At 41.6% G+C, this 69469-nt stretch overlaps 1 protein-coding gene across 1 annotated transcript; it reads right to left on the reverse strand.

Annotated features, from left to right (window-relative positions):
* Positions 1-36517: 36517 nt before the first annotated feature.
* ptger3 (prostaglandin E receptor 3 (subtype EP3)) lies at positions 36518-54482 on the reverse strand. Its single transcript, XM_059648247.1, has 2 exons — positions 53569-54482; positions 36518-38328 (listed from the first exon to the last, which is right to left on the reverse strand). The coding sequence occupies exons 1-2, from the start codon at positions 54418-54420 to the stop codon at positions 38026-38028; spliced, it is 1155 nt and encodes a 384-aa protein (XP_059504230.1). The 5' UTR covers positions 54421-54482; the 3' UTR covers positions 36518-38025.
* Between the last annotated feature and the right edge of the window lie 14987 nt (positions 54483-69469).

The following is a 69469-nucleotide window of genomic DNA, read 5'->3' on the forward strand; positions in this document are numbered from 1 at the left end:
TCAATTGATATTTCATTCAGTAGATAGTTCACCATCCTATAAGTATTTGCTTTATGGCACACACAATCATCCATTTTCCAAACTCCTACAACCACCATCCTTGTTGGAGATAGATGAAGGCAAATCTGTCAACTTAAAATTGGGCATCAGGGAACAATCAAAGTAGCAGAACGGCATGCCTTGGTATTATAACTTCCTAGCCTGACACATTCCTTTATGATCATCCCCAAGCCAATAATCTGGCTATTCTTTAAAGAGCCAGAAAGAAAGTTTGCACTTATATAGCCAATTTTATGATTATAGATTATTCCAATGCACTTAATAGCTAATGCAATATCTTTTGAAGTACAGTCCCTGTTGTTCTATAAGAAAGTATACCAAGAGAATCAGGCGCATTCTGAATTGACGTAAAACTAGAACTGAACTTAAGGATGACTGGCAGCAGGAAACAGGGCAGGCAGGATGAGTTAATTATGCAGGAGTCAATGTTTTTTATGATGTTGGGTTCAGTAAAGTTAAGTCAGTAGAAAGTTTGTGGTGTATTGGATCTCAAGTTGACCTGTGTTAGGTTCCAACTTGTAATACATTTGCGTGCAACAGTAGAAAATGCTAGAGCTAAATAGTATCTCAATTAATAAATGAGTTTAAAGCTTTGCAATCCTACCAAATTCAGTCTAGAATGTTAATGATGTTAAGACGTATGATTTGTATTCAATACTATCATTTATCTTGGAGTTTGGAATTTGATCTGGTGGCATATGATTTAGGTATGAAATGGTTTCATAATTAAGTTGCCTGCCTTTTTTCATAGACAATGGAATTATCTCTCTCTCTCTGATATTTGAGTACTGTAAACTAATAGTGTAAGGAATAGATAGGACACTGTCTTGCTGTATATTTTAAGATATTTCAAATCATGTTGTGTAAGTTATTAAATTTGTTCCATTTCTATTAAAATTCTTTTGTATAATAAATATCTGTTTTGTTAGCATGCAATCTGTAGTATTTGGTGCTTATGCTTCAGTGAAAAATCACCTCATTAAATTTGATCTGACTTTTCCAGTAGTAACGTCAACTAGGATCATAACAGTGGGAAATTATGAGAGAGGGATACAAAAATTCAATGAAGATTGGATTCCACAACAAGGGTGATGCCCTGTACATGAATGCAAAATATAGGGCAAAAGTATTTTGAATCATTTTTAATTTAAGTGATGAGTAGACCATCCTATTCATTCTGCCATGATGTTAGTGCCCAGACTACTTGGTTCATTCCAGGTCACACTCAGAAACAGGTGAATGCATGGCACATAGCAAATGCTTAAGGCCCTGACATAATGCTGAAGGCATGAGAACCAGTTGGTCCTTCAGCTAAGATGTTCTAATGTAGCTTGGCAAAGGCATGTACATAGCAAAAATAGAAAATTGCCCAGTTGAGTCCATAAAAAAAGGAGTCATCTGCCCTAAAAGATTTCTCTAAATCATCACCAAAATGATAGAAGGTGTTGTCAATAGTATCATCATGTCACACATATTCAATATGACTTGCTTGCCAATGAACAGTTGGCTTTTGCCAAGCTTTTCAGCTCAAAACCTCAGCACTGGTTTAGCCAGGTATGGAAACAAAAGCTAAAAACCAAAGGAGCAGTGACAATAGTGGCCTGCACCATCAGGTAACATTAGAGTGTATGAAAAAGAAATATCTGAGGTCAAGGGAGGTCAGACTGAAAACTCACTTGTGGCTGGACTCATTCATGACTTTTACCTCCATCCTGTTAAGGGCACAAACTGCTTCTGTATTATATTAAATTATTGTCTTGAACACTTTCTGCTGGTTGTCTGTTGTTTTACTCATTAACAGGTTTGCCCAGTTACTGTGAACAGTCTCTGTTTCATTGTGTCAAAGTCAATTTTACCAAAGTAGATACTTTGCATTTCTTCCTTTCAGAGGTTAAACTGAATTTGATCATGTTAGGATCACTATTAGATTTAGGCTGTTAACTAGATTTGGTCCATTACTTAGGACTAAATATAAAATGGTATGACCCACTGTTGATTCAAGGACACGTAGTTGCAGAAAGCCTGGACCTATTCAAGGGATTCATCATTCACTTTGATATGTATTAGCCTGCCTGACTCGACCTGAATGAAAGTTAAAACCACAATTAAATTCACCCTTGCCTTTATGCATGTCTCAATTACATTTATGCATACCACTTTGCAGCTGAAAATGAAGACCTGAAACAACTCCTATCATGGTCTTAAATCCTCTTCTGTTTCTGTTTTCTACTCATTAACTCCATGCCTGCTCAGCTCTATTGCAAACACTTATCACAGAAGTGGTGTATCGTTAAGATGGTTCGTCCGCTGGTTAGAAGAGCTGCCCAATGACTGACATTGACAGAGATAATGGGAACTGCAGATGCTGGAGAATTCCAAGATAATAAAATGTGAGGCTGGATGAACACAGAGGCCAAGCAGCATCTCAGGAGCACAAAGGCTGACGTTTCAGGCCTAGACCCTTCATCAGAGGTCTAGGCCCGAAACGTCAGCTTTTGTGCTCCTGAGATGCTGACTGACATTGACAGTTGTGTTAATGTGAGAGTTGCATGGGAATGAGGAGTGGGACTTACTTGGTCGGTGGGATGTAGATGTCCTGGCATTCCCATAGGAGCAGTCCCAGTCTTCTCTGACAAGGGCCAGGATTCTCTCCTGATATGAGTTGAGAAGCCTGATGTTGGGCATCCCCCTACCTGTCCATGCCCTTTCTGTCATACTGTTGGCTGTCTTCTCCTGGAAGAAGAGAATGGGACAGATTGACTGAGGTGGAAGTGGGTGGCACAACTGTTAGTGCTGGTCCAGCCGTTTCAAAGGTTGTGAAGTGTCGCTGGTAAGTGAGTAGGCAACACAGACACCATACAGAGAGATGATTGTGGTAGGGCTGACAAGATTATTGGCCTTTTTTTAGCACTGCCAACTATTCCTCAGGACTAACCAGGCTGGCAATCTTGAATTAGACTGGAATGGTCTGGTATTGTGATCTCTCTGCCTGTCTTCCAAAAGAGAACACCTTCTCTTCCACACTACCCTGTCCCCTGGGATCTGCAGGCTCCTGTCAAAGCTTCATGATGCCAACCCCTTCTGAATGGACAACTCTGGCAAGCCAGGATGTGTCTGTCCCTGTGGCCTTTTAAATATGATGCAGATGGCAGGGATGCTGGGTATCCAGTGAGTGGCAGGTTCTTCCTGGAAGGACCTGTGGTAAGATGGGGCTAGAATTGTGTGAGAGGAGTACTATTGGAGAAATGTAAGTAGTTAATAAGGCAAGTTTGGCAAGTTACAACAAGAAATCTCACCATGACTTACGGTGAGAAACCATCCCGGAACCTTGACGATATTGACAGAACTGAGAAAAAGTAAGATTCAGCCATTGGTCTCTATCTTGGAAACACAGAAACATAGAAAATATGAGCAGGAGGAGCTGTTTGGCGCTTTAAGCCTTCTCCAACATTCAATTTGATCATGGCTAGTCATCCAACTTTCAATACCTTATTCCTGCTTTCTCCTAATACCCTTTGGTCCCTTTAGCACTAAGAACTATGCCTAAATCATTTTTGAAAACATTCCATATTTTGGCCTCAACCAGCATGGTGGCAGAGAATGCTACGGGCTCACCACTCTCTAGATGAAGAAATTTCTCCTTATATCAATCTCAAATGGCCTACCCAGCAAATTAGACTAAGACCTCTCATTCTGGACTCCCCCATCATCTGGAACATTCTTCCTGTGTTTACCCCATCTAGTCCTGATGGAATTTTATAGGTTTCTATGAGATATCTCCTCATTCTTCTTAACCCCAGTAAATACTGTCCTAACCGATCCAGTGTCTCTTCATATATGAGCCCTACCATCCTAGAAATTATAGCCAGAACATCCTTCCTCAGATAAGGAGTCTAAATCGACACATAATACTCAAAGTGTAGTCTCACCAAAGCCCAGTACAGTTGTAGAAAGGCATCCCTACACCTGTATTCTAATCCTCTTGCTGTGAAAGGAAGGCGATAGCCTAGTGGTATTATTGCTAGACTGTTAATCCCCGACTCCCAGATAATTTCTAGGAATCAGCAGATGGTGGAATTTGAATTCAATAAAAAAAATTGGAATTAAGAATATACTTATGACCGCAAAACAATTGTTGATTGTCAGAAAAACCCATCTGGTTCATTAATGACCTTTAGGGGAAGAAACTGCCATCCTCACCTGGTCTGGCCTACAGCAATGTGGTTAACTCTCCATTGCCCTCTGAAATGGCCCAGCAAGCCATTCCATTGTACCAATCGCTACAACGTCTCAAAGAAATGAAACGGACAAATCACCAAGCATCAACCTAGGCACTGTAAGAGATTCTAGCAGAAAAAGCCCTGTAGATCCTGCGATGTCGTCCTTGCTAACATCTGGGGGCTAATGGCAAAATTGTCTCCCAGACTAGTTAAGCAACAGCTTGACATAGCCATACTCATGGAACCATACCTTACAAACAATGTCCCAGACACCACCAACACCATTCATGGATATGTCCTGTCCCACCGGCAGGGCAGACCGAGCAGAGAAGGTGGCACAGTAGTATACAGTTGGGAGGGAGTTGCTCTGGGAGTCCTCAGCATTCACTCTGGACCACATGAAGTCTTGTGGCTTCAAGTTAAACATGGGCAAGGAAACTTCCTGCTTATTACCGCATACTGACCTCCCTCAGCTGATGAGTTAGTATTCCTCTAGATTGAACAACTCTAGGAGGATGGCGGGGAATTTCAATGTGCACCACCAAGAGTGGCTCGGCAGTAGTACTACAGATCGAGCTGGTCAGGTCCTAGTGGACATAGCTGCTAGATTGGGTCTGTAGCAGGTAGTGAGAGAAACAGCAAGAGGGAAAAAACTTGCTACTCCCCTAGCCAAGCTGTTCCAGTGTAGTTACAACACTGGTATCTACCAAACAATGTGGAAAGTTGCCCAACTATGTTCTGTACACAAAAAGCAGGGCAAATCCAATCTGACCAATTACTGCCCCATCAGTCTACTCTCGATCATCGATAAAGTGGTGGAAGGTGTCATCAACTGTGCTATCAAGCACCACCTGCTCAGAAATAACCTGCTTATTGATGCCCAGTTTGGATCCAGCCGAGAGCACTCAGCCCCTGATCTCATTACAGCCTTGGTTCAAACATGGACAAAAGAGTTGAATTCCAGAGGTGAGTTAGAGTGACAGCCCTTGACATCACGGCTGCGTTCGACTGAGTGTGGCATCAAGGAGCCCTAGCAAAGATGGAATTAATGGGTTTTTGGGGAAATCTCTCCAGTGGTTAGAGTCATACCTAACACATAGGAAGATGTTCACGTTTGTTGGAAGTCAGTCATCTCAGGTCCAGGACATCTCTGCAGGAGTTCCTTAGGGTGGTGTCCTAGTCCAACCATCTTCAACTGCTTCAGCAATGACCTTCCCTCCATCATAAGATCAGAAGTGGGGATGTTCACCAATGATTGCACCATCCGCAAGTCCTCAGATACTGAAACAGTCCTTGTCTAAATGCAACAAGATCTGGAAAAGTCATGGGCTGACAAGTGGCAAGTAAATTTTGTGCCATACAAATGCCAGGGTATCTCCTTCACCAACAAGAGACCTTCTAACTACCACCCTTGACATTCAATCGTGTTGCCATCACTGAATCCCTCACTGTCAACATCCTGGCAATTATCATTGACCAGAAACTCAACTGGATTCACCACATAAATGGAGTGGCTACAAGAGCAGGTCAGAGATTAGGAATACTATTAGGAATCCCAAAGCCTGCCCACTATCTACAAGGTACAAGCCAGGTGTGTGATAGAATCCTTCCCACTTGCCTGGATGAGTGCAGCCCCAACAACACTCAAGAAGATTGGCACAATTTAAGACAAAGCAGCCTACTTGATTGTCACTACATCCACAAGCATCCACTCTCTCCAAACCTACACTGAGAAGCAGCAGTGTATACTATTTATAAGATTCAGAAACTCATCAAAGATCCTCAGACAGCACCTTCCAAACCCATGATCACTTCCATCTAGAAGTACAAGGGCAGCAGATATATGGGAGCACCACCACCTGCAAGTTCCCCTCCAAGCCACTTACCATCCTGACTTGGAAATATATTGCTGTTACTTAAGAATCATTGTGAGTTAGCAGTAGGTGGACTGCAGCAGTGCAAGAAGGCAGCTCACCAATGCTTTCTCAATGACAACTAGAGACAGGTAATAAATGCTGGCTAGCCAGCAACTCCCACACCCACAAAATGAATTAAAACAACATGAAGACCAACATACCATTTGACTTCTTCACCTCTGGCTGTGCCTCCGTGCTTACTTTCAGTGACTGTTGTACAAGGACACCAGGTATTGTTAAACCTCCTCCTTACCTAATCTATTGCCATTCAGACAATAATCTGCCTGCCTGTTTTTGCTACCAAAGCGAATAACCTCACATTTATTCACATTATACCTCGCCTGCCACATTTGCCCACTCACTCAACTGTCCAAAACACACTGAAGCATCTCTGCATCATGAATATAAAAAAAATTCTCCAAGAGGCTGATATCCAGGCCAAACAATTCAGATGTTAGTGCCATTCTGTTATGAACTGGAGTATCTCCAACCTGCTCTGTCACCTATACCACCTCATTTTGGCTAACCCATCTTGAATTTGCACAATTTGATGCACTTCTCTGTCTGGAACATAAATTATGTTCAATAACAGTCTGGTATATCTGGCTAGAAGTAAACACACAATTTCCATTTATCTTGAAACATCACCATTACTGTGATAAATGGCAAACAGGATTAACCTTGGCGCTGAATGATAATTTAGCAAGTAATACCCTTAATGGATTGCATCAGCTCTATCACATTTTAACTATTTTGAGCATATAAACATAGCCACTGAAATGAAATGGAAAATTGAAAGTGTGTAAAAGTTCAAAATACATAACATTTTAGTACTGGATCTATCGTGTTGTCGTGTAATAAAAACTTGGAAGTATCAACTGAAATAACTCCATTGAAGCTGGTAACCCATCACCAAGTCACCCTTCATTTACATGTGGAAAGTTCTTGACACTGATCCAGCTTCCTCAGAACCAGCTCTCAGAATGAACAGAACCTGTGACAGTCCTGTTTATGTCTGTCAGCCACGGCGCCTTAGTTAGACCAGATTAACAGCCCCAATCAGGGAACTTATATTTTTTTAGGTCCATCTGGCTGATTGTTTTACAATGACCACATCCCACTCCCTCAGAGTATGAGGATATAGGCCAATCCTATTTCTTGTATCTCTTCCCATGGTGTATTAGCACACACTGATCTAACTTGTAATTATATTCACTTAGTACTGGAGCCCACTGCTGAATTTGGTCTGAAGCTATGGGCAGCACTGTCTTGTTCTCTGTAAGTAGACTTAGCATGGTTTTGTGTTCATTATTATTACAAATTTATGTCCATGAAGATATTGGTGGAAGTTCCTGACTTCAAAATACTACCGAACCTTTCTTCTCCTCTATCTTCTCTATGTATGCTCTCCATTAGCCAAAATATGGGATGCATAGGCTATTCAGCTTTCATCTCCATTGGGCTGCCTATGAGCTAATACGATCCTGACACTGTAAGGGGAGGCATCACATTTTAATACAACATCTCACTTAGGATCATTGTGTGCCAACACCTTAGAAGTTGATAGCTGTTTCTTCATTTTCCTGAAAGGCATGACTTGGATATGCAGCTATTTCCAAGGTTGATGCTTTTTTAAGAGTTGATAAAAAGATGCCAGGATGGCAGTCAGGTTTTGTATGAACTTCCATAACAGTTCAACCGGCCTAAGAAAAGACCTGAGCTCTGGTACAGATGTGAGAGCAGGAGCACCTTTGATTGCCCTCATTTTATCTTCCAATGAATGTAACCCAATCTTATCAACTCTGTAGCCCGAGGAGGTCACTTGGGGGTTCCTGGAACACAAATATTTCCCTTCTAAGGCATGCACACACCCAGGACAAATATCTAAGGACTATGTCCAAGTTCTCTCGGTGCTCTTTATTGGTCTTTCCCATTATTATCATATAATCGAGATAAATGACGATCTGGGGTAGACCTTGTAAAATGTTCTCCATCATCTGCTGAAAAATTGAACAGGCTGACAATATCCCAACCAGCAGTTTCGTATATTGGTACAAACCATTATGGTTATTAATTATAGTCCACTTCTGGGGAATCTTCATCTAACTGCAAGAATGCAAGGCTCATGTCCAACTTTGTAAAGAACAACCCCACTGCCAGTTTTGTGTATAAACCCTCTATTCGAGGCATTGGGTATTTATCCAGTTATGAAAAGTGGTTTATTGTTTGTTTAAAATCCCCACAAAGGCAAACTGAACCATCAGGCTTTACAATTGGTACTAAATAAAACCCAAAAGAACTGCGGATGCTGTTAATCAGGAGCAAAAACAAAGTTGCTGGAAAAGCTCAGCAGGCCTGACAGTCTGTGAAGGAGAAAACAGAGTTAACATTTTGGCTCTTCCTCAGAGCTGATGGTGGCTGGGAAAACATCAGTTTATATGCAGAAAATAGGGAGGTGGGTGGGGTAGGGAGTAAACGATAGGATAGAGCCCAAAGAGAGAGAAAGACACTTGGACAGACAAAGGAGTTGCTAACGATCAGGCTGGGAGGGTGAGTAGTTGTTATTGGGGACTGTTATTGACTAACAACAGGGGGTGTGTAGTGGCAGGCTATATGGTAACAAGGCCTGGTGTGTGGGGTGGGGGCTGGGACAGGGGAGAGTTTAGGCCCTAAAATTATTGAACTCAATATTAAGTCCGGAGGGCTGTAGGGTCCCCAAACAAAAAATGAGGCGTTGTTCCTCCAGCTTGCGTTGGGCTTCACTGGAACACTGTAGCAAGCCAGAGACAGAGATGTTGGCCAGGGAGCTGGGTGGTGCATTGAAGTGGCAGGCAACAGGTAGTTCAGGGTCTTTCTTGAAAGTAGAGCATAGATGTTCTGCAAAGCAGTCGCCAAGTCTACGCTTCATTTACCAATGTAGAGGAGGCTACATTGTGAGCAGCGAATGCAGTAGACTAGATTCTAGGAAGTGCAGGTGAAGTGTTGCTTCACCTGAAAGGTATGTTTGAGTCCTTGGATACTGGGAGGGAGGAGGTAAATGGGTAGGTGTTGCACCTTCGCTGGCTACAGGGCAAGGTGCCGTAAGGCTGTGGCGTGGTGTTGAGAGTGAAGGAAGTGTGGACCAGGGGGTCCTGAAGGGAATGGTCCCTGCAGAAGGCAGACACGGGAGGGGAGGGGAATATGTGTGCTGGAGGTGGTGGAAATGGCTTCTGACGATCTTCTGAATGTGGATGCTGGCAGGATGGTAGGTTAGGATAAGGGGAATCCTATCGCTGTTGCGGGAGGGAAGAGAAGGCGTGAAGGTGGAAGTGCAGGAGATAGGCCGGACCTGGTTGAGCACCCTGTCGACAATAGAGCGATGGAATCCTCGGTTGAGGAAGAAGGTGGACATTTCGGAGGCTCCCTTGTTGAAGTTGGCCTCATCTGAACATACACGACAGAGACAGAGGAACTGAGAGAATGGGATGGAGTCTGTACAGGAAGTGGGGTGTGAGGATGTATAGTCCAGGTAGCTGTGGGAGTCAGTGAGTTTGTAATGGATATTAGTGGCCAATCTATCTTCAGAAATGGAAACAGAAATGTTGAGGAAGGGAAGGGAGGAGTCAGAGATAGACCAGGTGAAAATGAGAGCAGAGTGGAAATTGGAGGCAAATTGATGAAGTTTTTCAATTCCAGACAAGAGAGGGAAGCAGCACCGACGATATCATCAATGTATCGGAAAAAGTGTTGTGGGTGGGGGCCCCAATAGGACTGGAACTAGGAATATTCCACATAACCCACGAAGAGACAGGCATAACTAGAGCCCATGCGGGTACCCATGGCAACCCTATGTCCCAGATCCCACCCCACACACCAGGCTTTGTTACCACATAGTCTGCAATTACACACCCCCTATTGTTAGACACTAACACCCCATTAACAACTAATGACCCTCACAACCTGATCGTTATCAACTCCTTTGTCTGTTCAACTGTCTTTCTCTCTGTTCGGGCTCTATCCTATCGTTTACTCCCTACCCCACCCACCTCCCTATTTTCTGGATATAAACTGACATTTTCCCAGCCACCATCAGTTCTGAGGAAGCGTCACTGGACCCGAAACGTTAACTCTGTTTTCTCCTCCGCAGATGCTGCCAGACTTGCTGAGCTTTTCCAGCAAGTTAGTTTTTGTCCTTTGTTTATAAATGACTGGTGCTACTCATTTAGCAAATTGCAGTGGTCTGATGATTTCCTTTGCTTTCCGCTCTTCTGATTTCTGTGGCTAGTTTTGCCCGTAAGGCAAATGATACTGGGTAGGCTTTGCAGAATCTTGGGATTGCTTCCTAATCACCATGCAAGTTGGCTATGGCCCCTTTGATAGTCCCTAGACCATCCTGAAAAACCTTTGTGTATTTAATTAAGACTTCACTCAGGTGACTATTTTCCAATCAAAAAAGCCAGTCTATGTAAATCTTTCTCAACCAATTTCACTCTAACAAGCTTGGGTGAAAGGCTGTCATGACAATCAGTGGGAACTGAATCAGTGGCTTCTCATAAGAGTCCGGGACTGAAGTTGTACCATCAATCTGTAGGGATTCCCCAGTATAAGTTCACAGTCTAGCCAAGGTCTTGTTCAAACTTAAGGGTCAGAGTCCACAATGAACTTTGTTTAAGACTGATCTTGTGATCACTGAAATAGCTACCAAACTCCATTAGAACTGGTTGACCATTTAACTGGACATTTATTTTGATTGATTCTGATTTGGATGTTGCTAAGCAATTTAATTGTTGCAATCTAGATATAGGTGGACTTTCCACGGTCAACACTCTGCTGGATACCGGCCTATGATGTCTCTTAATCAATTCAGGTCTGGTGGGTCTCGTGTCCGCATGCCAGCAGCAAATGCAATGGCAAAAATTCTAACCATTTGGCTGAGCCATGGCTTTGTTCTGGAGTTTTGCAGTGGGCTGGTCTAGGGTTCCTCTGTTCAGGATAAATCCTAAGTGTTACTGTGCAATTGCCTTCACTCACATGGTTTTTCCCAGGCTCAGTCAGCCTGGAGAGGTTATCCACTTCCACCAACAAACCCTCTAACTCATAAACCCCACTGGCTGCATTTTCTAATTATAAAATTAGTTGTAGTGCCTGTTTGAAGTCCAGTTGGACTTCAGCCATTAGGCCTATGAGATCTCTTATTCCATTCAGGCCTAGTGGGACTCTTTTGCTGTCTTGAGTCCACATACTGGTAGCAAGCATAATGGGGGTGAAATTGTATCAGAGATAATGGGAACTGCAGATGCTGGAGAATCCAAGATAATAAAGTGTGAAGCTGGATGAACACAGCAGGCCAAGCAGCATCTCAGGAGCACAAAAGCTGACGTTTCGGGCCTAGACCCTTCATCAGAGAGGGGGATGGGGTGAGGGTTCTGGAATAAATAGGGAGAGAGGGGGAGGCGGACCGAAGATGGAGAGAAAAGAAGATAGGTGGAGAGCAGAGTATTAGTGGGGACGTAGGGAGGGGATAGGTCAGTCCAGGGAAGACGGACAGGTCAAGGAGGTGGGATGAGGTTAGTAGGTAGGAAATGGAGGTGCGGCTTGGGGTGGGAGGAAGGGATGGGTGAGAGGAAGAACAGGTTAGGGAGGCAGAGACAGGCTGGGCTGGTTTTGGGATGCAAGGAACCACCCTCCTGCAAAAGTTCCATCCCCTATTCCCAATTCCTCCGCCTCTGCCACATCTGCTCCCAGGATGAGGCATTCCACTCCCGCACATCCCAGATGTCCAAATTCTTCAAGGAACATCATCCTCCGACACTTCCGCCATCTACAATCTGACCCCACCACCCAAGACATTTTTCCATCCCCACCCTTGTTTGCTTTCCGGAGAGACCACTCTCTCCGTGACTCCCTTGTTCGCTCCACACTGTCCTCCAACCCCACCACACCCGGCACCTTCCCCTGCAACCGCAGGAAGTGCTACACTTGCCCCCACACCTCCTCCATGATTAATGGATTACATATGCAACGAATACCCCTCAACAAAACGAACAGGGTAATACCGAACAATTTACTTGATGACTCCCAAGTGTTGTTGATAGTTGATTTTTAGTTAGAAACGTCTTTTATACTTTGAACATTTAGAAATTTTCAAATGAGACACATAGACTTTTATTTCAAATCTTTGAATATACCAACACAATTGTGATATATTAACTGTGTGTGACGTGTTCAAGAAAAATATGTGGATTTGTTCTTCACTTTTGCATTTTTATCAGTTTTAATAAAATAGATCTGAATAACTTAAAAGGAAAATGTGGTGCAGGTAATGAAGGCATCCTCCTAATTTTCATCAAATCATGTTTGCAAAGTACAACCAGTTTTAGATGCTAGTTGAAGTTAGGATCAAGTTTATAAAAGGACTGCATTTATTTTGTTTGCAATATGAAATGGCAAATGGAAGTTTGGACATTTTGTTGTAATTTAAAGGAAATGTTGAATGGGGTTGTCACTTCTTGGTTACATAAGGATATGTAATTTTTTGAAGAAGTTAACTTTTAGAGACAACCTGGCACCAAGTGTCTTTGAATTGAAAAAAAAAGAAAAATTCCCAGCAGCAACTCCTAAATTGGATTAAGTAGCAATTTGTCAATGAACTGATATTAGAGAGAGCAATTAGGCTCTCAGGCTGCCTAAAGCCAGCAAGAAAGCCTGTAAATGGAAGACCGCCAGCACTAAAAAAAATTGCAAAAAGAAAAACTTCCCACAAGCCAATATCCAGATCCAATTGACCAGCTACTGAGCTGAGGATCACCACAGTTGATGGCAATGTGAAATTGATGCCAGAAACCAAGTGAACTGTGAGACTATCACCTCATTTCCCATTGAGGTTTGACTCAATCTATGTACTCTGGTCTGCTTTGCCTATACATTCCACCCATAAGACATCAGCACAACTCTTTGTCCCATCTCTTGTCCCTTCTTTTATTGAATGTGTGTGTACGTGTATGAGCTTGAACGCAGAAAGTGTAAGTTTGCATATTAGTAATTAATAATCAATTGTTGCTACATATTAGTGCATATGTTTGTTATAATAAATAGGTCTTTGTTTTCTTGTTCATTGATGAAACCTGTGTGAACTTCCTTTATTTTAGGTAGCGGTCACAGACAAATATCACCACCCAGCTTATAAATGGAAATGGGGAGGCAATGGCCCAGTGGTATTATCACTGGATTGTTAATCCAGAGACCCAGGTAAAGTTCTGGGGACCCAGGTTTGAATCCCACTATGGCAGATGGTGGAATTTGAATTCAATAAATATGTTCAATAAAACCCATCTAATGTCCTTTAGGGAAGGAAACTGCCATCCTTACCTCGTCTGGTCTATATGTGACTCCAGATCCACAGCAATGTGCTTGACTCTTAACTGTCCCCTGGGCAATTAGGGATGGAAAATAAATGCTGCCTAGCCAGTGATGCCCTCATCCCATGAATTAATAAAGTAAAAAAATGTGGAATTAAGAATCTAATGATGACCATGAATCCATTGCCGATTATTGGAAATACCCATCTGGTTCATTAGTGTCCTTTAGGGAAGGAAACTACCATGCTCATCTGATCTGGTCTACATGCGACTCCAGACCCACAGCAGTGTGGCTGACTCCTAACTGCCCCCTGGGCAATTAGGAATGGACAATAAATGCTTACTGGCCAGCGGCACCCTCATCTCTGAATGAATAAAGGAGAAAAAAATTTAGATATTAAATTGGTCATTTTCAAATTTGTGATGACTCTTGGCATAAAGGACCTCAATTTCCAGTGCACTCTTCTCATTAATGTTGTTGTACTTCCCTTGAACCACCCATACCTCCATTTCATTCCATTGAATGCTATATGGCTAGAGCAACTTCTACCGTAACAACACACAAAGGACAGGAGGAAATAAGTGTGAGAGCATCAAACTAAACTTCAAATAATTTTGCAAGACAAACAGAAACAACTCAAAACTGGACATCCTTGAGACATCAGACATCTTCATCGGCAGAATTTGATTCCAGAAACTCTCTGTTATTAAAATATCATTGCGTTACTCCCCTGATCAGTAATAAAAACTAGCTACAGCAGCTCACCAGTGGCAGATGGACTCGCTGTTGCTGAGACCATCCAGGATTCGTGCTTCCTGGCACCATATTCAGGCCCAGCTGTGCGCTAGGTCAAACACTGCTAGCTACTAATAGCCTTCGCTGTATATGTAGGGAAATAAAAAATACTTTTGATGACAAATAGTTGGCACAGACGACATTTCTAAATGAATTACTTCTTTTTATCATAATTTCTCTGATTGACTGTTAATTTAGCTGCAGCTACAAGAATGAAAGTAAAATGGCGACCTTCCCGTAACAAGGCTTTTACTCAGTCTGGCACATTTGTTTCTCCTGAGTTTCTCCGCACCTTATTTGCAGCATGGCCACAGTGACTACGTGCTCTGCGATGGTTGGATTCATTAGTCACGCTTCCAAAGAACTTCTGTGGAGACTATCAGAAATACAACAGACCCTTAATGATGTGACAGTCAGCATTCGCATCTCACATAAATGACATTTTAGCAGTTTTCAATATTGTTGGACGTGGAGGATTCTGACAAAAGGGCCATGGAACACCTCTGTATGCACTTTTGACATAGTGGATCTTAGTCCGATGAATGGAGCACAGTCCATGTCACATAAATACAGTTGGGGATTGCAAGGGCAGTAGGATTAGCAAAACTATAATCCCCACCCCTCACTCTCACCCCACCCCAAACATCAGCCAAGAAAGGCAGTATTGTATACAAGAATAAGTTGTTAAATATTTACTTTTCAAAGTGAGAATCAATTAGCACCATGTCCTTGTGCAACAATCGCTGCCTGGCCAACTGTGTTCCTCCAGCTCCACACTGTGTTGTCTCGTACTCTGGCATTGGTGGTTCTTACTATCTCTAATTGAGCTCTTGTGTTGTATTTGTGAATTGCAGTCCAAAGGTGCCACTTTTGAGTTTACCTATTGCTACTTCACAGAATATGACAATGTGCAATGACCAATTACATTGTCATGATTGCTTGTGGCCACGACTTGCATCTGATGTAGTTGATCACTGCATTTATTTTATATACAGGAGTCTACTGTTACAGATGTCCTGAACCTGTTCTGTGCAAGTATCTGATTAATGCAATTGCCCATTGAAGGACACCACATCACTCACAACTAGAACCTGCATCCTAACACAGAAAAAAAATACAAACTGTCTCAGTGTTATTGCAGTCTTTTGTTTTATTTACATTGTGCATCTGTAATTCAGATGAGCATGAAGGTAACATAGGTTGCATTTCTCAAAGTGAGTGGCAGACTCAGTCTATTATTCTATGTGACCCGAACACCCAATCGTTATGTTCCCTTTCTTTCTTGAGTTTCCTGTCAACACTATCAGTACTGAACTTCCACAATTTCCCATCAAACTGTCTCATTTAAGTTTTCTTGTCCTCACGTGCCCCCCTGAGCTCCTGGCCTACAGCTTTGTCATGCCACTCATCGTAGTGCAGTGTTACCTCCATTGAAGCCAGGGTGATGGTGGCTGTCACTGTCTGCCCTTATCCTGTGGTAGTGCATGTTCTTGGATGGACTATTCTCTCCCATTGTTGATTGACTCCCCATCACAATTGTTATCCTGTCTGCAACCCAACCTGTGGCATTCAATCCCCATAATTGACTTCCCCAGAACTGTTTTCTGGTAAGCCTCCTTGAATTTCAGTCAACCGAGCTACAGGACTGGCCTTGGCTCACCTTGCTTACTGACTGAAACCTTAGCCCTGGCTGATCTCTGGCAGATCACACAGGATATTGCAAAGACAATGGACACTGAAACATCTTAGTTGTGATGCTAAAGATTTGAGGTTCAGAACTAGCCTCATTATCATTTCTACTACAGCCACAATACCAATTTAATGAAGTAGAAAATCGCAGAGGTAAAACCTGTTCTCAAAATATAGGATATATCTAATCTGGTCATTACTGCCAGATCCATCCACCAAATCATCTGCAAAGTGTGGAATGTGCTGCCCTTAATGTTACCAAACTGTTCTTACTCACTAATAACTTGCTCACTGACGCTCTGTTTGCCAGGAAAACTCACCTCATTCTAGAGGTGAGGCTTCATTTGAATGGCAACAAGAAGCCCTGGCAAAATTAAAGATAATTGGAATCAAGAAAATTCTTGGTTGAAGTTAAACTGGTATAAAGGAAGAAGGTTAAAATTGGAGACAACAAGGTGTAGAGTTGGTTGTAGTTCTTACTATCTCTGGTTATAATTGCGGCTAATTATCTATTTTTGAGGGCATGGTACAGAATGTTTTTCAGTGTAGTGTTCTAGGGTCAAGTATTTCAGCTGCTTCAAAAGTTACCAAAAGAACTGTGGATGCTGTAAATCAGAAACAAAAACATAGTTGCTGGAAAAGCTTAGCAGGTCTGGCAGCATCTGTGAAGGAAAAAACAGGGTTAATGTTTCAGGTCCGGTGAGGTAGGGTCATCTACAAAGTGGTGGAATGTGTTGCCCTTAGTGTTACCAAACTGTACTTCCTCCCTAATAACTTGCTCACTGATGCTCAGTTTACCAGGACTTCTCAGCTCCATACTGGAACCAAAATATTAACTCTGTTTTTTCCTTCACAGATGCTGCCAGACCTGCTGAGCTTTTCCAACAACTTTGTTTTTCTTCAAAAGTCACCTTCCTTTCATCATACAATCAGAAGTGGAATGCTCACTATGATTGCACAATTCATTGTTCCACTCACTGTATTTCCGATATTGGAGCGACACATGCCCACATGCAGCATAACCAGGACAATGTTCAAGCTTGGACTTATGACTCGCAAATAACATGCTTACCCTGCTAGGGTGAGACGATAATTACGTTTAAAACCTCTGCTTAACATTCAATGTTATTACCTTTAATGGATTACCCAACATCAAAATCCTGGTGATCACCATTGATCAGAAATTTTACAAGACCAGATATATGGTTAACAGAGTGGTCAGAGCTGGGAAATCTGAGACAAATAACTCACATGCTGACTCCTGAAAACTATAATACTACTATTTAGAAATTACAACTCTGGAGTGTGATAGAAATGTTTAGATGAATACAATTCTCAAAATGCTCTAATAACATAATCCAGGACAAAGTAGCCTTTACATGCATTTAAAACTCACTCCTCTACCAATGCGTGTAACATCTCAAAGAATGTAATGCAATAACTCAGCCAATAACTCTGTCAATTGTACCTTCTAAACACATGACTCTATTAGGGAAATAGATACATGGAAACAGACCATCTGAAAGTTCTGCTCCAAGACACACACTATCCTGACTTGGAATTACATCTGGGCACTGTCACTGTCACTGGGTCAGAAATCTGGACCTCACTTCCTAAAAGCCCTATGAGTATACTACACCCCATGAATGGAGCACATCATGTAGGTGACTCACTGCATTTGCAGTTAAGCATAATTAGGAACAGATGTTAAATTCTGGCCCTACTAGTGACACTTACATTGCCTGAAAGGGAAATAAAATCTTGAAAGGTAATCTGTGATCTAGAGATTGTGGTTGTTTGAAGTTGAAACTGGTTCAGAACAGCAAGACTAATGTACTGATAACATCAGCCATTTGAGTTCATAACCAATTACTCTTGCTGAAGACAGAGTAAGAAATTAAGTTTGCGTTGTTCATTTGGAGAAAAGACATCCATTTTCATTAGAATGTCATCTGATTTAATGGAATATTCTTTGAAACTCTATGTTTCAATCTTCAGTTTTTAGGCATTGGTTAGATTTTCATGCTTGTTTCTCTAAGTAAATGTCACTCACAAACTGCATTCTCATAAATTTTGGAACTCTGCTTTGTCAATTATCTTATAATTCTTTTCTCCTTGAATCAGATCATCCTGTCAGGGTATATAGCAGAAATTTTAAAATGATAATTGGTTCAAGCTTGGAATAAACTACCTGGAAATTCTCAGAATACCAATCAGCATGTGAAATAAAGTTGGTTGCCATTTGAATTGAACCCTCCTTAACCTGGCATGGTTAATTAAAATAACTCCTTATAGGCCAGAAAGATTAAGGTGCTGTTTATTCTAAGAAGGACCACTCTATTAGACATTCACAACTTAGCTCGTTCTACAAAGGTGTTTTCTAGTTTGACTGCAGTGTTGCATGTTCAAATTTAATCTCATCTTTCTCTTTCAGCTGTTGTGTCTTTCTAATGCTTATTTCTGAATGGCAATCTGTTCCATATATTTTGGAATTAATGAGACTGATTTTAACTACTTGTGGAGGAGAATGAGAGGGCTGCAAGCTGCTCATCTATTCTGACTAACAGGAGACTGAACCATTGTTAGTCTCAGGTCTCCCTCCCATTCAGTTGCTGAGTGATGGATGACAAACAGATAACACTTTCAGCTCCAACAGAGAGAGAAATTAGAGTCAAGAAGGGGAGCATAAAAATACTCTGGAGGAACCTCTGAAAGGCTGCCGGCAGCTTCATTCTTTTTTGTGGGCCCAGGCAGAGCAAAAATTTCTCCTTGTACCCTAAAACAGAAAACATTATTTCCAATATTTCTTACTTAGCGGTCATTAACCATCCTATTAAGCACCCTCCATTCATTGTAAGAATGAAGTTGTAGTCAGTATTCTATGTAAATCATAGATTCTGATTTGCATAATTTAATGAAACAGTCACCCAATTTATCATAAGCATTAGGTGATAATTGTAGTTTGATATATCATGCTTTTTCCATTCTGTAGACTGTACCAATTACTTCTGTGAAATCTAATAAATTAAGAGCTCCTCCTATTTCCCTGTCATTCTGTGTTGGTTCAAAGGCATGCTACTGCAAATTGTTTTTCAATCGGTCTAGTTTCTATTCTCATGCTTATAGCTTGGACAAGAATCTCCAAGATGGTCTCAAAGCCAAGAATCTAAATTTCTGAGTGCCAGGAAAGCCACGAGATACATGTTGGATGGCACTCAAAGTCCTCTTCACAAACAGTCACAACATTTCTATTTAGAAGCTGTCAGATCAACCCAATTTCACCACAGATGTATTATCACTACTCCCTCATAAGCCACCAATTTGTATCTTATATGCAAAACATCACCCAAAGCAGACGGAAATTAAGTAATGAAGAAAACTTTGTTTAATTTTATGATGAGGCTCAACCAGCTGCTCACTTCTATTAACAACTAATCAATTCTTCATATATCACACCACTGCAGTCATAAAAATAAAGTAGTTGCAGCCCTAACATTACATGTCAGATAATATTCTGTTTTGATCATGTGCATATACTCTGTCTCCTACTTAGTGTGAAGCTCTGTGTTTATGTTGTGTAATTATTCTTTGCTGCATTAATAGTCTTTTCACCCTCTCCTTTGAATAAAACAATCCCTGTAAAGTTAAACTATCTTCCCAGAAAAAAATGAAAGTTAATCTATGTTATAAATCTTAGCTAGTCAGGCGAACATTTTTCAGAAATTGGAAGGTGTATCCAACTAATGAATTTCTAGTTTCCATGGCAACCTTATCTCAAAATTATAACTGGGTTTTAGAAGCTAACATTTGGTTGATCAATTCTAGAAATATAAATTGAGTTGACAAAATTTAGTAGTTAGGATTAATTCTACTACATACCAAATTGAAATGTTTTTGCAGACTGAATTCTTCCATACTGACAAGCAGCAAGCCACTTGTTCATGAGAGATGCACTAGCCTGTTCTCATGGGATTTTCTGAAATTGATTCCAGTAATTTTGTGTGGTAAGCGCTCAGCCCAAAGTGAACTTGATGCTGGAATCTTTATGGAAGTGATGTAGGAAATTGTGCCTGATGCATCTGCTTGTAAAAAAAGAGCTCTCAATCTTTTGTCATGTGGTTTTAGGATTAAATTTCAAAGTTTGGGTTCAAGACAGACTGGTTGAGGAAAAGACAAGTTCAAGAACTGTCTCCAAGCATGGAATTTTGTTGAACTTTATTTATTGCATGCTAACACTGCGTACAGTCATACCTGGTAATCTAAGAGGTACCGGGCTCAAAGTTTACTGTTACATTGTTAAAAGGCTGTTATCGGCATGTGCTTTTCTCTTCACTCTAACTAATGCCACCTCCACTGCGCTACCAATGACCTGTGGGAAGTAGCTCCGTGACATCATTGTAAGGTTGCTCCAGGATCTTAAAGCCCTTACACAGCTGTGATAATCCCAACTGATGGTACCACTTGACAAGTCAGATTGAAGAATAAATTCTACCTTGTTAGATCATCTAAAAAAGTTTAATTAATCTGGTGGACAGTAACTAAAACATTGTCAAACAAGGCTGTAGACTTTCGTTAACAACAGAACATTATTACACCAAATAAAACCAAGCTATCTAAATGTAGAATACAGATAGAAAGACCTTAAAACACAAAGCAAATCAAAGTTTCAACCTGTTTCCCGAAACTATCCATTATATCAAATGGGAAGACGCTATATCTCTATATCAAATCTTTCAGTTCTACTTTAACTGAATTCTTGAACAGTTTCTTGCCTATGAACCATTTTTTTTACAAATAACTCTGAAAAAGAATTTTTGGAGGAATTAAGCTATATTTACTTATGACCCCACTCAGATCTCATTTGAGTACCCTAAAACCTTTCAATTGATGGGTTTTCTAAATTCAAATCAATCCTTATTCTGGATTGAAAACAGATGGTTTTTAATATTTACTCTGTTTAAAATCATCGGATAAACATCTTATTCCAGTAACATACCTGGGATCTAAATTCAACTGCGCTCTGACACATTTTAGATTAGTTCACTGATCAGAAATAATTGGACAACTAGATTTTAAAAAAATTTCACGTAAGTAACAATACTCATATTCCACAACTTCAAAGTCCAAACTCTAAAAATTATATAAAACATATTTTTCATCATTCAACAATCAATACTTGCTGAAAATATAGCAAAAACGCCTTAAGTTCTTTGGCATACTTTATTAGCTTTCTCTGTCAAGAAAGCATACATGAAAGAAGGATTTGTCTTAATCACATATAATAAACAATAAAAGTAAATAGACTCGTACTGTAGCTAGACACAATAAATTAATCAACTTGATCATTCTCATAATTCTTCAGGTCATGGATGACATTTTCTTTCCTTGACAGTTTTGCAGCCTTTGAAAAATAGCTCCTTGAACAATATTCACATTTATTATAACATGACTAAAATGTGATTGTCTTCCATAATTCTGTTACTCTAAACATCTTAGGAACTATTCTGTTTTACCATCAGGGCCCATGTAATTTCCCTGTTATGAGTCATTTACCAATATCAAACTTTCTTCCAGTAAATTTGTTGCATTATGATCTTACGTGCAATTTTGCCTTCCGTGGGTGATGTAGGAATTGGGTATGGGAGAGAGGTTCTTCCTACCACACATATGATCTCCGACCATGTGTGTGCAAATGATTTGAGTTGCAAACATCTGAATCAGGTCAACAATGTGCAAGGTCCATGTAGCGACATCCCACTGACCTCATTGTGTGAGGTCTCCAAGTCCCAATGTTTTGAGGATGCTGTTCAAATGTAATTTGTGTGCGCTGCAACTGCTGAATTATCACATTACTGAGGAGCTGCTGTGATTCTGATACTCCTTAGATAGGCTCATTGGAACCACCCCCAATGGATCCAGGTGGGGTAGCTGCTGCTATTTCTGTTGCTGCTGCATGAAAAAACGTCCACAGAAAAGGATGCTTCTGGAAGCCCAGAATAAGCAACAATCCCCAGTAGATGCAAAGCAAACTCCTAATACAGTCTTTCCAGCAAAAAGTACCCACATGGTACAGAGAAGATGTAGGAGACCCACAATTGCTTGTGAGAGTGTGGGAGTGGTGCTACAGTCTGTTTAGAGGTGGTGATCAGAATACCATGTCATAGTGTCTGGTATATCTCCAATGCAGCACCTTCTACCACTGGAGTCAATGAAGGCCATTAGACATGTTCTCCCTATCAGGGTCTCACACAGGGCTTGCCTGAATGCTTTGTTAAAAAATGACATGAGGGGCAATGTCTTTCCACAGAGTGCAGTTTGTGTGTGGAATGAACTGCCAGAGAAAATGGTGGATACAGGTCCTTTTACAACATTTAAAAGACATTTGGATTAGTCACAAATAAACATGGTTTGAAAGGATATGGGCCAAGTGAAGGCAGGTGGAAGTTTAATTTGGTAACATGGTTGGTGTGGAATGGTTGAAGCAAAGGGTCTGTTTCAGTGCTGTATGACTCTGCGATTCTATGTACAGAAAGAGGACTTAATCTTTGGAATTTTTTGCTCTAGATAACTGTTGTGAATAACAAGTCCATGTGATAGATATTGTGTAAAAACAAAAGAACCGCGGATACTGTAAATCAGAAACAAAAACAGAAATTGCTGGAAAAGCTTAGCAGCTTTGGCAGCATCTGTGGAGAGAAATCAATGTTAATGTTTCGGGCAGAGTTCTGAGGAAGGGTCACTGGACCCAAAACGGTAACTCTGATTTCTCTCTACAGATGCTGCCAGACTTGCTGAGTTTTCCCAGCAATTGCTGTTTTTGTGATTATTGATGAGTATCTGTGAGACCTGCAGCATTATACCAAGTAGGAAAATGAGGAAATACATCAGAAGCAACGGTACCTTCACCATCCTAAGGTGTAGCAGCATTAGCCAAAGCAAAAAAGTCTGTCCTTTGTGAATTTCATCAAATGGAGTGGAATTGTGTAAAGTAATCCTTCATTGACCATAGAGGCCAGCATTCCCTGCAATTCCAATTGAAAATTCAGCTCATCAGTTTGATATTTTTATACTTTTCCTTTTGTTTCACAAAAGTTATTACAAACTAATGCAAACCTTCATAACATCTATTCCTCCCGTATCCAATCCTGACAAAGTTTTATGCCAGCAAGGGCACTACAACAAAGATAGCTACCATCCATACAGGGTAGAACATTGTGTAGCACTAAGGATGATGACCATCAGTACTTAATTCTTCTAGCTTTGGGTACAATGACTGTTGCTCACAGATCAGATGATGACAGCTGAACATATATTTTAAAATGTGATGAAGCATTAACAATTCAGTTTTGCCTGTACCACCTATGTATCCACAGAAAGTTTTCTTTCTCTTCTTCCCGCGCCTTCTCCAGCCCCCACTACAGCTAGGCGCAGTTCTAGGTTCTGCAGTTGGGTTGGAGGGAGATGCCCTATGGTCGGGATGGTCAGCCTTGGAGCATTTGGCAGGTGACTCCAAGGAGGTATGTGGCTAGAGGGCCCAGAGATGCTGAGAGTATATTGCTCCAGTACAGAGCCACCCACTTCTCAGAGGGCTGGGCATGCAAGCAGGGTGGGGTGGAAGGCCTGACCATCTTTAGCCTGAGCCAAGATTTCACGATGGGGGAGCTGAATGTAACTCCTCCTCTAACTAGTTGCCTACTTGCTCTGTCACTTTGGCGGAAGACATCTGAGTGCCAACAAACTGGGTGGTGCAGGGGCAAGCCATGCTGCTGCTTCCTCTGAGACGGTTTGTCTCTTTCCTTAGAAGTGGAGGAGGAGCTGATATCTGGAGGGTTTGTATAGATTCCACTGGTGCCTGCTGAAGACAAGAGCAGGAATGAGTTTGTAAAGCATCACAGAATATTGGAATTGTTACAGCACCAAAGGAGGCCATTCAGTCCATTGTGCCTGCATCTGATCTTCCAAAGAACAATATTACCTAGTGCCAATTCCCTGTCTTTTCTCAAAACTCCTGCACACTATTTCTTTCCAAATAATCATCCAATGCATTCCTGAATGCCTCAATTGAATCTGCCACCATCTGATTTCCAGGCAGTGCATCTAAACCTTAATTACTTGCTGTGTGTGAAAATGTTTTTCCTCACATCTTGCATCTTTTGTGTATTGCTTTGAATCTCTTGCCCTTTTGTTCTTGTTCCCTTTACGGGTGGGTTAGTGTAGTGATCGTAATAAGGTCAGCCAGGGAGACTTCATAGAATGTGAGTTCCCTGATAGGTGCTGTTAATCTAATCCAATCAAGGAGCCCTGGCTGACAGATATGAACAGGAGTGGCAGATATCCTGTTCACTCTGTTGGATCAGTATCAAGGACTCTCTACGTGTAAATAAAGAGTGACTTGATGATGGGATACTGGCTCCTGTGGAGTTGTTTCAGTGGCGATGAGAGGAAAGCACATTCCTGCAGAAATTCACCTGCAATATTTGTCTTTGATTTGGGGTAGGCATTTCTGGCATCATGCTGTTATTTGGGAAATTTGATTCATTCAATGCTGTTGTCAAAGACTGGGCCAAGTACATGTAAAGAATGTGCTATTTTTTCTGGGCAAATGACATTGGGGAAGATGAAAAGCAACTAGTATTTCTCCTGCAGCCATATGGTATCAATGTGGACTTCACCAGTTTCAAAATCTCCCCTTCCCCCACTGCATCCCTCAACCAGCCCAGTTCATCCCCTCCCCCCACTGCACCACACAACCAGCCCAGCTCTTCCCCCCCACCCACTGCATCCCAAAACCAGTCCAACCTGTCTCTGCCTCCCTAACCGGTTCTTCCTCTCACCCATCCCTTCCTCCCACCCCAAGCCGCACCCCCAGCTACCTACTAACCTCATCCCACCTCCTTGACCTGTCCGTCTTCCCTGGACTGACCTATCCCCTCCCTACCTCCCCACCTACACCCTCTCCACCTATCTTCTTTACTCTCCATCTTCGGTCCGCCTCCCCCTCTCTCCCTATTTATTCCAGTTCCCTCCCCCCATCCCCCTCTCTGATGAAGGGTCTAGGCCCGAAACGTCAGCTTTTGTGCTCCTGAGATGCTGCTTGGCCTGCTGTGTTCATCCAGCCTCACATTTTATTATCTTGGAATCTCCAGCATCTGCAGTTCCCATTATCTCTGATAGTATTTCTCCTGATGTCTTTTAGACCCGGAGCTCTTTCCGTTATTTGGGGTGTAGGTTTCCCTGAGGCACCAGGTACTAACACCTTACAAGAGTTCACTGATTCAGTTCAAGAAGATTACAATCCCAGGCCTCACCTAATTCTGAGATGCTTTGAGTTTTATACAGCAATTTGAGAATGAGGAGAATGTGCATCGGGATTTTTGGCTAGGTTAAGATGACTGACAGAGGCATGTGACTTTGGTTTAACACTCAATGAGATGCTGAGAGACTATTTGGTATGTGGGACTAACGCTATGACCATGCAAAAGTGCCTACTGACCGAAGCCCAACTGGACTTCAAACAGAAACTACCACTAGCTTTGTCATTGGAAAATGCGGCAAGTGGAGCTCACGACATGCAGGGTATTCTGATAGAAGTGGGCACCCTCGCCAGTTCCACTGAGCTTGGGAGAGACCATCTGAGAGAAGGTAATTAAGTAGCCTCACTCAGGACATATCCTGAACAGACGGACTCTTGGTCAGCCCACAGCAAAACCCCAAAGATAAAGGCTAGCCTCAGCCAAGCAGTTAAAATTTTGTCAGGATCTCGAGACAGCAAAAGAGTACCACTAGATCTAAATTTAAACAATATGTGTAAAACTTGAGTTGATAATCAGAACTTGAGTTGATAATCAGAAAAATAATAAACTTATTGCAGTCCCACACCGTACCAACTTAACAGGTTAAAATTGAGTGAGGATGTTCATGAATGGAAATATAGTTGGACAAAATGTCTTTCTAAGAATAAAAATATCTATGAATATAATTGACAGTGTATTACAGTCTGAGTCTGGGTAATGTTATAAATCACACAAATCAACTAAATCACTGAATGCATTATGTCTTTGAAATTACAGACATCTGTTAATCTTTGTATAATTCAATAAGTCTAGTTCTAAATATCATATTCTGTTTTGTAGGTACATGAAGATGTCTGTTTGCAACAATAACCTTTGGTTTTATCCGTACAGTTCTCTGACTCTGTGAGCATAATTTTAATTCGAAGTGCCTGTTGGAAACAAGACAGATAGGCAATTAAAATCAACCAAGCAATTTATCCTGAGCTCCAGTCTGCTTGTCCAGGGAAGTGGAGTCTTTGACTGTTCTATGGCTGGCTTTTATCTCCACAAAGTTCAGGGCAACTGCCTTTTTCTACTTGGTGCCTAGAACAAAGCTCAAATGGTACACGAAGAATGGCTGTACAGCTGAACCTGTGAGATGTCGTACTTTCTGGCTAATTGTTTTCAGAATCTATACACGGCTGTCATGATTCTTAAACCACCATCTTTTCAGGTGAGTCTCCATGCATTTTGATTCTTGTAATTCTGAACCCATCAGCAGCCTTCTCCATAGCCTTTATAGCAAGTGGGCACCACCTTATCAACTTCCATGTCATCCAAATACCTTGTGCTCATTGTAACATTGGTTCTCAAGTTTTTTCTGTCAATAAGTCCTTGACCCCTAAAAGAAGGCTTCTACACTGATATCAGAGAGAGAGAGAGAGAGAGAGAGAGAGAGAGAGAGATAACAGCGATAGCTGGCAGGTGCTGTGGATTGACATGGTTGCATCTGGGAGGCATGTAGCTTGAATCAAAAGGATATGTGCTCAACACTGGTTTTCCTCCTCTTCTTCAAAATTATCCACATTCATGATAAGGGTTGCATACAGTTTGAGGTCCTTCTCTCTCTCCTCAGCATCATTTACTTTCAGTTGAGCCCTATTGGAATTACATGTGAAAACTGTTGAGTATGGTCCACCCAGGAATCTGAAATAAATTTGGAAGACTGTAGGAGTCTGGTGCTATGAAGCCACCATTTCAGTGGAGACATGTATCTGAGAAATCGCTGTAAGATTAGGGGGAGCTTGATGGCTCAGTGGTTTAGCACTGCTGCCTCACAGCACCTGAGACCTTGGTTTGATTCCACCCTCAGGCGACTGTCTGTGTGTTTCCTTCGGGTGCTCCAGTTTCCTCCCACAGTCCAAAGATGTGCAGGCTAGTTGGACTGGCTACGCTAAATTGCCCCACGTTGTCTAGGGATGTTTAGGTTAGGTGGGTTAGACATGGGGAAATGCAAGGGAAGCAGTAGGGCAGTGAGTTGGGGTGGAATGCTCTTCGGAGGGACAGTGTAGACTTGTTGGACTGAATAGCCTGTTTCCACACTGTAGGGTTTCTATGATCTATTAGCAGAGTAACCACAGTACATGTTGAATGATTAGCCATGCACATAATGGTTTAAATGAGTGAAGAGTGTGGGGAAAGGGGAAAGTGTTCAGATTACTAACTCTCTTTGGGCACTGTTCTACACTCTTTGGACTGAGAGGTTTCCACTTATTGGTAGTGTTATCTATAAGCATAGTGGGTTTTATTGTGGAGACACCCTCTAGGAATGACTAAATCATTTATTAGGGACATTTTCTGTCAGTTTAGGCAGTAACCAATCCCTACAGTTCTGTGAGCAGTCTTACTTAATCATCCATAATGTGCCATGAAATAACAGTTTAGTGAAAGATGTGTTGAAATTATTTAATGAAAAAAAACAGAAGCAGCAATTGTGATTTGTGTTTATTTTGCAGAGGGTTGACTAGGATTAGGTTGCATGTGCTTTTAAAAGTTTGCACTAAAATAACTAAGAGACTGTGCTAACTATGTGCATTTACATGGCGTTTATAATCCTACTAGCTCCAATGTTACCCAAACAAGCAGACCCAGGGATGTCAATATATTTCCCTTTGAAACTACATTTTTCAATATTGAAGCAATGTAATTATATCGTGAAAATCCTGGGTCCTTATTTTAAAAATTCATAATTTAATTTGAAATAAATATGAAAAGGCCTACATGAGTTGGATCCCCAGATAAAAGGAAAGTAAAAGGAAATTCAATTTATACATTGCATCTTATGTGATTTAAGCCTACAATGCTTAAATACTTAGAAATTGCAGCCACCATTGCAATGGAGGAGAGCACAGCAAAGGTTTTTAGTCACTTATGTAATGCGGGCATTACTGACTGGGCCAGCATTTATTGGCCATTCTTAGTTTCTTGTAAGAACGTGGTGGTGAACTGCTTTCTTGAACTGCTGCAATTCTTGTGCTATGGATATGCTCATAATGTCATTAGGGAGGGAATTTCTAGATATGGATATGTTTTGTGATATATTTCAGACAGTGATTTATTTCAAGGTTAGAATTCCAGGTTTGGAGGGAAACTTGCAGATAGTACATTCCCATGTATATTCTACCCTCTAGATGGAAGGTGATGTGAGCTTGAAAAGTGCTATCTCATGATCCTTGGTGAATCTCTGCAATACAGCTTGTTCATTGTACACAATGCTGCTACCGAGTTTTGGTAGAGGGACTGGCTGCTTGTGGATTAAGCATACTGATTTATCCTGGATGGTGTTAAGTTTCTTGAATGTTGTTGGAGCTGCACCCAACCAGGCAAGAGGGCAGTGTTCCATCACATTCCTGTCCTGTACCTTGTAGATGGCGAACAGAATATGGGGAGTAAGGAGGTGATTTACTCACTGCAGTATTCCAAGCCTCTGGCCTGCTCTTGTAGCTACTTTATTTGTGTGACCTAAGTACTTTGAGAAATGCATGTCAGGATCTCAAATATTGTACTGAGGTAAATGACCATGAACTTGTTTTAAGTTTTTTTTTCAACTGAATAAATGCTGGTTTAACTGCTCAGAAGGGTACAAAAAATCACTCTACACTGGCAAATTCAGTGAATTTTTTTCAATTGTAAAGTGAGCACCAATGTGAAAATTGATGTTACATATTTGGGGCAGCACAGTGGCTCAGTGGTTAGCACTGCAGCCTCACAGCGCCAGGAAACCGGGTTCGATTCCAGCCTCGGGCAATTGTCTGTGTGGAGTTTGCACATTCTCCCTGTGTCTGCGTGGGTTTCCTCTGGGTGCTCCAGTTTCCTCCCACAGTCCAAAGATGTGCAGGCTAGGTGGATTGGCCATGCTAAATTGCCTGTCGCGTTCAGGCGTGTGTGGGTTATAGGGGATGGGTCTGGGTGGAGTGCTCCAAAAGGGCGGTGTGGACTTGTTGGGCCGAAGAGCCTGTTTCCACACTGTAGGGAATCTAAAAAAAATATTATTTTTGTGACATTTTTGGCAAGTGATTTCTGTTAAAATTTGACCTAAGTTTTTTCTTGAGGCATTTTTAAAACTTACAGTATTGACGTTCCAAATTGGGATTTGTTTCTTAACAGCACTGTACCAGACCAAAGTCACCTCATTTATTTGCCTGATTTCCAGGTCTACCAATTTGACAATAACATGACTGAATTAATCTATGTTCCTCTGAGTCTTTTGCATGCTTTATGCCTTGAATTTATTTTCAGATTTTACAGTTTCTGGAGTATTGTGCTGCTTATTTTTAACTCTAAGATAGGATATACTGTGAAATCTAGATTTTCCAATCTCAATTTTTTTAACCCGACTACAATAGTAAACCTTAAAACAAATAATTAAATCTAAGCCATCATGTTATATTTAGAACTCATTCTCAAGCTTTCAAACACCTGAAGTACTGTTTAGCTTTCCCTCAGTATAAAGTCATTGTGACTGGCAATCTCACCTTTTCCACTTCCGATAATCTATCATGTGACTTTTAAGCAGAGTATGAATAAACGGGAATGCATTTACATTATTTATCAGAGCTGAAAGCTTTATTTTGTAGTTGTTTATTCACAATTGTGCAATATTTGTGCACTTTTGGCAAACAAGACAACCCACAGATGTGAGAAAGCATATTAATTGCTGGCGGTATTATCCAATAATTGCCAAACATGATCTTACCTTTTGCCAGGAAACGTTAGATGGAATAATTCTAGCTGAACTCCTGGGCAACTGTGCAATCATCATCCTCAATACCACCTTTGATCCCTTCACCAAATCTTCAATCAGTCCTGGAGAGACCTCAACACTTGGTTCCTGGACCACTTCACTGAACTTAACTTTCCCAAGACATCTCTGATTGTCCACAATTAGATCTAACTTAGACAATATCACTAACTCATCAAACTCTTGGACTCACCAAACACCCTACTTACAGATCTATATATTCATTCATCTATTCAGTCGTACATACAGTCATTTATTCACCTAGCTTCATTTAACACACTGAGAAAACTGTTTAATTATCACAAGGTGAATTTACAGGATTAACGCAACTGGTGCCATGAAAGAAGAGGTTGTGGCTTATCTTATGCTGGTAATCAAGCACTCCAATTTCAGGTACATTCAGTATTTCTGAACAGGCTGTAATTGGAAGCTTGGTCAGAAAGGTGTAACTCAATCATTAGTGTCGTGCCTGGCACAAAGAACGATAATTGTTGTTGAAGGTCAGTCATCTCAACTGCAGGACATGTCTGCAGACTTCCTCAGGGAAGTGTCCTAGACCAAATCATCTTCAGATGCTTCATCAATGATCTTCTCTCCATTATCAGGGCAGAAGTGGAGATGTTGAATGCACAATGCTCATCACACTGTGGCACCTCAGATACTGATGCTGTCCATGTCCAAATGCAGCAAGTTTTGTACAATATCCAGGCATGGGATGACAAGTGGTGAATAACATGTGTGTTACGCAGGTGCCAGGCAATGACCGTCTCCAACAAAACAGAATCTAACCATTTCCCCTGACAGACCAGAGGGCCTATTTCTGTGCTGTAGACATCTATGACTATGGTTCTTTGACTTGACATTTAATGGCCTTACCATTGCTGAATTCCCTCAGTATCAACATTCTGGGGACTACTATTGGCTATAAACTGAACTGAACTAACTTATAAATACTGTGGCACAAAAGTAGGGCAGAGACTAGGAATCTTGCAGCAAGCAACTCATCTCCTGATTGGTCAAAGCCTGTTCATAATCTACAAGGCACAAGTCAGTAGTGTGATGGAATACTCCCCACTTGCCTGAATGGTGCAACTCCAACAACACTCAAGATGGTTGGCACTATCCAGGATAAAACAGCCCACTTGATTGACACCACATTCATACACTTTACACTGATGCTCAGTAGCAGTAGTCTGTACTATCTACAAGATGCACTACATAAAATCACCATGATTCCTTGGAAATCATCTTCCAAACCCACAACAACTACTATTTAGAAGGACAAGGGTATCATGCATAATACAAAGACGTGGGAAAACCACCACCCACAAATTCCCCTCTAAGCCACTCAACATCATGACTTAGAAATATATGACGGTCCCTTTGCATCGCTGTGTCAAATTTCTGGATCTCCCTCCTTAATAGCAGTGTAGTTGTACCCAGACTTAACAGAATGCAATGGTTCAAGAAGGCAGCTCACCACCACCTTCTGAAAGGGAATTAGGATTGGGCAATAAATGTTAGTTCTGCCAGCAACACCCACATCTCATGAATGAATAATAACCAAAAAAAGAAGGGGGCAAATTGGAAATTCTTTCCTTGGCATCAATAATCTCATATTTTACACATAATCAAGCTGCTCAAAGTAGTGGAAAATTCTGCCTATGATTTCTCTTTCAAAAAACTGTGTTGACTTTACCTGATTACCTTGAACATTTTTCACTGAACTGATATAACTCCTTTAATAATCACTTCTAACATTTTTCCTATGCCAAATAAGCTAGTTGGTCCATAGTTTCTTGCCCTCTTCTGACTTATTTTTGATTTCCCTCCCATTATTGAATAAGGAGTTATATTTTTCGATATTCCATTCTAATAGAATCTACCTCATATGTGATAAACTATGGAAAATTAAGACCAAAGTATTAGTTATCTCACGAACAACTCCTTTTAAGACCCTAATGAGGTTCATCTGAATCCAAAAACTTGCCAGTTCATTCCACGAATAATTTGTTATGTACCACATCCCTAATAATTGTAACTTTCTTTAGTTCTTCCTTTCCTTTCATTTTCTGTTTCACAGCTTTTTCTAGATGTTACTTGTGTTCTTTCTAACAAAGAATAATGCAATAAGGCCTTTCAATTAATCTGCTAGCTCCTTATTTCTCATTAGTAATTGCTCAGATTCATTTTGCCTTGGACCAATGTTGGCCGTGTTCATGCTTTTCGTTATTAGATATCAATAGACACTTTTACTTTCTGTTTTTATATTACTAACTGGCTTTCTCTTGCACTCTAATTTTTCATGCTGGGAGCAAAACTTTCTTGTACACAACACTGCCCAACTATGTTGGGTGCGACAAACCAGTTCCAGTAGCTGAGAGCTGGGTGCAGCAGACTATTACGGAATATGAAATCAACCATCATCCATGTGCCAATATTTAATTTGCATTGTGGCTATCATCTGCAGCCTCTATTTGTTTTGCTTTTGATCACCTTTGACAACCATAAATAAATGCTCATGTTTGAAAATGTTCAAATACTTGTCTATCTGTGATGGTTTCCCACAGGGCATTGATAAGATATTGCACTGCAGCAGGTCCTGGGGACTGAGTAGCAGAGGCTTAATGATGGTGGTTGATGGGATGTAGCTAGTGACACAAAGACAGTATGTCTTGGTGGTCAGATAGAGACTAGGTAAGAGGTATATTCGCCAGGAAGTGTAAACCATGCCAACTATGTGCCATGCATTCCAAAGTTAGTCTTCAATGAGAATGCTTGGCTGGGTGCTCAGCTGGTGTTTAAGGATGCCAATGGCACTGACACCAGTATAATGTGGGATACTCAGTGACTGCTGAGTTCTTCCAATTGCAGTGAGTGGCAGAATCAAGCTACTGCAGATGCACAGAAAGGTTTGGAAAGTAGTTAATGAGGCAACAGGTCCTCGATGAAACTTCATGAAATTGACAATTAGTCAAATGATGAGTTATCCCTTTGTTTCAGTCTCCTCACATGGTCCTGACATATGTAGTTGATGTCATGTAGTTTCATCAAGTAGATCCATGCAACTTTCAGTATTCAAAGTCAAACGCAGCTGTTCTCAGAGTTTGTTTTGTGATTTGCTTACATGGTCTTATCATTGATGCATTTTGAGACTGATAAATTGAATGACAAAGAACCACAGTGCAAGAACCAAGGTTGAATATGGTAGAGGACAAATACAAGCTAAACCAAGCAACAGTGATTAGATAACAGTGATCCTAAGTTTTAAAAAGCCTATAATTATGATAAGAAGCAATGACCAAGCTATTTAGAGAGTTCCACATTTAAGTACTTGAAGACAAAAATGCATTAGAATCTGATAAGCTTTGAATTTGGCAGCTACTATTATTCTGTACACAGATAAGCATGCATAATATATCAAACAGCCACCCAATTTCTTACAATTGATAGATTTTCCATAACTTGTCTCTTTGGAAGAAAAGTGCAACTTGATGCCAACTTGCATGACAGCAGAATGGCCAAAAAAGTCAGAATACACCACGGGTGTACAGTGCAAGAAAGTAATAAAAGATCCATGCATTCTGAAGACAAATCAATTTTAGGACAATTCACTTCAGGACACCATTGTTAATTTATAACTTTTCTGTATGCAAATGCTCCATTTCCAAATACTGTAAACTTGTAACTATAATAATATTTCAAAGATCAGTGTCAGTAACAATTCAAAATCAACAGGTATGAGCATACTTTAAGTACATTTAATAAAATTCCATTGCTGATCTCCATCTAATGAAAATGTTCAGCTTTCAAGTTAATTTGTAGAAGCGCATCACGTAAAACAGTACTTGATTACTGGTGCGTAATCTCAGGTCTAAATAAGAGAAACATAATTACCGTATTATTATAATATTGATAAATATTACACATAAAGAGTGAATTGTATAATTGATCTAGTCTGTAGATAGATGTATTCCCCATGAGGGTATGGAATAGTCTTCCGCTTATTGAGCATAATTAGATATTGTTTCTAACAAACAACAAAATAAATAACTGAAAGATTCCAAGGTGGGATTGAGGTTCACAAGGAAGAGGTATTAGAAATCCTTCAGAGGGTGAAGATAGATAAGTCCCCTGGGCCAGATGGGATTTATGCTCGGATCCTCTGGGAAGCCAGGGAGGAGATTGCTGAGCCTTTGGCATTGATCTTTAACTCGTCATTGTCTACAGGAACAGTGCCAGATAACTGGAGGATAGCAAATGTGGTTCCCCTGTTAAAGAAGGGGAGTAGAGACAACCCTGGTAATTATAGACCAGTGAGCCTTACCTCAGTTGTTGGTAAAGTGTTGGAAAAGGTTATAAGGGATAGGATTTATAATCATCTAGAAAAGAATAAATTGATTAGGGATAGTCAGCACGGTTTTGTGAAGGGAAGGTCGTGCCTCACAAACCTTATTGAGTTCTTTGAGAAGGTGACCAAACAGGTAGATGAGAGTAAACCGGTTGATGTGGTGTATATGGATTTCAGCAAGGCATTCGATAAGGTTCCCCACAATAGGCTATTGTACAAAATACGGAGGGATGGAATTTTGGGAGATATAGCAGTTTGGATCGGAAATTGGCTTGCTGAAAGAAGACAGAGGGTGACAGTTGATAGGAAATGTTCATCCTGGAGACCAGTTACTAGTGGTGTACCGCAAGGGCCGGTGTTGGGTCAACTGCTGTTTGTCATTTTTATAAATGACCTGGATGAGGGCGTAGAAGGATGGGTTAGTAAATTTGCAGACGACACTAAGGTTGGTGGAGTTGTGGATAATGACGAAGGATGCTGTAGGTTGCAGAGAGACATAGATAAGCTGCAGAGCTGGGCTGAGAGGTATCAAATGGAGTTTAATGCAGACAAGTGTGAGGTGATGCACTTTGGTAGGAGTAACCAGAGGGCAAAGTACAGGGCTAATGGTAAGATTCTTAGTAGTGTAGATGAGCAGAGAGATCTCGGTGTCCATGTACACAGATCCTTGAAAGTTGCCACCCAGGTTGACAGGGCTGTTAAGAAGGCATGGATGAACACAGCAGGCCCAGCAGCATCCCATGAGCACAAAAGCTGACGTTTCGGGCCTAGACCCTTCATCAGAGAGGGGGATGGGGTGAGGATTCTGGAATAAATAGGGAGGGGGGGAGGCGGACCGAAGATGGAGGGAAAAGAAGATAGGTGGAGAGGAGGGTATAGGTGGGGAGGTAGGGAGGGGACAGGTCAAGGAGGTGGGATGAGGTTAGTAGGTAGGAGATGGAGGTGTGGCTTGGGGTGGGAGGTACAGATGGGTGAGAGGAAGAACAGGTTAGGGAGGCAGAGACAGGTTGGACTGGTTTTGGGATGCAGTGGGTGGAGGGGAAGAGCTGGGCTGGTTGTGTGGTGCAGTGGGGGGAGGGGATGAACTGGGCCAGTTCGTCCCCTCTCCCCACTGCACCACACAACCAGCCCAGCTCTTCCCCTCCACCCACTGCATCCCAAAACCAGTCCAACCTGTCTCTGCCTTCCTAACCTGTTCTTCCTCTCACCCATCCCTTCCTCCCACCCCAAGCCGCACCTCCATCTCCTACCTACTAACCTCATCCCACCTCCTTGACCTGTCTGTCTTCCCTGGACTGACCTATCCCCTCCCTACCTCCCCACCTATACTCTCCTCTCCACCTATCTTCTTTTCTCTCCATCTTCGGTCCGCCTCCCCCTCTCTCCCTATTTATTCCAGAACCCTCACCCCAACCCCTCTCTGATGAAGGGTCTAGGCCCGAAACGTCAGCTTTTGTGCTCCTGGGATGCCGCTGGGCCTGCTGTATTCATCCAGCCTCACATTTTATTATCTTGGATTCTCCAGCATCTGCAGTTCCCATTATCACTGTTAAGAACGTATACAGTGTTTTAGCTTTTATTAATAGAGGGAACGAGTTCTGGAACCAAGAGGTTATGCTGCAGCTGTACAAAACTCTGGTGCGGCCGCATTTGGAGTATTGTGTACAGTTCTGGTCACCGCATTATAAGAAGGATGTGGAAGCTTTGGAAAGGGTGCAGAGGAGATTTACTAGGATGTTGCCTGGTATGGAGGGAAGGTCTTATGAGGAAAGGCTGAGGGACTTGAGGCTGTTTTCGTTAGAGAGAAGAAGGTTGAGCGGTGACTTAATTGAAACATATAAAATAATCAGAGGGTTAGATAGGGTGGATAGGGAGAGCCTTTTTCCTAGGATGGTGACGGCGAGCACGAGGGGGCATAGCTTTAAATTGAGGGGTGAAAGATATAGGACAGATGTCAGAGGTAGTTTCTTTACTCAGAGAGTAGTAAGGGAATGGAATGCTTTGCCTGCAACGGTAGTCGATTCACCAACTTTAGGTACATTTAAGTCGTCATTGGATGAGCATATGGACGTACATGGAATAGTGTAGGTTAGATGGGCTTGAGATCGGTATGACAGGTCGGCACAACATCGAGGGCCGAAGGGCCTGTACTGTGCTGTAATGTTCTATAAGACATTTAAGGTTTCCTTCAGTTATTTTGATGCTACCTTTCTTCTTCTATCTTTCAAAAATCCGCTTCCCATCGGTTACTGTTTCCCTAATTACAATATCCTAGCTTTGAGAGTAAATTCTGAAAGATGATTTAATAGAGAAGAGGTGGAGAATGAGGATCCATCATAACTGACAATGACCAGGATCAGTAAACCCAATTAATTGGCCATATGCAGGACAAAAGTCAGGATAGTGTTCCCACTGTTAGCCATGTAAAACAAGGTATATTAGGAAAATTGGAGCTCATTCCTGGGGCATTTCTATGAAGTTAGATGTGTACAGACTATTTTCGTTCTCTTTCATTTCCCACAATTTAAAAATTTTTGTTATTGGGTTTAATTTGAAATGAAAATTTTCTCGAAATAATAGCATCTTACCACAAAAAAGATGGTCATTCAGTCCATTGTACCTATGCTGACTCTCTGAAAACATATCCAACTGATCCAACTACTCATGCTCCAAAAAACCTCTCTTCTTTCTCATTACAATTATACATTCTATTTCCTTTCACAATTATTATTGAATCTGCTTCCACTTCCTTTTCATGCAGTGCATTCTAATGACAACTCATTATGATAATCATTTTTCTCATCTTCCTGTGGTTCTTTTAGCAATTTTCTTGTTTGGGGTGGCATCAGTTTTGACAAAGCATGTAAACAATCATAGGGCACATCATGACATATTGCAATTAAGTGATCTCTGCCCATGTGTCAAATGCCAATTCAAATATTCCAGAAGTTCTGATCCAGTTGATCATCTTTCGAGAGTAGGTTGCTTCATGTCATTATGCAAGTATCATTGTCTATACCTCAATTTCAAATGTGAGCTATCTGTTGATATTAGTTTTAAGTTTTAGCTTCGATGTATGAAAGCAGGTGAAAGGACAGAAAAACAAATGAAAAGTATGAGACTTTGGCATGGGGGAGCAGAAAATGGGAAGCAGACCAACAGGCAACTCATTGTGGCATGCATTTTTGAGCAATCTCTCAGCTAAGTGGAATTGCTGGAAGCTTTACCTTGGCAGTCTTAAGGTGTACCACATGCTTTGGCATCTGTTCTCAGGTCATTCAAGTGCTCTGTGCAGTGTTGAACTGAGCTGTCTCTCCTTGCCAAGTACAATGCATTTTCATTGAGGGGCAAATAGAACACTTGTTCCTTGCCAGCAATCAAAGATAGTGTAAATCAAATAATCTCTAATGGAATGGCGTGTAATTTATAGATTTAATATGTCAGCAGCTCAGATAAAGCAAGTGAATGAACTCAAAAACTTCTAAGAGTTGCTCCACATGCATATTTCATACTGAAAGAGCCAAAGATGAGATTTTCTCTCATCATATAATCAACCCAAATATGAAAATTTGGTTTCTCTCATTTATGTTGTTTGTTTCTTCACTTGGTCTCTTGGTTCCACTGTTACAGGAATCTCCTTGAAACCCTCAACTGAGCAATTAGTAAAAGCAGTGGCTACTTGACACACTTTCCTTAATAGGATTTCTCGCAGCAATAAATAAATCCATGGATCTAGGATCTGATTTAAAGATGCCAATCTAATGGCAGTGAGGAGAAAATTGCAATCAGTTTGCATTTCCTTATTTAGGCCTGAGATGTTGTTTGGAGGAGATGAGTAGCAGAGATCTGAAGAACTTTCAGTGTAGATCATTTTCGACATCAGTACCTGAGAAAGACAGAATTAGAAGATTTCAATACTAAGCAAAAAATAAAAGCAATCTGAGACATAGACACATAGAAAACAGGTGCTGCAGGAGGCTACTCAACCTGAATGTTTGCACTGCCATTTAATACCACTGCCTATCCTCCACCTCAATTCCATTTCCTTGCACTCTATCTATTGAAAAATTAATTATTTAGAAATGTATTGATCTGTCTAGAATAAATGTAACATCTGAGTCTTTACAGTTCTCTGGATCAGAGAATTCCAAACATTTACCATCCACTGAGAGAATAAATTCTTCCTCAGTATAAACTATGTTTAATCATACACCTACACCAACTAGTATTCTCAGTTTACTCTGCCTGCCCTGAAGGAGGTGAAGTTCTCAAGGCATCAGCAGTCCTTACCTTGTTTTAGTGTCTATGGAAGGTCCACTTTTGCCCTAATTATAGTGGCACATTTTAGGTGCGCTGGGGAAAGAATTCATCCAAAAATAAGACCCAAGGTCTTCAAAGAGATACTCTTGAGACACATTTAGACAAAAACAAGGAATCAAAGAGAAACAACATTACATGGGACACCGTCTGAGAGTGGAGACGGTGTTAGGAGCAGTCATTCTAACAATCCTTCTGTAAATCAATTCCGTTATTTTTTTCTTTGTGTCTTTTTTGAATTCTGGAATAATTATTTCTATCTTCATCAATTTGTTTGTTTTGAATTGTCTTACTATGATAAGGAAATGTACTCCATTTCCTCTGCAGGCTCACTTGCACTTTTGTTGGGAACTCAGTCAAAAAAAACCCAAAACTTAACAATTAAATAGGGATCAGTAACGTTTTATCAGTTACTCCAAAGTGTGACAAGCATATGCTCCAATAGATTCTTATCGTAATATCCAAAGCTGATTCACTCTCTGTGGAACCACAACAAACAGAGATGGGCCGAGAGGTGGCAGATGGAGTTCAACCTGGATAAATGCGAGGTGATGCATTTTGGAAGGTCGAATTTGAAAGCTGAGTACAGGATTAAGGATAGGATTCTTGGCAGCGTGGAGGAACAGAGGGATCTTGGTGTGCAGATACATAGATCCCTTAAAATGGCCACCCAAGTGGACAGGGTTGTTAAGAAAGCATATGGTGTTTTGGCTTTCATTAACAGGGGGATTGAGTTTAAGAGTCGTGAGATCTTGTTGCAGCTCTATAAAACTTTGGTTAGACCGCACTTGGAATACTGCGTCCAGTTCTGGGCGCCCTATTATAGGAAAGATGTGGATGCTTTGGAGAGGGTTCAGAGGAGGTTTACCAGGATGCTGCCTGGACTGGAGGGCTTATCTTATGAAGAGAGGTTGACTGAGCTCGGTCTCTTTTCATTGGAGAAAAGGAGGAGGAGAGGGAACCTAATTGAGGTATACAAGATAATGAGAGGCATAGATAGAGTTGATAGCCAGAGACTATTTCCCAGGGCAGAAATGGCTAGCACGAGGGGTCATAGTTTTAAGCTGGTTGGTGGAAAGTATCGAGGGGATGTCAGAGGCAGGTTCTTTACGCAGAGAGTTGTGAGAGCATGGAATGCGTTGCCAGCAGCAGTTGTGGAAGCAAGGTCATTGGGGTCATTTAAGAGACTGCTGGACATGTATATGGTCACAGAAATTTGAGGGTGCATACATGAGGATCAATGGTCGGCACAACATTGTGGGCTGAAGGGCCTGTTCTGTGCTGTACTGTTCTATGTTCTATGTTCTATGTTCTAAACTACAAGCAATGCACAGAGAAGACTGAGAGCAAGTCAAAAATTAGACAGCCGGAAAAAAAGCTTCTGGCTGTACATTTTAAATAAAAAAAAACAAAACAAGGATTCATGAATCTAATGCTTGAGCTCTAATTGGGCGAATATATACTTGCAAATCAGAGCAAAAGTTTACCCGAGGCATGAGAGATGAAACTACAAGGTATGCATCCTCTGTAGAACTAATGACTTGTCTAAACTTGTACTTGTGTAAAAGGTAACAAAAAATATAGATAAGCAAATGGGTTTCAGTCATGAAGTTAAAAATCAATATCCTAAATCAACTTCCTACATTGCACCTACATTTCAAAAGCACTTCATTGACTATAAAATGTGAGGAGACATCCCATGTCTGTGGAAGGTGCTATACAAACAGACAGCTTTCTTGTATAATTAGGTGTTCTGTTAACCCTTAATTTAGGTGAAATTGATTCTGCTTTTAGTTCATGTTCATGTTTAGCTCATGAAATTGCAAACTGTTCCAATGTCAGGATTATTATTGTTATCATAATAGTGACTCAAAACAAGTAGATAAAACACAAGTTCACATAAAAATAAGCATTGATTATGTTACTTGAGATGGAGAGGCAGGAAAGAAAGAAACACTTGCATTTTATACCACATTTCATAGCCTCAGAACACCGCTAAGTGCTTTATAGACAATTAAGAACTTAGAAGTAGGTTTTTTAAAAAAAAAATTGGCACACTCAGGTGTGCTATAGCACACCTCTAGGACAGGTGGGACATAAGCACAGGCCTTCTTGCTCAGAGGTAGGGCACTACAAGTGCCATCAAGTGCTCTGAAGAATAGTCACAGCTGTAACTTTAAAAAAATTCTGGCAGCTAATGTGCATACAACAAGCTTCCACAGACAGCAATGTCATCATGCCTGGGTGATCTGGTTTGGCAATTTTCATAAATATGCATATTGACCTGGACAAAGGCCTTGTTTGTCTTCAAAACAGTGCTGTGGGATATTTTACACACTGTTGAAAGGAGATGGGGCCTCATTTTACAGTCTCATCCACTGGAATCAAACTTGAGCCGACACCTTCTGATTAAGAGGTGAGTTCTACCAACTGAGTCAGGATACAGAGCACTGGTAAGTGATTGGTAGGATATGGCAAGTTGCTTTAAAAGAATGCTATGCAGGCAATGTTGATTTCTTGATGGTCTCATGTTGTGGTAACATAGAATGTGAGTTTCCAATTTGCATCATCTGATTTTAACAGTTGAGACCTATCATTGACTAAAATGGTTTTAAAAAGGACAAGCAGCAAGGATTATGGCAGTTTGTATGGGTGGGAAAATATTTGTCAGATGGAGGTTAATATAAGAAAGTGCAAGGTCAGGCACGAGGAACAATTAAAAGGCAGATAATTATTTAAATGGAGTAAGCCTCCATAAAAGTAGATCAAGAATGATCTGAGTGTTCTTATGCATAAAACAAAACGCTTGTAGGCAAGTACAGCATATAATTAAGTAGGCAAATGATATATTGCTGGGTTTTGGAGTTTAAAAATAGGGAAGCCTGTTACAAGGGTACATATGAGGCTGCAATGGAGTACTGTGCACAGTTTTGGTTCCTGTATTTAGAAAAGGATGTAATGGCATTGGTAGCTCTATGAGATAGATTTATTCAGTTAACTCCTGGGATGAAGTGGTTGACTCATCATGAATGGCGAAACAAGTTATGCCTTTATTCACCACAGCTTGCAGGAATGAGGGTAATCTTTTTAAAACATACAAGAGTTTGAAGGAGCTTGACAGTATAGAAATTATAGAGAAGGTGGTGCTGGATATCTTAAAATGTGTAACGGTGGATAAATCCCTGGGACCTGATCAGGTGTACCAAAGAACTCTGTGGGAAGCAAGGTAAGAGATTGCCGGGACCCTTGCTGAGATATATGTATCATTGATAGCCACGGGCAAGGTGCCAGAAAACTGGAGATTGGCTAACATGGTGCCACTATTTAAGAAAGGTGGTAAGGAAAAGCCAGGGAACTTTGGGAGATAACAAGGTGTAGAGCTGGATGAACACAGCAGGCCAAGCAGCATCAGAGGAGCAGGAAAGATGTCGTTTTGGGTCTGGGCCCTTCTTCAGAAATGCGGGAGGTGAAGGGGATTCTAAAATAAATAGAGAGAGGGGGGAGGCGGATGGAAAATGGATAAAGTAGCAGATAGGTGGAGAGGAGACAGACAGGTCAAAGAGATGGGGATGGAGCCAGCAAAGGTGGGTGTACGTGGGGAGTTAGGCTGGGGGTAGGTCAGTCCAGGGAAGACAGACAGGCCAAGGAGGTGGAACGAGGCTAGTAGGTAGGAGATGGGGTTGGGGCTTGAGGTGGGAGGAGTGGATAGGTGGGAGGAAGGACAGTTTAGGGAGGCGGGGACGAGCTGGGCTGGTTTTGGGATGGGGTCAGGAGAAAGGAGATTTTGAAGCTTGTAAAATCCACACAGATACCATTGGGCTGCAGGGTTCCCAAGCAAAATATGAGGTGCTGTTCCTTCAGGTGGCATCATTGTGGCACTGCAGGAGGCCCAGGACGGACATGTCGTCCAAGGAGTGGGAGGAGGAGTTGAAGTGGTTCGCAACTGGGAGGTGCAGTCGTTTGTCGCGAACAGAGCGTAGGAGTTCCACAAAGCGGTCTCCAAGCCTCCTCCTGATGGCGTACTAACCTTACATCACTGAGGCCAGACGCCAGCTCTCTGACACCTCCTCCTACCACCCCCTTGAACATGATCCTGCCCCCAACGACCAAAACATCATCCCCCAGACCATCCACAACCTCATCACTTCAGGTGGCCTCCTGCCCACTGCCTGAAATCTCATTGTTCCCCAACCCGGCACCACCTGCTTCTATCTCCTTCCCAAAATCCACAAACCTGACTACCCTGGTTGACCCATTGTCTCCACCTTCTCCTGCCCCAACTTATCTCCACTTTTCTCAACTCCATTTTCTCTCCCTTGGTCCAGGAACTCCTCACCTATGTCCATGACACCACCGACGCCTTCCACCTCCTCCAAAAGTTCTGATTCTCTGGTCCCCAACACCTCATCTTTACCATGGACGTCTAGTCACTATACACCTGCATTCCCCATACAGATGGCCTAAAGGCCCTTTGCTTCTTTCTATCTCGCAGGCCGGACCAGTCCCCCTGCACCAACACCCTCAACCACTTAGCCGAACTCGTCTTCACCCTCAACAGCTTCTCTTTCAATTCCTCCCACTCCCTACACACAAAGGGGGTGGCCATGGGTACCCGCATGGGCCCAAGCTATGCCTGCCTCTTTGTAGGTTACATGGAACAATCCCTCTTCTGTACCTACACTGGCCCTAAACCCCACCTCTTCTTCCATTACATTGATGACTGTATCAGCGCTGCCTTGTGCTCCCTTGACCAACACCTTCCACCCCAAACATAAGTTCACCTGGACCATCTCCTTCCTGGACCTCTTCGTTTCCATCTCTGGCAACCACCTGGAAACCGATATCCATTTCAAGCCTACCGATTCCCGCAGCTATCCAGAATACACCTCCCTTCACCCACCTTCCTGCAACAATGCCATCCACTATTCCCAACTCCTTCACCTCCGCTGCATCTACTCCTCAGATAAGGCATTACACTCCCAGACATCCCAGACGTCCTCGTTTTTCAAGGACCGCAACTTCTTCTCTATAGTGGTCGAAAATACCCTCGGCCGTGTCTCCCGCATTTCATCCCTCACACCCCGTCCCCACAATAACAACCAAAACAGAATGCCCCTCATCCTCACATACCACCCCACCAACCTCTGGATCCAACACATTATCTTCCAGGACCTCCGCCATCTGCAATCCGACCCCACCACCGAAGACATTTTTTCGGAGTGACCACTCTCTCCGTGACTGCCTTGTCCACTCCACACTTCCCTCCAGCCCCACCACACCCAGCACTTTCCCCTGCAACCGTAGGATGTGCTACACCTGCCCCTACATAATGCCTCTCATCCCCATCCCAGGCCCTAAGAAAACCTTCCACATCAAACAGATGTTCACCTGCACATCTGCTAATGTGATATACTGTATCTGCTGTTCTTTTGTGGCCTCCTCTACATCAGGGAAACCAAGCGGATGTTCGGAGACCACTTTCTGGAACACCTACACTTGGTTCGCACTCAACAACTGCATCTCCCAGTCGCGAACCGCTTCAACTCCCTCTCCCACTCCTTGGACGACATGTCCATCATGGGCCTCCTGCAGTGCCATAACAATGCCACCCAAAGGATGCAGGAACAGTACCTCATATTTTGCTTGGAAACCCTGCAGCCCAATGGGATCAATGTGGACTTCACTAGCTTCAAAATCTCCCTTCCCCCTACCACATCCCAAAACCAGCCCAGCTCGTCCCCGCATGCCGAGCCTGTCCTTCCTCCCACCTATCCCCTCCTCTCACCTCAAGCCCCACCCCCACTTCCTACCTACCAGCCTCATCCCTGCCTCCTTGACCTGTCCGTTTCCTTGGGCTTAGCTAGCCCACCCTACCTTCCCACCTATACTCACCTTTACTGGCTCCACCCCCACCTCTTTGACCTGTCTGTCTCCTCTCCACCTATCTGCTCCTTTATCCATCTTCCATCTGCCTCCCCGCTCTCTATTTAATTCAGAATTCCCTTCCCCTCCCCCATTTCTGAAGAAATGTCTAGACCCAAAACATCAGCTTTCCTGCTCCTCTGATGCTGCTCAGCCTGCTGTGTTCATCCAGCTCCACACCTTGTTATCTCAGATTCTCCTGCATCGGCAGTTCCCATTATCTCTGAAGGGAACTACAGGAACTATCTGCCTGTACCGCTCGCATCTGCCTGTACCGCTTGTAAACAAAGTTTTTCACTGTATTTCGATGCACGTGACAGTAAATCAATAGTTGGAGGGAAGCCTGACGGACAGGACTTACATGCATTTGGAAAAGCAAGGATTGATCAGGAATAATTACCATGGCTTTATGCGTGGGAAATTGTGACTCACGAATTTGATTGAGTTTTATGAAGTAGCAAAGAGGACCATTGAGGGCAGAGCAGTAAACGTGATTTATATGGACTTTAGTAAGGTGTTCGACAAGGTTCCTTATGGTAGACTAGTTAGCTAAGTTAGATCACACAGAATACAGGGAGAACTAGCCATTTGGATACAGAACTAGCTCAAAGGTAGAAGGCAGAGGGTGGCGATGGAGGGTTGCTTTTCAGACTGGAGGCCTGTGACCAGTGTTGTGTCACAAGGATCGGTGCTGGGTGCTTTTTGTTATTTATATAAATGGTTTGGATGTTGACATAGGAGGTATGGTTAGTAACATTGCAGATGATACCAATATTGGCATTGTAGTGGACGGGAATGAAGGTTACCTCAGAATAAAATGGGATCTTGATCAGATGGGTCAATAGGCTGAGGAGTGGTAGATGGGTTTAATTTAGATAAATGTGAGGTGCTGCATTATGGAAAGGCAAATCTGAGCAGAACTGATACACTGAAAGGTAAGTTCTTGGGGAGTGTTGCCAAACAAACAGACCTTGGAATGCACATTCATCGCTCCTTGAAAGTGGAGTCACAGGTAGATAGGATAGAGAAGAAGGCGTTTGGTATCCATGCCTTTATTGGACATTGCATTGAGTATAGGAGTTGAGAGGTCATGTTGTAGCTGTCCAGGACATTGGTTAGGCCACTTTTGGAATACTATATGCAATTCTGGTCTCCCTGCTCTAGGGGCGATGTTGTGAAACTTGAAAGGGTTCAGAAAAGATTTACAAGGATGTTGACAGGGTTGAAGGGTTTGAGCTGTAGGGAGAGGTGAGTCTATATTCCCTGGAGCTTCGGAGGCTGAGAGGTGACCTTGTCGAGGTTTATAAAATTATGAGGGGCATAGATAGGGTAAATAGCCAAGGACTTTTCTTCGGGATGGGGGGGTCCAAAACTAGAGGGTATAGGTTCAAGGTGAGAGGGGAAAGATTTAAAAGGGATCTAAGGGTTACTTTTCCATGCAGAGGGTGGTGCATGTATGGAATGAGTGGGACTGGTACATTTACAAAATTTGAAAGGCATCTGGATGGGTATATAAATAGGAAGGGTTTACAGGGATATGGGCCAAATGCTGGCAAATGGGACTAGACTTATTTCGGATATTTCATTGGAATGAGTTGGACCGAAGGGTCTGTTCCCATGCTATCATGCTCTATGACTCTAAATGAATGTGATGTCACTAGTGGGGGAATTTCAATCCAGGAGATATAGTTACAGAATAAGAGGATACTAATTTAAAACTGAAATGCCAATGAATTTCTTCTCTCAGAGAAGAGTTAATGTCTGGAATTTTCTAACCCAGAGTGTTGTGGAGGCTAGATCTCAAAGTATTTATGAAGAGGAAGATAGACTTTTGAAAGAACAAAGAGATGCGGGCTATGAGAAGCTATCACCAGAGGAATTCAGGGTTTGATCAAATCAGCCATGATCCAACAGAATGGTGGGGGCAGGCTTGGCTAGCTGAATAGTTTACTCCTGCTCCTATTTCTTCTGTTCTTTTATTCACTTAAGAAAACCGTGCAATTAATTCTTTCATTTTGACTATGATTCTATTTTGATTGAAGAGTTATATAGCTGCATACTAAAAAGGAATAAAAACATTTGTTCCAATCAATCAATGGGGATAAAGAGGGAGCTCATTAACCCCTCCTCACCTTGACAAAGGTGGACAATTCTGTGACTCATTACCACAGTGCTTCTGGATTTATTCCATACTGTCAATGAGGAACTCTCCACAGGCTATGCAGTGGCACATTGTGTTGTTGTCCCTAATGCATTGATGCAGTACATGCAGCTCTGCTTTGAAAAGGCACTATGTAAATTATTCTTTAACCCAAGAAGTTGTTTGTCAAGATTTGCAGATGCACTGAAGAGTTGCCCAAATAGGACTAGCTAAGAAAGGGACTTTGAAATAAAGTTAGCAAAACTATGCCAGGTGGAACTAAACAAAGTTGCTGGAAAAGCTCAGCAGGTCTGGCAGCATCTGTGAAGGATAAAACGGAGTCTGGTGACCCTTCCTCAAAACTATAAGAAGCAATAACTTTCGGAAAATTAGTTTTGGGAACAATAGCACCTTGAAATTTCTCTCCAAAGGCACTCACCATCCAGACTCAGACATGTATTGCCATTCCTTCACTGTTGCTGGATCAAAAACCTGAAACGCTCTCATTAGTCGCACTGTGGGTTTATCTATAGCACTTGGACTGTAGTCAATCTAGAAGGCAGTTCAACATCACCTTCCCAAGGGCAACTAGGAACAGTCAATTAACACTGGCCCAGCCTATAATGCCCATGTCCCAGGAGTGAATAAACAATAAAGTTGGATTAGGTATTCACGTGCACTGTACACTAAAACGCACAGGTACTAAATGTACATAAAAATGTTAATGGAATATTGGCCTTTATCTGAAGAGATTTGGAACTCAAAAGTAAGGGTTGAACAGAACATTAGCCCAACTCCATTTGGAGTACTGCTTTCAGCTTTTAGTAGTACGTTGACTTTGGAACGAGTACAGTATGATTTAGTAGAACAATACCAGGGTGAAGCAGGTTATTTCGCAGACAGATTATATAAATTTGTCTTATAGCTCCCTGAATGCAGAAGACTGATGGTGGTTTAACTGCAGTGTTTTAAATTATGAGATTCATTACAGTTGAGCCATCTAGGTCTGAAATTAGAATGTATTTTACAAATACACATAACAGGGTTAAAAGTAGATAATTTGATGCCTCGAACCTGCTGTGCTACTCAATAAGACCACGGCTGATCTCTTTGTGATGTGTCATGTTCCATGTTTCTGTCCCCCTCAATAATTTTGATTCCCTTGCCTAACAAGGATCTATCTACTTCTGCCTTAAAGCTATTTAAGGTCTTCCACCTCCCATGTATTCTAGAGCAGAGAGTTTCAAGTCTCAAGACTGTCCAGTTGAAAAAGGTCTCCTCATCCATGACCTGTGAAGGTGACCCCTAAAAATAAAACACTGTCTGCTAGTTATAGACCCAACTCCTTTCCATGATCAACTTGTCAGAACCATTCAGGATCTTATTCACTTCATTCAAGACACCACTCATTACTCTAAACTCCTGGGGAAACAAACCCAGTTATTACAACCTTTCTTCATAAAATAACTCATTTATTTCAAGTATCAATCAAGTAAACCTGTCCTGAATCACCTCCAATTTATTTACATTCTAAGTGTTGTGCCTCATGCCTTTCAATACCCAAATCCCTCTACACTTCGGAATTGTGCAATCATTTTTCAATTCTGCAAATGCTCTCACGTTTCAATCTTTCTACCAAAGTGAAAAACTTCACATTTTCTGACACTATTATACTCCACCTGCCAGACTTCTGCTCACTCAACTGATCTTTGTCTATACTTACTTTGGCTTTTTCATAACATACTTTCCTAACTACCTTCATGTCATCAGGTGATATGAGCTACCTAGCTTTCATTCCCCTCTTCCTGATGTTGGCGTAAACCGTAAAAAGTTTAAGCCCCAGCATAGATCCCATGGGACTGCACTCATCACGTTCTGCCAATAAAACAACAATTTTCTGATGAAGGGTCAAAGTCCGAAACGTCAGTTTTCCTGCTCCCCTGATGCTGCTTGGCCTGCTGTGTTCATCCAGCTCTACACCTTGTTATCTCTCATTAATTTAAGTGTACTGTTTTTTGCCAGCCAGTCTTCTATTCAGGCTAATATGTGACAGCCACCGACATCTGGCTCCATTCCACAACACCCCACACACACATTTTCCACAATAATTTTTGATCAATAATCTTGATCAAATACCTTCTGGAAATCCAATGCCTATAAGCTCTCCTTATTCCTACTTCTTTGAAAACAATCCTGCAAAGAACTCCAATAAACTGGTTAAACATTATTTCCCTTTGATGAAACCATGGTGACTCTTCCTCATTGCCTTAAGTATTTTCCAAAGAGCACAGCTATAATCTCCAATGGATGTCAATAATAACAGGTCTATAGTTCCTGGTTTTCTGCATCCTTCCCCTCTTGAACTGAGGCTTATATTTGCTACTTTCCAATCTGATGTAAGCAAATCTAGGCATACTTGCACGATTAACACCAACACATCTATTTGCAATCTCCTTCAATACCCTAACATAAAGTCCCTTTGGATCTAAAGTCCTATCAGCCTGCAGTTTCATTAGTTTATTTCCCTCATGATTGTAATTTCACAAAATTTCTCTCTCCCTTCCACCTCATGATTTACAGTATTACTGGAAATGTTTTCTGAATCCTGTATATAGCAAAGAAGCAATGGAACGCTTGACTCCAAAATGTTGTTCACATTTGGGTAATAAAAATTTGCAAGACCCAGGCTGATTGTAACCCTTACTGAAAAAAACAAAAGAGCTAAGGTGGGCAAATAGAATTGATAGCGTGGTAGGGAGAATGGTCTTCTGTTGGTGAGTTACACTTTGACTTATTCATTTCTTTTACTATTTCACTTCAACATTTTCAATTAGTTTGACTCTCGGTAGTGTAATAGTTTCTTTTTACCTGCTTTATAATTTCAAGATTAGACTTTGCTTTCTGGCCTAACTTTATCTTAAACTGCAGATTGAAATTTTGTTTACTTTTGATACTTACATATTCTTCATATTTATACATTGGTATTTATTTAATATTTTGACATCAGTAAGGTAAAACAGCAAACTCTAGGTTCCATGGTAATTGTGTAAGTCTGTAATAATGACCAAAATATGTTCAGTATACCTTTGGAATAATTCTTTGGGATTCTTAAGATAAGAATTGTACTGTACAATTCAGCCCATCAAGCCTGATAAAAGATAGAGATCAGCAATTCAATGAGATCATGATAATGGGCACTTTAAACTCTATCCTCTGACCATTGCGCCATATTATTTTCATACCATCGTCTGGTAAAAATCTTTCAATATTGGGTGCGTTTGATTCCAGCTCAAGTTCCATTGTCCTAGTATAACTCAACAATAGGAAAAGAAATTGCTCTATCTACCTTCTCAATTCCTTTCAATATTTGATCAAGCCTCAATCAAATCAACACATATAAACTGCCATATTCAAAGAAATACAAATACAATTTACAAAAGTTTTCATTTTTAATCACTGGAACCTGGCAAGATTAGGGTGAAAGGTCCTACATTCCTTCCAAACTCACTATGTCCTTTCTAGGGTCCAGTGGCCATAGCCGTACATAAGTCCTTCTGACGTGGTACAACCAAAGTTTAATTAGTTGCAGCAATTTTATCCCTTGCAGGATTATAGAATGAAGTTTAGTATTCATATAGCCGAAGTAATTTATATACCTGATCAATACTAACTAAGCTGTGTATTTCCACCATTTTCTGCTTTAATTTCAGATTTCCAACATGTGTATTCTTCCTTTTATCTGCCTTAGTAGTGCATTAGTGGACTGGAAGACGCTAGAAAATCTCTGTAAAGGGAAACTGTGTTATATTTGTACAGTACTTTTACCTGTGCAAGAAAGAAAATTCTAATTTTTAGATGAGTGAAATTGACAGTTTAATAAAGGCTAAGATAATAAAATGTGAGGCTGGATGAACACAGCAGGCCAAGCAGCATCTCAGGAGCACAAAAGCTGACGTTTCGGGCCTAGACCCTTCATTTACTAAAGGCTTACCTCTTTTGGTAGCCACGAGACCCCCATACCATAAGCAAATTTTCGTGATCTGCTGAGCCACACTATATTGGACTTTGATCTTATTGAATAGTGGGACAGGTACAAAAGGGCCATATGGTCTATTCCTTGTTCAGATTAATGTGAGGACATATGCACATTGATAAACCCATAGGGGTGTGCTAATCTCTCCCATCTTTACTATTTGACAAGTTGTCATTTGCAGCCTCGAACTATTATTCATTAGCTCACAGGCCATTCAGCATCTGGGTTAGCTCTAACAATTATACCACAAGTCATTAGAAATGAAAAAAGATACCTGAATTCGTAAATTTTGAACAGATGGGAATAAGAAAAGAGGTGACTGATGTGAGATCTGTTAGAAGTGTTAAGTTTATTTAGGATTTTATAAGATAGATTTAGAATATATGTTTGTTTTGGATGTGGGGGTAGAGGAAACAAAAGCTTGTAAAAGTAGCCGCCAATACATTTTACAAGGTATTCAAAAGAAGCTTCTTAGATTATGTACAATGTGGAACCCAGTATCAAAGAATTTGTGCCAAATAGCAATACATTTTTGTTGAAAGATTGGATATATAGATAAAGAGAACTAAAACTGTCTCAGTTGAAACATTAACACCAGCATGGACCTGCTCAGCTAATCTCCTTCAGTGCTGTCAATAAAATAAGATTCACTTATAATTCAGTTTCATTTTAGAGATTTTCCAGCGTCTTCCAGTCCACTTATGCACGACTAAGACAGATTAAAAGGAAGAATACACATGTTGGAAATCTGAAATTAAAGCAGAAAATGGTGGAAATACACAGCTCAGTTAGTATTGATCAGGCATATAAATTACTTAGGCTACAGGAATATTAAACGTCATATCCGAAATCCTAAAAGAGATGAAATTGCTGTAACTAATTTAGCTTGGGTTGTACCACATCTGAAGGGTTTATGTACAGCTATGGCCAGTGTCCCCTAGAAAGGACATAGTGAGTTTGGAAGAAATGCAGGACAAATTCAACCTAATCTTGCCAGGCTCGTGATTAAAAATGAAAACTTTTGTAAATTGCATTTGTATTTCTTGGAATATAGATGTTTATATGTGTTGATTTGATTGAGCTTTTATCAAATTTTGAAAGGAATTGAGAAGGTATGTTGTAACTAAATAACGGAATCTTATTTTATTGACAGCACAGGAACAAATTGGCTGAGCAGGTGTTAATGTCTCAAATGCGAGATGACAAAGTGTGGAGCTGGATGAACACATCAGGCCAGACTGTTTTAGTTCTCTTTATCTATATATCCAATCTTTCAACAAAAATGCATTGCTATTTGGCACAAATTCTTTGATACTGGGTTCCACATTATACATAATCTAAGAAGCTTCCTTTGAATACCTTGTCAAATTTATTGGTTGCTACTTTTACAAGCTTTTGTCTCCTCTACCCCCACATCCAAGACAAGCATATATTCTAAATCTATTTTATAAAATCCTAAATAAACTTAACACTTCTATGAGATCTCACATCAGTCACCTCTTTTCTTATTCCCATCTGTAGACTTTCCTGATTCAAATATCTTTTTCAGTTCTAATGACTTGTGGTATAATTGTTAGAGCTAACCCAGAGGCTGCAAATGACAATTTGTCAAATAGTAAAAATGGGAGAGATTAGCACATCCCTATGGGTTTATCAATGTGCATATGTCCTCACATTAATCTGAACAAGGAATAGACCATTTGGCCCTTTGTACCTGTCCCACCATCAATAAGATCATAGCTGATCAGCTTGCTCCACATTCCCACCAATGCTCAATAGCCAATCAAACTCTTGCTTACATGAATCTACCTCTGCTTTAAAAAATATTCAAAGACTACACTTCAACACCTTTGCAGGAAAAGAGTTCCAAAAACTCAACTTTTGGAGAAAACAGTTGTCTTCCTCCCTGACATAAATGGGTGACCTCTTATTTTTAAACAGTAACTCAGAGTTCTGGGTTCCCTTGAGAGGAAACCTTTGCTTGTCAATATCCCTAAGGATTTCAACTGTTTCAGTCAAGTCATCTCTTCCTCCTCCGAACTCCAGCAGATACAAGGCACCCCAGTCCAACACTGACATATTCTCCGAGTAATCCGGTTGACAATTTATATTCGGATGTTTAATTTAGATGGAGTCTCCGGTCCGAAGATGAATGAGTCTCAGGTGTGAGGTGCCTTAATGAGAATTCAGTCCCACAGCTCTTAAATAACAGCTAAAGATGCTTCAGTTTTACAGCGCGTTCAATACTGTCCTGCACATTGGAGAAATTATAGTTTGTTATCCTCAGTAGCTACAGTACAGATACATATATTTAAACTGAAAAATGTTTGCTTCTGCCTTAAAGACTACAGTATTAACGCCTCAAGTCTAGAAATAAACTTGCTCTCATTTGAAATATGAACTTCCATTCGGAATGTTTACATTCTCATGCTTTCCTCCCCCCGCACCCCCCACCATCAACCCACGGCCCCCACCCCCCCAAAATTTCGTCGGCCAAAAAACACTGCTCCCTGGAACAAGAGCAAAGTGACTGGAAAAGCTCAGCAGGTCTGGCAGCATCTCTGAAGGGGGGAAAAAAGGTTAACGTTTCAGGTCTGGTGACCCTTCCGCAGAAGGATCAGAGACTCTGATCTCTGGAACCACTATCGGCTGGAGGTGCACACGGCTCGTTGTATCGTTTAATGCCATGTGTTTTGAAGGACCTGGTTACTTACCAGGAGAGGGAACCAGCAAACACACAGCACGCACATGATCCCCATCAACTGCATTAGCGTTTCCACCGTGATCCTTTCCCATTGCTTGTTTGAGGTGGTCAGCTTCTTCTTGCAGCGCACCACCAGTGCCCGGATAGTGGCGACATTGCAGCTCAGTGTGACCAACAGAGAGGTGATACCCAGCACCGTGAAAGTAGAGGCAAATATGGTGTTGCCTAGGATATGGTTGCCAGTGTTGATGAAGCACCAGGTACCCGGCCACTGCAAAGTATACTTCCCAACGCCAGCAATGGGCAGCAAGGCGAAAGCTCCTACACCCAGCCAGACAGAAAGCACTACCAGCTTGGTCAGCCTGGTCGTCATGTGGTGGGAGTAATACTGGGGAGCGTGGATAGCTAAGGTCCGCTCAATCGCCATAGCACTCGCCAAAAACAAGGGACAAAGGCCAAATGTGGTCATACAGATCCCAAAGAAGCTGCACAAGTTGCCGGATGGGTCCACTCGGCTCCATTCCCTGTTGCTCATATACACTGAAATAACGACCGGGCTAATAAGCAGTTTGCCCGCCAGATCGGTCAGAGCCAGGGCTCCGATAATCAGCAGGAAGGATTTCTTCCTCTTGTTTTCCTTCTTGTGATAGGACCTGTACACCAGCAGCAAGGCGAGCGTGTTCCCCGCGATGCCAGCGATCATCATAGTGACCGGGAAAGCCACAGATACCGACACACATTGGGCAGCAGAGAGAGACTTGTTGCTGGGCAACTCGGAGCTGGAGTTGGCGCCGACCCACATGCTGCTGTCCTCCGAGTGGTTCCAGCGGCGGGGATGAGGGCGCACACACTGCAGGTCCATCACCAAACACGGCGACCTGCTCAGTGCCGGAGCTCTGCTCCCAGCCCGCTGTATTCCGCCGAGCGACCTGTCGGTCTGCAGGCTGGGACTTACTCAACCAACTCACATGGTCCTCGCAGCTACAACTGTAAAGAGGCGTGTTCTCTGAAGCTCGTCACTCGAACCGCTCGGCTAAAAGCACGCGGGTATCTTGTCGTGTAGGAGGAAAGTATCGATTCTCACTGACATAAATAATTTCCAATTACGACGACCAGTCGCTGTATAGGAGAATTGGAAAATCCTTAAGTCGTGAAAGGCGCCATAAAACCCCCCCCCCAATTTTGCAAAGATGACATTAGACCACAGAATAAGCAGAAACACGAATACAACTTAAACTGGCGGCAATGCTTTGTACTGATGATACCGATAAACAGCTCACACGCCAGCAACCAATATTTTAACATTCATCCCTTCAGCTTGCGTTGAGTGGGGTTGGGGAATGATGGCTATATTTTATACCGTGCCTACCGTTTGATGATTTAACTCTCGACGACCATTCATGGGCAGGTTGTTTAGCTGCACAGCGCAATAAACATTACAATAAAAGGCTACGAGCTAAAAGGGTTCATAAAACAAAAGCGATCGATGCTCGTGCAGAACATCACTTTAACAAGTGTCACAATGTTTAACTGAGACAGAGGCACAATTAGAACGTGGCAAGGTCAACGAGACAAACTACAAAATACATTTCCTTGTTTGCTTAAGATTAAACAAAATCGGTACCCTACATTTACATCTGGAGTTACTGCAATGAGACATTGCCAGCAGAATATATTTCAGTTTGAGTGGCTCCAAGTTTCAGCGCACGGTCCAGTTTATTTAAAAGCCTTTAAGGAACCTTAGCAACAAATTACCACCAGTACAGAATGTAGTCATTATGGAGAGCTGGCGGTGATGCTCCAAGACGGAAGAGTATCAGTTTTATGTTCATTACGTTAGGGATTACGGATAGTCAGCCTGGTTCTGTGCAAGGGAAATCGTGTCTCACAAAAAATGATTTGACATTTTCGAGGAAGTAACCAAGAAGATTGGTGAGGGCAGAATGGTAGATATTGTTTACTTGGACTTTTGCCTTTGACAAGGTTCACGGTGGTGGACTAGTTAGTAAAATTAGATCATATGGGATTGAGGGTGAGCTTGTCAACTGGATGCAAAACTGGTTTAATGGTAAAAAGTGGCAATGGAGGGCTGTTTTTCAGACTAGAGGCCTGTTCCACAGGGAACAGCGTTAGGTCCACTTTTGTTTCTCTTTTATATAAATGATTTAGGTGATTGCAAATGGCACAAAATTGGTGGCACAATTGACAGTGAAGAATGTCATCTGAGATTACAAAGAGTCTTTGATCAATTGGATTAATGGTCAGATGGAGTTTAATTTCGATAAATGTGAGGTATTGCATTTTGGGTAAGATAAACAAGGGCAGGACTTATCCAGTTTAAAGTAGGGCACTGGGTATGATGGTAGAACAGAGAGACCTAGGGGATTCAGATACATAGTTCTTTGAAGTTTGTGTCACACGTAGACAGGGTGGTCAGGAAGGCATTTAGCAGGCTTGCCTTCATTGTTCAGACCTTTGAGTAAACGAGTTGTGACATCATTTTGAAGTTGTATAGGACTTTGGTGAAGCCTCTTTTGGAGTATTGTGTTCAGTTCTGGTTGTCCTGTTGTAGGAAGGATTTAATTCAACTGGAGATGGTGCAGGAAAGATATAACAGGATGTTGCCAGGAATGGAGGGTTTGAGTTATAAAGAGAGGCTGGGGCTTTTTTTTCAGTGGAATGTAGAAAGTTGAGGGGCAACCTTATCGAGGTTTATAAAATCATGGTAGGTATAGACATGGTGTATTGCAGGTGTCCTTTTCCAAGGTTGGGAGAATTCAAGACTAGGGCACATATTCTCAAGGTGAGAGGAGAAAGATTTAAGAAAGGCTTTTTCTTTTACAGAAAGTGTGGTTTGTAAATGGAATGAACTGCCAGAGGAAGTGGTGGATGCAGGTACAGTTACAGCATTTAAAAGACATTTGTAGAAGTACATGAAGAGGTAAGGTTTGAAGGGATATGGGCCAAGCAAGGGCCATATTAATTAACCCCATGATCAAGAGCATTAGCCTGGATCTCTGGATAATCAATCCAGCAGCATTATCTCTAAGTCACCATATCCTCCACTTGACTATGTTTATATCTTCATCTACCCGCACTTGTACTTTCAAGATTTTGTATATTTGTGTCACTGGGTCTCTGTGATATGTACTATCCAGCTTTTTCTTTTCATTTCACTTATACTCTGGTATACATTAAAAAAATTTTTTATGGTATCATTAGCTTGTTCAAATAAACTGAAGTTGTAAAACAGGTCAAGCCTTTGGAAATGATGTCCTTGATATTCCACATGTCTTTGAATATTTACTCATTTAATCTAGAATTTTAAAAAATCCAGAAGCTTGCTCACAACAGATATTGGAGTGATGTATCCAGTTTAATACTAGGGATTAGAGGCTGCCAGATACAGAAGTGATAAAGTTCAGTAAGATAAAGGGGGAATTGGTCATAATCACTGGGCAGAAAAAAGATCAGCAACTAAAAAACCTCCCAATATAATACAGGTAGAGTACAGTATAAGTCTCTTCTGACAAGGCAAAGGGTATATCAAATATCTGGATTAAATCTGAACTGAAAATTAAAATATAGATATTTTAAAATATCATAAAAATCAATAATATTATAAGAATGAGGATTATAAAAATTGTGGCATAGAAGTGCAAGGAGTGATTGATGGGGCACAAAGGATAATAAGAAAAGGGAAATAATGTCGTGTACAATAATTAAGGCTTTGATAAAGATGAAAAAGAAAGGATTCATCAAGGAGAAGGGAAGGCCATTTAGGGATGAAGTAAAGAGTCCAATTATGGAGGATTAAGTTACGGAGACAAATATTTCTCCCAACAACTTTGAAAGAGAGAATGCAACAATATTAAAGAAGAATATGGAACAATGGTTAGAAAAATCCCTAAGAAAAGGGAAGGTAAAAGAAAACATATGGAGAATTTTTCTCCCATGATATGTATCTTAGGTTGTTGAAAGGCATTGGAAAGGATGGAGCAAAAGCTTTAGTTGTAATTGTATAAACCTGGCAAGGTACGAAAATTTTGCAGAGATCTCAGAGTTTCTTGTCTGGAGACTCAAATATATAATTGCCTGTAAGGGGAATTCTGATAAAGTGATAAAAATGTCAATAGAATTTTAGCTTGAATAAATAGTATAATGGAGGAATGTTGCATCAAACAGGGGCCCAGATCACAATCACCTGTCAGTAATGTGGAACTCTTTCTTGACGTTTTGGAAAACCAAATAGTTGCATGGTGTAGATGAGGGAGACTAGTTGAGTGCATTTAGATTTGTGTAGCTTCCTATCATGCTTGTGGAATATTTCACACAGATTGTGAGGAAACTGTCTTCTTTATTCTAGTCTCTATTCAGCAAGAAATAATCTGCACACTTGGAACATATGGCTAAACTTCATTTGACAGATTAAAGCACTAATGAGCATCTAATTAAGTGTATTTAAATAAAAATCATTTTGGAAGAACTGAAGTAGATACCATGGGGTGTTAGCATCATTTCATTAATCATGATGGACTTTAGTTAAATTGGATAAATTGGGTCAAAAGTATTTTCTAAGTTACAGATGGCTCCAACTATGTAATGACTGAACACTTAAATCATGAGAAAGATTGGTAAAATTAAAACCTACTGTAATGGAAAAATTACACTCTGTGCCAGTGTACAGCAACATATCACACTAGCAATCATTCTGAATTCAATGCTGCACTGCTGATCCCAATTCCTTTGTCACTCCTGTAAAAATTAATTTCACTTGCCATGGCAGATGAGGAGGCTGTTCTAGCGCAGTCTTAATGATTCAAATCAGAATTGCTGCTGGACAATGGTAATAAAAGGTTGCCTTGTGAAGTTATTTTAATAGTTTCCCGAAAGCGAGGGTTTTGTTACTTAAGTATGAAATTTGACAAACTCCATGGGGAGAGAGCAAATACCAGTGAAACAGTCTGCAAAGTCCTGGTTAGCTTCATTGAAAGAAATTAAATCTTATGCCCTTTCTGGGGCTTTTATTATCTCCAAGCTATTATCTTTTTTCCCTTCACCATGTATGTTGCTACATCTGTCCACATCGTGTATCTAATGTGAAAGGTACCTAAGAGCTCAGCAGATATTTGTTACACCATCCACTTACATCAGCAGTCCCATTTCTCATGAACATTGGCTGCCCTGCTCTTGTCCCAAAGATTTGGGAAGGGAGAATAAACTGCAGAAGAATTCTCAGTCTTGGCTTTCTTTCAGATACATTGGAAAACTGAGTCATTTTGTTATGCATTTTGTTATGAAAGTAACTTCAGCAGAACTTGTAACATTTCAGTGACTATCCATAAAAAAAACAAAATTATAATGCTGTCAGACAATATTTTAGCTGCAAAACATACAAATTGATTTCTCTAAAATAATATTTGTTATTTGCATTTGTGCAAATTAAGTGAAAGAGTAATATGATGATTTACCTGGCATCAGCTGCCAGCCTCTCTGATCTTTTTAATGTTTCTAAGATTGCTATCCAAAAGTACTGTATTTAAATATATAATGACTTAACCTGTATTAAGACAATATATATCGACAGAACACCACAGGTACATTTACTAGCAAAGAAGAGGAGAATACCTGCTCTTTTCTGTAGGTAAAGCCTGTCCTATGATATGGTTCTTTCAATGGTAACCTGCCTATGACTTCAGTACAGGATTATTTTGAAGACAGAAACATAGGCATTCTCCTCTTGTTCCATAAAACAGAAAAGAACTGGACCAGAAACAGAACAGGTTGAAGAAAAGAAATTGTAAATTGTTCCAGTTTGAATAAAGATTGACATTTTTACCAAATATGTCCACTATGCTGAATTCAAAAATGACAATTCAGAATTTTCCTGTAGCTTGTGGTCCAAGATGAACTTTGTGAAATGTAAAAGAAGTGTTGATTTCTTGGACTGACTAATTTCTGCGATGGTGGGACTGACCTATGAGGACAGATTAAGGAGACTGGGAACGTATTCTGGCACAAAGCTTCAAAATGTGGGCAAGACTACAAAATGTGGTGGTGACTTGAAATTTTGTGCTCCCTCAGCTCTGAAGCAATAGTTGCCCTGAAACTCTGACAGAGTTATAACAGCTGTACTCCTGCTCGAACAGACTCCCACTGTCACAGAAGGGTCACATTGAAAAGTGGAGTTGAAGTAACTCATCAACTACAATCTAGAAGAGTGGAGCAGGCTGAAGGGGTTGAATGGACTGCTACTTCTGTTTTTATGGGTAGCATTCAACCAGCGTCTGAACGATGTAGGCAATGTCAGGATTACAGGAAAGTGTGGCAAGAATGTAAACTAGATTTTCAATGTCAAGAAAAAAGGTCCAACATTCCCCTTAAGTTTATAAAGGCTATTTGAGAATCTCACCAGTTAGTGGTAAGGGGCTCATGTGCATGTATTAACATCTCATTATCCAATCTCATCTCACTTATATACAGCTTTGTATCCTCTCAGGTACAGGAGCTAAATGAGATGGCATCAATTTCTAACTCCAAAGTCAGAGCACTCACTAAGAGTTGCAATTCACTGGAGTTTTCTTTGGGATTTCATCTTGGACAATATTCCTATAAATTAACTAAATGTGAATAAATTATTACTCAGGTAACAAGGATGTTTAAAATAATAAGAAACATAGTAATTAAGGTTTTAAAGTAGATTTGTAGTTTGGGTTGTGGATTAGATTAGATTCCCTACAGTGCCCAACAAGTCCACACAACCCCTTGAAGCACCCCACTCAGACCCATCCCCCTATAACCCACACACCCTGAACACTACGGGCAATTTAGCATGGCTGATCCACCTAGCCTGCACATCTTTGGGCTGTAGGAGGAAACCGGAGCACCCGGAGGAAACCCATGCAGGCACGGGGAGCATGTGCAAACTCCACACAGACAGTCGCCGAAGGTTGGGATCGAATCTGGGTCCCTGGTGCTGTGAGGTTGCAGTGCTAACCACTGAGCCACCGTGCCGCCATGTTATGGTTGGGTCACTGAGCTGGTTCGTTGTTTTTCCACAGGCCCTGCTGGGTAACATCATCAGTGCAGCCTCTGATGAAGCACCAATGTGTTTTCCCGCCTGTTATTTAAACTCAGGGGTCTGTTGAGCTGGATTACCTCACTTCCAGTTTTTCTTCACAGTGGAGTGTACATAGGGTCGAACTCTATATATTTGTTGATAGCTTTCTTCGTGGAGTACCAGGCTTCTAGGAATTCCCATGCCTGCCTCTGATTTGCTTGTCCCAGCATCTTGGTGTTGTTCCAATCGAGCTGGTGGTTCTCCTTATCCACGTGGATACAGATGAGTGAGTATTGGTCATGTCTTTTTGTAGCCAATTGGTTCATGTACACTTGTTAATTTCCTTCCTGTTTGTCAATGTAGTGTTTGTCACAGCCTTTGCAGGGAACCTTGTATACAACATTGGCCCTGTCCATAGTGGTCATGGGTCTTTGGTCCGGGTGAGCAGTTGTCGTAGGGTTGATGTGGGTTTGTGTGCTACTCTGATGCCCAGCGGTCGCAGGAGTCTCGTTGCCAATTCAGATGTATTCCTGATTTAAGGTACCGTGATGATTATGTCAGGGTGTGTAGTATCTTCCTGGTGTCATGGAACTAATAAGCAACACCCTCAATGGAATCATATTCACCAGAGAAGAGGAGAAGAACAAGCAGCTCCCATTCCTGAGCATCATGGTAGAATGCAGGATAAAGTACACAGGAAAGCCACACACTCTGACCAAGTGCTGAATTTCAGCAGCAACCACCTTAACACACACAAATGAAGCTGCGTGCGAACACTATTTAAACGGACAACAACACCTTGCAGCAACACAGAACTATGCCAAGAGGAAGAAGAGCACCTCTTCCAGGTATTCAAAGACAATGGATACCCGAAAAACTGGGTCAGAAGATGCCGACACGAATGACACCAGGAAGATACTACATGCCCCGACACACTCACCACACCACCTTATATCAGGAACACATCTGAACTGACCACGAGACTCCTACGACCACTGGGCATCAGAGTAGCACACAAACCCACGTTAAACCTACAACAACTGCTCACTTGAACCAAAGACCCACTACGGGCAGGATCAAAGTCAGATACAAGATTCCTTGCAGAGACTGTGACAAACACTAATCAGACAGACAGGAAGGAAATTAACCACAAGAATGCACGAACATCAATTGGCTACAAAAAGACATGACCAACACTCAGTCATTTCTATCTACATGGATAAAGAGAACAACCAATTCAACTGAACAACACCAGGATCCTGGGACAAGTAGCGCAGAGACAGGCACTAGAATTCCTCGAAGCCTAATACTCCATGAAGAAAGCTATCAACAAGCACATCGAGCTCGACCCCATATATACTCTAGTGCAAAGGAAAAGCAGAAGTGAGGTAATCCAGCTCAACGGACCCCAGAGTTTAAAAGATAGTTGGAACTGCAGATGCTGGAGAATCCGAGATAACAAGGTGTACAGCTGGATGAACACAGCAGGCCAAGCAGCATCAGAGGAGCAGGAAGGCTGACATTTTGGGCCTAGACCATCCCATTTCGGAATAAGGGTCTAGGCCCAGAATGTCAGCCTTCCTGCTCCTCTGATGCTGCCTGGCCTGCTGTGTTCCTCCGGGTCCACACTTTGTTATCTCAGTCTCCAGCACCTGCAGTTCTTACAATCTCTAAATATTTTGAGACTTATGTTATGACTCTTCCGCAAAGAAAAGGAAAGGGAGGTCACTTGATGTCTCCATTTCAAATACGAGTTTAAGCGTAGGATGGAGCTCATTAAGGTATGTAAAATCATTCTTGCAGATTCAAATATAACGTATTGGAAATCTGTACTATCATCACTTTGTGAGAAGATGGGTGCACCTGGAAGTTACAATTTCTAGCAGACTGATTTTAAATCGCTGAAGATTAATGGCCAGACTAGTGGTGATGTCGGAGGGTTCAATCACAACATTTCCTGTTTCAAGCAGCTACTGCAATGGGTTAAGTGCAGCAAGAGGACAATTGGCATTTTCTGGGGTTTAGGATGGGAGTTAGAATCTGGCATTTAATTGCAAATTTCACAACATTTCTGCAGATAACCAATGCACAAGATAAAGATCTAAAACATACACAGCAAGCAAAAGTCATTCACACTGCTCTGTGTCTTACCATTCACAAAAAAATGTTCAGCTATACATGTGGGTAATGTGCAAACATGAGTTGCAACAACACATTTCTTAAATTTATTCATCAAAAATAGCATTAGCCACCTCTACATTGCCTCTTAGCCATATGTGACTTGTGACTGATATATTTACAGCTGTATCACATTTGCAAAAATGGTTACATCTCAAAATAGAACTCAGGGTATGGGGTACTTTCAGTGACTAAATGACAACCGAGACTTGAATCAGTTTTCAGAGATAATGTGAACTGCAGATGCTGGAGAATCCAAGATAACAAAGTGTGAAGCTGGATGAACACAGCAGGCAAAGCAGCATCACAGAAGCACAAAAGCTGGCGTTTCAGGCCTAGACACTTCAGCCCGAAACGTCAGCTTTTGTCCTCCCGAGATGCTGCTTTGCCTGCTGTGTTCATCCAGCTCCACACTTTGTTAACTTGAATCAGTTTTACTTTCTTTAATGTTTTGGTAAGTTCTGCCCCCTAGTGTATACTTTGACCATGTTACAGAAAATCATACAAACCATAAGCTAGATAGAGTTTTTCAACAAACGTACTATTGTGTCTCAAGAGCAAAATAATTAATCATTTCAATTACTTTTCAATTGTAAAAGTTATTCACTCAGGAATCTTAAAATGTTTCAATAAGATTGGGCTATTACTCAAATTTTAGCTGCCCTTCTCCCTGTCTGAAACATGTACTGATGTGTTGATACCACTCCTTGTTGCAATATGTATCAGCACTGATTTTTCCAGTAATAGCATCAGGCAATCTCTGCCTTGAAAGTAAATTAAATTCGGTTAATGGGATGCTAACTACATCAAAGTTTTGGATGAGACTATAGAAAGCATGGTTAGTAAGTTTGCAGATGACACCAAAATTGGTGGTGCCGTGGACAGTGGACAGTAAAGAAGGTTATTTAAGATTACAATATGATCTTGATCAACTGGGCCAGTGGGATGAATAATAGCAGGTGGTGTTTAATTCAGATAAATGTGAGGCATTGCATTTTGGTAAGACATGCCGGGGCAGGACTTACACAGTTAATGGTGGGGTCCTGGACAGCATTGTTGAACACCTAGGGATGCAGGCACATAGTTCCTTGAAAGTGGCATCACAGGTAGACAGGGTGGTGAAGAAGGCATCTGGCACACTGCTCTTGTCTGTTGGGGTATTGAGCGCAGGAGTTGGGATGTCATGTTACAGCTGTACAAGACATTGTTAACACCACATTTGGACTACTGCATATAATTCTGTTCTCCCTGCAATAGGAAGGATATTATTAGACTAGAAAGGGCACAAAAATGATCTACAAGGATGTTACTGAGATGGAAGATTGGCGTTACAAGGAGAGGCTGGATAGACTGGTAGTTTTTCCCCTAGAGTCTAGGAGACTGAGGGATGACTTGAGGGATATCATGTGAAGCATAGATAAGATGAAAGGTCTCTTCCCTGGGGTAATGGAGTCCAAAACCAGAAGGCATAGGTTTGAGATGTGAGAGGAAAGATTTAAAAGGGACCTCAGGGGCAGCTTTTTCACCCAGATGGTGGTGCGCATTTGAATGAACTACCAGAGAGAGTGATAGAAGCAAGCGCAATTACATTTAAAAGACATTTGGACAGATACATGGATAGGAATGATTTAGAGGGATATGGGCCAAATACAGACAAATGGGACTAATTCAGTTTAGGAAACCTTGTCGGCATGGATAAGTTGGGCTGAAGGACCTACTTCTGTGCTGTAACCTCTTGATGGTATGACTTTATAACTGAATTGTGCAAGTCAATAAACTCTTTCAAAGTCGGCAGAGGAACAAAGCTGTTCAACCCCGTAGTGGTCATCAATGAAAACACAAAATCTGTTCTTAACTTCAACAAAGGATAATTCTAACTATTCACGGTTAAAAGTACAATGTTTGGACAAAAATCATACATGCTGACTTTTTACATACCTCCCAGCTAAATATGGGACTCCCTGACTCTCTGTGCCATGCTGCTGGACCTCTGCTAAACATATAGCCTTGTTGTAAAGTTGGCGCCAGCAAGATATTGACATTTTTGGAACAGTGTGGCCATATCACTGAGTCATTACTTGCTCAGTGATGAGCATAAGTGTACATAAGCACAGAGGTAACTGAATGTACTATAGAAACCATGAACTGAAACGTTTAATTGATAAGAACTAATGGCAATCAGCTTTCTTTCTAACTCTAAGCTCAGAAATTAAATGTAATCATCAATAACATTAAGCGTTTTTAAGGTTTAAAAGTGTAGTTGCAAATGCACAAAGCAAAATGTGGCAAGATCATCACCTACCAGTAGACTCATACATGTACTGTTAGAAAGAATCATTGACTAGGCTCAACTTCCAAGTTATGTTGCTTGTCTGGTGGCAATATGGCACAAAGACTGTTTTACACTGAAGCTGTCAGCAAGTATAGATGGCTCATCTCTGCCCCTCGAACATTCTTTGAGGAGAAGCCCATAACTTACAGGTCTAAGCAGAGTGATATTGGGCATTATTATATCACTATGCTAGGTGGCAGAGCACTGACATTCTGCATTCACAGCATCTCAAAACACTTTTCTTCAATATTGTTCAAAAACTTATGCCTATCATGCATATTGTGACTCCCCATCTGATGTGCTGTTTAAATTGGCATTGAATAGGCAGTACAGGATAATGATTTAATTCAGAGGTTTGGGAAACAACGTAGCATTGTTCTATTTGAAACATTTTAATGGAAAGTAAAAGGTATAATCACCATGGCCTCAGAGGACCACAGAGCTGCTCTCTCATTAGAGAGACATAATTGGTAGAGAGATAACAAAGTGTAGAGTTGGATGAACACAGCAGGCCAAGCAGCATCATAGGAGCAGAAGGGCTGATGTTTCGGGCCTAGACCTTCATCAGAAATGGGGGAGGGGAAGGGCGTTCTGAAATAAATAGGGAGAGAGCGGGAGGTGAATAGAAGATGGACAGAGGAGAAGATAAGTGGAGAGGAGACAGACAGGTCAGGATGGAGCCAGTAAAGGTGAGTGTAGGTGGGAAGGTAGGGAGGAGATAGGTCAGTCCAGGGAGGACGGACAAGTCAAGGGGGCAGGATGAGGTTAGTAGGTAGGAGATGGGGGTGGGGCTTGAGTTGGGAGGCAGGGATAGGTGGGAAGAAGGACAGGTTAGGGAGGCGGGGATGAGCTGGGCTGGTTTTGGGATGCAGTAGAGGGGAGGGGAGATTTTGAAGCTTGTGAAATCCACATTGATACCATTGGGCTGCAGGGTTCCCAAGTGGAATATGAGTTGCTGTCCCTGCAAACTTCAGATGGCATCTTTGTGGCACTGCAGGAGGCCCAGGATGGGCATATCGTCTGAGGAATGGGAGGGGGAAGTTGAAATGTTTCATGACTGGGAGGTGCAGTTATTTATTGCAAACCGAGCGGAGGTGTTCTGCAAAGTGGTCCCGAAGCCTAAGCTTGGTTTTCCCCATGTAGAGGAGGCCACAGTGGTAACAGCAGATACAGTATACCACATTGGGAGATGTGCAGGTGAACATCTGCTTGATGTGGAAAGACTTCTTGGGGCCTGGGATGGGGGTAAGGGAGGTGGTGTAGGGGCATGCATAGCACTTGCTGCGGTTGCAGGGAAAAGTGCTGGGTGTGGTGGGGTTGGAGGGGAGTGTGGAGCAGGCAAGGGAGTCACGGAGACAGTGGTCCCTCCGGAAGGCAGGCAAGGGTGGGGATGGAAAAATGCCTTTAGTGGTGGGTTTGGGTTGCAGACGGCGTAAGTGTCGGAGGATGATGCTTTGGATCTGGGAGGTTGGTGGGGTGGTACACGAGGACGAAGGGGATTTTTTTTGGTTGTTATCGTGGGGACGGGGTGTGAGGGATGAGGTGCAGGAGACACGGTCGAGGGTGCTCTTGACCACTGTGGAGGGGGGGGGGGGGGGCGGAGGGGGAAGTTGCGGTCCTTGAAAAACGAGGATATCAGAGGTGTATGGTAGAGGAATGCCTCATCCTGAGAGCAGATGCGGTGGAGGTGAAGGAATTGGGAATAGGGGATGGCATTTTTGCAAGAAGGTGTGTGGGAGGAGGTGTATTCCAGGTAGCTGTGTGAGTCGGTGGGCTTGAAATGGATATCAGTTTCTAGGTGGCTGCCTGAGATGGAGACAGAGAGGTCCAGGAAGGAGAGAGAGGTAGAGATGATCCAGGTGAACTTAAGGTTGGGGTGGAAGGTGTTGGTGAGGTGGATGAACTATGAGTTACACCGGCCCTAAACCCCACCTCGTGTTACATTGATGACCTACTCATCTTGACTGGCTCCATCCCCACCTCTTTGACCTGTCTGTCTCCTCTCCCCCTATCTATCTATTTTCTATCTGCACCCCCACCCTCACTATTTATTTCAGAACCCCCTCCCCCTCCCCCATTTCTGATAAAAAGTCTAGGCCAGAAACATCAACCTTCCTGCTCGGCCTGCTGTATTCATCCAGCTCCATACCTTGATATCCCCGATTCTCCAGCATCTGTAGTTCCTATTATCTATGATTGGTGGAGAGTTTAATATGAGGGTCACCACGTCTCAAACGAGGGGCAAAATTGAGAAGGAAGGACCCTTCAGTGATCTCAGCTGGTGTGGGCATCTTGATGTAGTATGCCAAGGTGTCACACAAATATAGTCACAAGTCTAGGTCCAAAAGACATGTAGAATGGAAGTTCCAAGGTGAACATTATAACATTGAGATAGATGGTCAGAGACAACAAATCAAAGACAAGGTGCAAAACATTATAAGGACAGCATAGATAGCCAAGCAAATTACATCAGAGAATTGGGACGGATAGATAGCAATATCTCAAGAGATTATATGACATGTGGCACTTAAACATTAAGTCAAATGCTGGGAAGTCCTGGTAATTGAAGAGATCAAAATGAATGGAGAAGATAAGACAGTGTGTTATAGCATGAGATTTGAATACAAATGACTAGCAGATGCAATAAAAATGAATTTGATTAAAGAAATGTATTTGACTTGGCATTTGGTATCTGAAGAATAACATGGGCTGTATTAAAACATTATACATCACTGACTATAGTACTCACATCAAGGTCAGGAACTACTGGAAGTTAATTTTTAATCAGCACTAATTCTGACGTTTGATGGTTAACACATCAATGGGTTATACTCCTGCATCTGTTGTAAGATAATCAGTCAGCACTGACTGACTCAAATAAGACTAAGTGGATATTAAAAACTTAATCCACTTGTACGTACTTGTCACTTTTCTCATTGTTCCAGATTTAAAAGGCAACTGGATGGGTACATGAACAGGAAAAGTTTAACACTGTCATGGGCCAAATGCTGGCAATTGAGACTAGGTCAGATTGGGATGGCTGATTGGCATGGACAAGTTGGACCAAAAGGTTTCCTTCTGTTTGGTATGACTATAGTCATCTGTAAGATACCTGAATTGATTTAAGTGTCGTCTGATTACTACAAAATGAAACTGCAAAATATTTTGTTCTCTGTAGAGATGTAAAGTTTTGAGTTGGTCACTGGGAATTCTCAGCTTTCAATGGGTCACATGCAACATTCCCTCTAGTTTTTCTTGCCTCTGTATGCACCTCTGGCAGTAGCTACTGGAAGTGGACATTATGCATCGGCATGCTGTCTGACATGTGTGGTGCTTCCTTGTTGCACAGCTGAGGAGGTTTGAGGCCTTAACTCATCTTATGGGAGCAGAATCAGCTGGAGCTGTTTAAATAGTATAACACTAGAGAATTTGTAAAAAGGTAAGGAACACTGCCAATAAATAAATAAAGTTAGATCAGATAAAAGTAAAATAGAATAATGAAGTAAGTGGAAGAAAAATATATGTAGCTGAAGCAAACTTGGTTAGCTGCACTTTAAATAATAAGTTTACACATATTCTAAGGGGAACAAACTCTTCTCAAAGTTATTGGAGGCAGGCCAACTGGTTAAAGTGGAATGTGCATAAGCAACATTTGCTAAGTCACAAGCATATCAATGTCCGAGACAAACACATCCGCAGAAAGTGTCATTAACTACATAAATTAGAGCATCAGTTTCCGAGCTTCAGTCGTGGCTGGAATCTCTGTTGTGTATCCATGAGGCAGAGGACTACATGGATAGCAAGGCAAGGAGCACTAGGCAGGGACTACAGAAGACCCCTGAGTCTATCCTTCTTGCTAATCAGATTCCATTTGGAAAATGAGGGCAATGGTTCCTGAGAAGAGTGCAGCCAGAGCTGTCAGTGGTACCACATGTCTCAACTGTACAGGGTGGGAAGCAGAAGAATGGAAGGGTAATAGCAATCGGGCTTTCCATAGTCAGGGAATCAGGTAGGCAGAATGGTCTGTGGCCTCCCTGGTGCCAATACCAAGAAATGACTACATGATATTGTTCTAGAATGGAGATCAACTAGAGTTATGGATCACTTGTTAATGATGTAAGTGGGAAGAGGCACAAGGTCTGCAAGGCAGATTTCAGGCAGTCAGAAATGAAATTGAGAAGCAGGGTCTCAACAGCAACATTCTCAGGATCATTCCCCAGTGCCATGTGCTCGTAAGCATAAGAGCAGCAAGATTGGCTGATTGAACATATGGCTGAAGAACTGATTCAGGAGGGAGGGGGCTACATGTGAGGAATTGGGACCAGGTTTGGGAATGTGAGA

The sequence above is a fragment of the Stegostoma tigrinum genome, chromosome 8, assembly GCF_030684315.1.
Source record: "Stegostoma tigrinum isolate sSteTig4 chromosome 8, sSteTig4.hap1, whole genome shotgun sequence".
NCBI classification, from domain to species: Eukaryota; Metazoa; Chordata; class Chondrichthyes; order Orectolobiformes; family Stegostomatidae; genus Stegostoma; species Stegostoma tigrinum.

Bases quoted from the DNA above. Each gene is read 5' to 3' on its own strand.
- ptger3 (XM_059648247.1), bottom strand. From the start codon at position 54,420: ATGGACCTGCAGTGTGTGCGCCCTCATCCCCGCCGCTGGAACCACTCG. The intron at 38,329-53,568 runs GTAAGTAACCAG...TGTCTTTCTCAG, and splicing joins TTTGCTGGTTCCCTCTCCTG to GTACTGATGTCGAAAATGAT.